This window comes from Eptatretus burgeri, chromosome 1, assembly GCF_056783735.1.
Source record: "Eptatretus burgeri isolate ZD-2024b chromosome 1, Ebu_testis_v1, whole genome shotgun sequence".
Lineage (NCBI taxonomy): Eukaryota > Metazoa > Chordata > Myxini > Myxiniformes > Myxinidae > Eptatretus > Eptatretus burgeri.
This window is the reverse complement of record NC_140961.1, coordinates 26,844,674-26,916,762: the sequence shown is the minus strand read 5'-3', so window position 1 is coordinate 26,916,762 and position 72,089 is coordinate 26,844,674. Positions and strand designations below refer to the sequence as shown.

The window sequence follows — 72,089 nt, the reverse complement described above, 5'->3', positions numbered from 1 at the left end:
TGGTCTGCCTGTTGATGTCTTCAGCCATTCTGTGATAGATAAACAAGGATAATGTCTAATCACTGAATCGAGGTTGTCAAACCTCAGGAACAATTTGGCATTTCTCTTTGTAGCATCAAAACCATTGACGATCCATGAACATTTTGACACGTCAAAAGTTTCTGCCAGGTTTCCTCGAACCTCAGCACTCACCATCATCTTCGGAGTGAGTGGAGTGGAGTGGAGTCGAATAAGGAGCTGTGGGTGCTGAGGAGTTCTCCTCACGTCTGGTTACTGGTGATGAATAACGACAAAACAGAAAGTGCAACTTTTAAACAATATTGGTTGTGATTGCGTTTTTAAACTCGAGTATGATGTTTTATCATGAACATCAACATAAATGTGATTGAAAATATGATTGTTGCTCAGAAATATTTGTGAAAGACATTGATATGAAAATTATTTGTAGCTTTGTCTCATTCCTGTCCAAACGAGCCCGTGCATCCTCGTAAATCTACTGCAACACCTGCATTTTAATCTCCATCACATGCTTGTTTTCCAGCTGCAAACGGCATGCAGTTCCCCTCTAATTATAAAAAAATATATTGAATTAAACCTCAATGATGCACACATTAAACCTCAATCACACATGTTCCCAAATTAATTTATTCTCTACGACCACCTGGAGACTGTTTACCTCATTTTCCAGATAGTTCACATGAGATAAAGAGGAATTTGGCTGTAAAAGAGAATGAAGGAAGTTGGAAACAAAAGAAGTTGAGGCAGTGATCAAAACTGGACCAATTATACGCATTAAGTCCTTGTAAAATGGATATAATATCGATCTTCGTTCATACGCCTCTCAATTTCTGAAATTGGTGTTTTTTTATCCTTGTATTAACACACTCTTATTTGATACGAGCAAATACCACGCGATGTTTCGCTGACAGTAATACTAAAGGGAGGAGGTAGAAAAAGAGGGGGGAAGTGGGAGAGAGGGGAGGGGGGGAGAGAGAGCGGGAAAAGTGCAGAGGTGGAGGGTAAAGGAAAGCGGAGGGAGGGGTGCAAGGAGGGGTGGGGAAAGGTAAGACAGTGTGAGGTGAAAGGAAGGGAAGGCAGACCTGCAAAGGAGCGTTGATTACCATTCATACTGTTGCATCAAAATGGTTCTGCATAGAATATCAGTGAAGATAGAAACAAAATATTGTCTGAAATCCATTTCCTGTGGGTCATACAAAAACACAATCTGGAGACAAACACCCGTCCAGACATAAATACCGCCTGGACACGTCCGGAGACAAACTCCCATACGGCCGTGAACACTACTCGGACACATCTGGAGACGAACACCGTCCACACACAACCACCATCTGGATATGTCCAGAGACAGAGACATAGTCAGCGAGAGAGGGGAAGGGAGAGTGAGAGATGAGATGTGGGAGAAGGGTCTTGCACTGTATTTGGAGGGGTGGAGCAAAGAAGTGAAAGAGAGATAGAGATAGATAGATATTGTGGTGGGGGAGATAGCAGAGAGAATAATGTTACTGTCCGGTGTGTCGGCCGCGAGCCGACCGCTTTGACGGAGCCGCAAGTCGAGTCGGCCCAACCGATCGCCCGGAATATAGATCGCCGCCCGGATAAGTTCGAGTCGACGGGTCCTTGCACAAGAACCGAAATACGCCAATGGGCAGACGACGTGGGGTAGGGTCGATTGCCAATCTTCAATTTACCTATATACCCACGTGATCCAACTACCAGGTTATTCCACCCTCAACGGAACTCGTACGGAACAAGCCGCTGAGGCGAGCCTGTCCCGTGCGCGATTCCAAGCGGCTTAATCGCCGAGAACCGTCGGTCCAAATGTCCCCCTTTTACGGCAAACCAACGACTTTCAAACTACCAACACACGAAATGCTCAGTCAATGAAAGAATCGACGTGACGAGCTGAAAACATTTAACAATTGGGGTATTTATTGATAACTAGTGCATGCCCGTAGGTGCGTGCCCGTAGGTGCAAACAAAACAAAAAACTTTCAAACCGCATGCCAGAAACAACCACACAAGCCGTTCCTTCGCTCTCACGTGCCCGTACGTGCGTGGCCGTACATGCAAAAAAAAAAACTTTCAAACCACGTGCCAGAAACAACAACCACACAGGCCGTTCCTTCGCTCTCGTAAACGACGACTGGATTGGGGCATTGTGTTTATAAATGCACATAAGAAATCGAGAAATTATTAGAATACAGTAAGTCATCACTATCCGGAAGTAGTGCGTGCCCATATAGAATGTTCACATGCAATCCACAAATTATCGCTTGCATTGAAGTAACAACTGCTGTGATATTTACACACACAGAGTTACTTAAAATGCAAATTGAAATCAAGTTTACCTCCCTGTCTTTGCTAGCCATGACATTCGCTGCCATTGACCATTGCCACTCCTACCCCACGGTGAGGCGACAGGGTAGGATTTGTAGGAGACCTGAAAGTACAGTGTCATTAGGTATTCCATGTTCAAATTGTTTTAGTTTTAAAATAGTTTAAAAAAATAGTTTGCAAAGCATACCACCAAAATGAGATTTATTTCGTTGGGAAGCATGTTGAGGAGAGCTGAATTTCTTAACATTTCCAAAGGCCAAACCGTTTTGACACTTGGAAACAAAAAAAAGTTGTGCACTTTTTTGATCAATTATTTTTGGAACAATTTTTCTTCAATAAATAATAATAAAAATTGTCTACATGTACACACCTTTATCTCGTTAGCACCTCTTCATAAACAACATTGCTGAGGAAACGGAACTTCTTTGTTTCCTCGTCCAGGGCAAGAATGCCGAGGCTGCTGGATCTGCCAACGTTTTGATAAATTATTTTCGGAGCAATTTTTCTTCAATAAATAAATAATAATAAAAATTGTCTACATGTACACACCTTTATCTAGTTAGCACCTCTTCATAAACAACATTGCTGAGGAAACGGCCCTTCTTCTTTGTTTCCTCGTCCAGGGCAAGAATGCGGAGGCTACTGGATCTGCCAACGTTTTGATAAAAAAATTTTCAGAACAATTTTTCTTCAATAAATAAATAATAATTAAAACTGTCTACATGTACACACCTTTATGTCGTTAGCACCTCTTCATAAACAACATTTCTGAGGAAACGGTGCTTCTTTGTTTCCTCGTCCAGGGCAAGAATGCGGAGGCTGCTGGATCTGCCAACCCCACTGGCCGCCACGTAGAACTGACCATGGCTGAAGAAGTCTCTTGTGCAGAAGACCCCAACACGGTGTAGCGACTGCCCTTGGGATTTATTCACAGTCATGGCAAAGCATGGTTGTACTGGAAATTGCCGATGCCGCAGAGTGAACGGGAAGATGTTGTCAGATGGACTCAAGGTTATGCGTGGAATGAGCAATGTGCGTCCAGAATTGACACCCATCACAGATTTTGCAACCAACAGATTTGGAAGGATCTGATGGATGATGTACCTTGAGCCATTGCAGTGCCCGCTCTGCTGGTCGAAGTTTCGTAGCAGCATGATCACCATACCCACCTTGAGAGTGATCCGATGAGGAGGCATACCAGATGGACAGAGGGTGTTCAGGAACTCAGGCGGATACAAATGATCACCCTCAGATTCTGCTGTATTGATGCTACAGCAAACATGTTCCTCTCCTGGAAATATGGTTGTCATGTAGTCATTTACCTGATCGACTTCGGAATTGGTCGGACATAGTATAACACGCTCGCATAGCCACTTGGGGTTTGTATTGTTGTTGTGCAAGTCCTCGTACACCCAAGTGACAATATCCTGAAGTTTTTCACCTGGAAGAATGAGCGGTTCCCTGAGCTCAATAGCAAATTCACCCTCTTCTGGATTGACAGGAATCTTCCCTTCACCCAGATCCAGCAGGAATTTTGCAAAATCAGATTCGTCCTGTTGTTCTCCAGCACCCTGCATGATCCTCATGTTTACTGTGAGACGAAGTATCTGCACTTTTCTCCACAGGTATGAGCTCTTGAAACACCTTCCAAGTATGTCAATACGGCTACCGTGTGGCACAACGGTAAGGATCTGCCTCCAGTCACCACTGAAAACCATTGTGATGTCGCCAAATTGTTCCTCTGAGCCCCAAAGCCACTGGAATGTTCGATCTGCTGCCTCCAATGCACGACAATCCATCATTGAAACCTCATCCACCACCATTATATTCGTCATTCGTATGAGTGCTGCAGTGGTGTCATTTTCACTGATGTTGCAAGTGGACTCATCAGTGAGAATGAATGGACACTTGGTCCTACTATGGAAGGTGACCCCTTTAGGCAACAGAGTAGCTGCAATACCACTTGCAGCAGTCGCAAGAGCCACTTTGCCCTTTGCTCGCACTTTGTTGAGCATATGAGACAATGTGAATGTTTTCCCAGTCCCACCACTTGCATCAACTGCGATCATCCAGCCATGTCCGTGTTCCACACTCGTCATCACTTTATCGACAATAACGTGCTGCTCGTCATTAAGAAGGCACTCTGTTTGAGCGATGTGAGCCTCAAGTTCTCCTATATTGTGCCCTGTTTCGTGCTCGATGACACGAGGAATGCGAGATTGGATATGAACTGGTTCAGGCTCAGGAAGGCCAAAGCTCTTTCTGAGCGAAAAGCCGTGCCTCTCAATTTTGTCCCTCAGCTCCAGTAGCACTTCCCTCACAATGCGTTCATTTGGCTCATTCACACCTGTCCTCATGCACGCATGAGGTCCTCGCACAGCGCATACTTGTGCCTTTCCCAGAACTGCAGGTGGTTGCCTCTGAGGACGAATATGAGCATGTTGGCAAATACTTCGCGGACTGCAGGGCCAAATGCAATATTTGCAGCCTCTTCCATAACAGAATCCACCTCCTGGTCATTGTCAACGATGCCATATGCAATGCAGGCTGCCAGATAGGTCTCTGACCCTACCACCAACACGACGGAGATCCTGAAAGCATGTTGGGCCAGGCACGCGGTACAGTAGGATGCGTAGATAGTACAACTCGGCATTATGTGAGTTGATGGAAATAATGGGGAGCCGCCCAACCGTATCAGCCTTACGGTTATCCTGGAAACTCAGCCTTCTCTTCCGCAATTGAAACCTTTTCCTAAAGTAGGTGAAGTGTTGGAACACATCTGGATATAGGACATGACGCATGTGAGGATGGAGATTCATGGCTTCGAAAAAGGCGGTGAGCGTTGTTGCAGGGGGTCCTGACTCCACCACGTTCTGTACGGCACCTTCGTCATTGAACGTGATCACCTGCTCATCCTGTAGATGGAGTGCCAGCATCTCAATTGGTGGGTACTTGCTTTGAATGGGGAAATCGTATATGCGCCAGTATCCCTCAGATGCGGTGATGTAACGCCCTAGTTCGTATCGTGTCACTTCATCATGTCGTAATGCCTCTCGCATCCTCTCATGTGGCTCTAGTCTGACCAGGCACTGGTCCGGGCCCTTTTCAAGGTATTTGTACAGGTACTTCACACTGGTGACAGCACATACGATCTCAAGGTTGATGTGAGCATCGTACCTGAGGACAATATATGGATTGTAAGGCACAACCCATGCATTGTTACCCAATACGTTAGCACCGCCTCGTATTGTCTTCATGATGGGATCACCAGGTGCTGCTTCTGCCCGTCTTCTGTACAGGGGATAGGAGTCATCAGAGAAGCTTGTCGTTTCTCGTAGAGCTTTGGGATAGTCCTTTGTGCACTTCCGGTCTGCCATGCAAGGACTCGAGATGTTCCATTCCCCACATGGGCCGTGAATCATGTGTGATGTCACGATACGGTGTAGTTCTGGATTTGTGCGTTTGTCAGGAATCTCAGCAGAGACCACGCGATCGACATCTGCTGGTGTTCTGGGCTTGTCGCGAGGTACCATGGTCAGGAGCATGTGTATATGGGGAAGGTGACGCTTTTGCGTTTCCTTCACCATCACATAAGCGTCCACATGCCCCAAGATGTCATTCTTGAGGAGGTCTGCTTTGAGTGCTTCCACCTTCATATGAAACACCCGGGCGATGATATCAGGTCTTTCATTGGCTGACTGACCCTCAAAAAGTGATTGTTTAATTTCTGGCCACTTTGGCTTGCAGGTGAATGTTAGGAAAAAGTCAGGTTTTCCCTTGACTCGGACCAAAGCCATTGCATCCTGAAACTCTTTGGCATACCAACGCGGTGACCCATAAATTGACAGCGGCAGAATGGTGAGGTGTCCAGGTAGCACCTCAGCATCACTGTTTAACGCATCAACGATGATCTTATACTTTTCTGCCTTAATTGACTTCTGGTTGCAGCGAATCCAATTGAGACGATGCGACTAAATTTTTGCCATCATGTCGCATACGTACTGCTGTGTCAACTTTCCACCACGAAGTAGTATATTGAAGTGATGAATTGGATCACGTACTTGGAGATGGAAGCGGTAGAAAGATGTTGGCGTTATCCCTGCTAACTCAGTGTGGTACCCCTGGGAGCCGCAGGGTAGCAGAAGTATGTATGATAGAGGGTCATACGCTGGATGCATGGCATCTATTGTCTGTAAACCTCCTCCTCTGAGGTGAACACCGACTGCCAGCCTTCCAAACTGCTCTGTTGTCATTGCCCCTGGAGCAATGACAGCCACATCGCTGTCTGGTGAGGGAAGGTTGACGGTACCATGATGAAGGTCTCGGCGCCGCGTGCGACCTGTTAACACAATTTTCAGTTCATTGGCACTATCATTATGAACCACAAACTCAATGGCTGATTTGAATTGCTGGACGTATGGGTTGCACTCATGAATGGCCTGTTGTGCTCTTAGCAAAAAATGCTCATTCAGGCTACTGTTCGAGGTGTGGGCACAACGAAACTCCAGCTCATGGGCTGGATCGTGAAAGTAGATCTGAGCAAAGCGTGGGATACAACCCAGATCGGCAAGAGGAGCACCAATGTAATGGTAAACCTTACCTTGTATGCACACTCCAGGATTGAAGCCAGGCATACCTATCTCTCGGACACCGATACTTGCCATTGCCAGCGCGTTGTTATACTGTTTCGCGCGCTTCACAAAGTCCTGGTTAAGGAAAAGGTTTTTAATAGCATCTGGAGGTTGTGATGGAATTGAACCGGGTTTTGGATTCGTAGGATCATGCTTAAGGTCGACCTTGCCGTGGTTGCAGCAAAATCCTCTTCTCTCCTCGGTCCACACAAAAGCATCACAATGTGAGCATTTAGTGCATTGAAATAATGAGGTCCTGCTCAACGCGTGCCTGTACTAAACATGAAGTTGCTCTCGGAAGAAATCTGTATCATCGTATCGAGCAAGGTTGCGATTCTCACGGTGAGCCTGCTCTAGTCTCGCACGGTGTACGTCCTGATGGCGCAGGGCATCCCTTACTTGCCGGTCTTCTCGCTGGTGAGGGATTTCTTCTGCACGACGCCTTGCCTCGCGTTCAGTGTTGTCTGCCAAGCGAGCAGTTCGTTCTTCATCTGTTTCAGCTGCACGACGCCTTGCCTCGCGTTCAGTGTTGTCTGCCAAGCGAGCAGTTCATTCTTCATCCGTTTCTTCTGCACGACGCCTTGCCTCGCGTTCAGTGTTGTCTGCCAAGCGAGCAGTTTGTTCTTCATCCGTTTGAGCTGCACGACGCCTTGTCATGCGCGTTGCGTTGCGTGTCAAGCGAGCAGCTCGTGCTTCGTCAGATTCCATTGCGCGTGCACGACGCGCAGCTTCGTTCCTTCGCTGTCGTAAACGACGATTGGATTGGGGCATTGTGTTTAATAAAATCGAGAAGGTACAGAAATCGAGAAAGAAAGAATACAGTTAGTCGATAAATCAAGAAAAAGAAATCGAGAAAGAATACAGTAATCGTCACTGACTGGATTGGGGTTTTGGGTTTAAGAAAATCGAGAAAGAAATCGAGAAAGTACAGAAATCGAGAAAGAATACAGTAATCGTCACTATCCGGAAGTGAAGTCCTCACTGTCCTGAAGTTCGCATATGGCAGTTACGATTATTCGCAATTTATTCTTAATGGCCAATTATTCAATTAGCGCCAACGTATTTTGTCTTTTCCCAATGTCATCGCAAGGAAAAATACAAAGAGAAGAGGAAAGAGGAGAAAAAAAACGTGCAAAAAATAATTTACTTCCTGCTTCGGAGCAGACCAGCACTCTGATGTTCCCCAAATTTATGCACCATCTAATATGAAAACGATCATAACTTGGGGCATTGTGTTTATTATTACCTATAAATGCGCAAAACTAATCGAGAAATTATTAGAATACACAAAAAAAAAAACGTGCAAAAAAATAATTTACTGCCTGGTTCGGAGTATACCAGCACTCTGATCTTACCGAAATTTATACACCGTCTAATATGAAAACGATCATAACTTGGGGCATTGTGTTTATCTATAAATGCGCATAAGAAATCGAGAAATTATTAGAATACACGAAGTCATCACTATCCGGAAGTCCGTACGTTGTAACCCGTAATGGCGAACGCGGCTGTGCTTCCCTTCCCCATCGGCCATGCCCACGCAACAGCGTGTCTTACCATTGGTTTGGTAAATAAATGGCCATAACTTGGGAAGCACTTGTCCGATTAATATTAAACCTTGAAAAGGCACATCCTCAGGTCCCCAGCAATATACCTGGCAAGTTTCAATTAGATCAGACCAGAGGTTGTCGAGAAACAGCGGTCACACACACACACACACACACACACACACACACACACACACACACACACACACACACACACACACACACACACACACACACACACACACACACACACACACACACACACACACACACACACACACACACACACACGCACACACATTGCTGGAAATATATATATATGCACACATATGACAAACACTTGTTTGATACGAGTTTTTTTTTGTTTGTTTGTTTATCCTTGTGCTGACACTCTTGTTTGGAAGGAGTGTTTTTATCTTGTTTAATGGAAGTGAAACTCATACCTGAAAAGGAAGCTTTTGCAATGCTCCATCATGTTCCAGCTCAGCCCTCAGTTCTAAAGAGATAAAGGATTTACAAGACAAGTTGATCATGAAACTTTCTGTGACATAAATCAAAGAAATAAAACAAATAATTCTCAAAACAAATTACTTTTTCGTGCAAACTTTCGCCATCTTTCCATTGAGGACTTCAGTTAATCGAGTTCCTCTTGGAGTTTCTCATTTTGTAAAATGCATTCGTCCTACAGGAGGTCAACACATGACAAATTTAACATGATTCAAGTGGAAACAAAAGGTGCAGAGATCAAGGTCAAGCCTGTATTTCTGAGCCATGGGCAGCTTTGGGTCAATGAGTTGTGCATTCTCTTCAAACTGATACAGCGGAGCTTTTGTCACGTCTGGTTACTTGTGTTGAATAACTACACATTGCCAGTTTACACGATACTACACAACGTAAAACGGACATCTCCATCTTCCGCAGCTCATCTCCATTTATGAGGAACAAAATTCAATTCCTCCACCTCCACACTCCTCCAACCAGGACATTTGAACAATGCCTCAAGGAAGAGTTGCTTTCCCTTTCCAGTTTCAAACAGCTTTTACATGATGGCCCCTCCTCAGAAACTTTTCCTTGATTTGGGAGCATCTGCGTAAGAGCGTTCAGCACAGAGGAACCTGCAATGTACAAACAGGGTTAATCAAAGATCCTCAAAATCATCGAATAACAATTCAAGATGGAACCACTGCAAGTGCGCCATCAATAAGTTAGTAATTTCAATATCAATCTCTGGAACCAATGTTTGATTTCCCAGACGGTGTTTTTATAAAGCTCAAAACAAATGGTTTACTTTGTCAGAAATCAAGCCTCTGCCGGGACTGGCAGGATGGGTGAGAAGTACATACACTCACCTCTTCGACATGTAGCCTGGGTTTGAATCTTGACCCATTTAAAATAGTCATCTTGGTGTATCGCAGGCAGGGTGAGGCTTCAATGTGTTTCCTTCCTCAGATGGATGTTAAACTGGGTTTCCTGTCTGCTAACATTGGTTTGTGGATGTTAAAGAGCCCACGACATCCTTTGTGAAGTTTTGACCGATACTCTGAACAACTTATTAATTTCCCTTCTGACAATCGCAGGGAAGGCAAAGGCAACCAACCTGGTGTCATCCTTTTTGTGGAGCTTCATCGACATTGAACCTACCTTCAAACAGAGCAGCACAGACAGGAAGTTCTCATGGTGCCCGAGTCGATGTCGAATGATGGGACAGGTGATGGTTTTGAGTCCAGTCAGCCCTTCCATATCAACCGTTTTGCAAACCGCTTGACAATCCACATGAGACTTTCCCAAAATTGTAATAAAAAAAAGTATGAAAAATCAAATTTTGTTTAACACTCACTTTTTTCCTGTTCTATTTTGATCCCGAGATTTTATTCCACCAAAAATTTTCATAATGAAAGGTTTTTTTTCCGATGGATGTAGATTTCAGCTTTTTCCATAAAGATATAAAAGTGAAGCTTGTTCTCACTTATGACAGTCTAATGAGTCATGTTCTTTCAAACCTGGTTTAAAAATCAAAATCAAATCAAAATATTTTATTCAGAAAATAATACATTACAAGTTTGGAGACGGCGATGGTTCACGAGCAATGTACACAGTTGGCCTTTTTTTATTTTTTGACCTTCGAGGAGACGCCACGGGCAAACTGGCGGGAATCGGGAATAACGTAAATGATGAAAGTTGTAGTACTCAAAGAGCACTACTTGCATACCAACTTTCATTCGAAACAGTTGAAAACCTTCGGAGCTCGATGCCCAATTTATTGATTTTTCTTGACATTTTCTAACTTCGTGACCTTGTGACCTTGACCTTGGGACGAAAATGAAAAATCGAGCTCCGTGGGGCTATGCAGGTGCCATTTGGGCTAAACAACTACCGAAACCCCTACCAGATTCGACAAACCCCCTCGGAGAAGATGTAACTTGAAATCGGCTATCCCCTAAAAACATGTTTTTTGGGCGTGGCTCCGCTCATAATGGGCGCAGCATGCCCATTCTCCGGAAAACACAACTAGATCATGATATAAACCTCCTACCCAAATTTTATCAGGATCGGATCAAAACCCACGGAGCTATGCTCGGGACAGACAGACAGACTGGCCCAAAATTGTAATAAAAAAAAGTATGAAAAATCAAAACACACACCCATAACCAATATAGTGGTCACTTACTAACACGTGAACCAACAATATAAACGATCAGGCCACCAGTAAAAATCAAACAATTTAACTAACTGGTGGCTGTAAATCGTAAAGAAATTATCATTCCAAATTATATAGAATATATTTCCAAATAATACAACAAAATTGGTAGCAAAGAAAAAAGTTGTTTACATCATTTTATGCTTGCATTAAATTGGTAAAGGCTGTTTACCATAGACAGTAAATGTAAATTTTTAATGTAAATGTATTGACTATTTAGCACAAAAACTATGTAGGTTACACATTTCCTAAATATTCTTTGCCAGGACAGACTTTGTCACATCAATTGGATGAGCTGTTCTCTTCTTTTTGATAACTTGAAGGACATCCTGCCTCTGATCCTCTTTTCTGGATGATCCAATGTAGTCCTGGATCATTTTAATGTATCTCTCTGCTCCATTTCATTGACCACGTGCATATTTTTGACCTTCTCAACAAACTCCTGGTAAGATTTTGCAGCCACCATCTCAGATCCTACATCAAAGGTCTCACCACCACCCTGCCTCCAAAACTTTAGGTCTTCTTTCGGAAACCCAAGTTTCATGAAAAGAAGGTAGGACTGTTCATCAACTAGATCTTTGAGGTCAGTCTCTTTGTGCAAGATGGCACTGTCAGGAAGCTCAGGCTTTGTTTTGTAGAATTCTTCCTGACTTGGCACCTCAAGGTCGAGCATTACAGACAAAAACTCCAATCGCTCATGAGGTGTGGCATCTGTATCTGCCAGAGACAGACCAACCAGCTGACTATTCAGGTCGTAGCTGTGTCGTCTTGTGCTTTTGTGAAGTTCACCAGCCAGTTTTTTTTTTACCCCTCAGCCCGAATTGGGCTGAAAAAGGGGTATTGTCATCATAGGCGTTGTCCAGGCGTCCGTCCGTCTGTCAACTTATGGTTTCCGTCAATTTCGAGGAGAACGCCTTGTCCGATTAAATCCATTTTTGCAGGGTATGTTGGGGTTGAGCATAGGAAGGTTCCTTTTTAAAATGGGCGCGCTGCGATTTTCAATGTGGCCTCCATGGCAGCCATCTTGAAATTGGTTTCCGTCGATTTTGAGGAGAACACCTTGTCCGATTAAATCCATTTTTGCACGGTGTGTTGGGGTTGAGTCGGGGAAGGTTCCTTTCGAAAATGGGCGCGCTGCGATTTTCAATGTGGCCTCCATGGCAGCCATCTTGAAATTGGTTTCCGTCGATTTTGAGGAGAACGCCTTGTCCGATTAAATCCATTTTTGCAGTGTGTGTTGTGGTTGAGTAGAGGAAGGTTCCTTTCGAAAATGGGCGTGCTGCGATTTTCAATGTGGCCTCCATGGCAGCCATCTTGAAATTAGTTTTCGTCGATTTCGAGGAGAACGCCTTGTCCGATTAAATCCCTTTTTGCAGGGTTTGTTGGGATTGAGTAGAGGAAGGTTCCTTTCGAAAATGGGCGTGCTGCGATTTTCAATATGGCCACCATCTTGAAATTGGTTTGCGTCAAGGGGTTGAGGGGTTACGCCTGCTCTGCGGTGCTATTTTTGTATTCTGGAATCTCAGCAAAGTGCATCGACAACTTCAGGGCTTCCAAATCACAACCAGGAGCTTTTGCTGCCACAGTGCTTTGAAGGAACATCTGAGCATGAAAGCAAGCAATGTAGGTACAGGCAATTTTCAGCTGCCTTCTTTTCTCCTCTGTGACAAGAGACTGCATCTTATCATGGTTGCTGATGATGTTTTGTGTCATAAATGACCAAAAAGTAGTTACAGGCAGCCAGGAACTTGCTTCATGGTGTGCACCAGGTTGTCTGAAGGGAAAGTTTTCTGTCTCCTCTCCAAGAAAGAAAGCTACAAGCTTAGTCAGGTATCTGTAGCCTCCCCTGTCAAAACACTTTTGCTGTCTTAGCTCTCTTGCAGAACTGCAGACTTTCATGAGCTTTTTTTTCTCAATAAATGAGCCAGGGCAAACACCAGGGGAAGTCTTCCAGCCTACTTTGACACCATCATTGATGTCTCTTTCAAGTATTGGCCAGTTGTTAGCTCGCCTGTTCTAAGAACAGAGAGCTATAGCGATACCCCCAGCATGAGCGTCAGCGTCAGCGTGAGCGTGAGTGTGAAAATGTTAAAGTTTTTGGTGCAAGTTATTTTTTCCTTTCTAATGTTTTTATCTACCACACTATTTTTTATACGCCCGATATATATATATATATATATATATATATATATATATATATATATATATATATATATATATATATATATATATATGTATATATATATATATGTATGTATATATATATATATATATATATGTATGTATATATATATATATGTATATATATATATATATATATATATATATATATATATATATATACATACATGTATTATGTGTCGTCCGTCCGTCCGTCTGTCTGTCTCTGTCTGTCTGTCTGTCTGTCCGTCCGTTTCTGTCCGCACTCTAACTCCCAAAGTTTTAAACTTTCACGTTTCATATTTGCTACATAGGTACAGACAGTGGAGACAGTGTGTTGCGACATACATTCGTCATCTAAAGTGGTTGCAATGGCAACCAGGATGCTGTTTACCATCCGTTCCTGTCCGCACTCTAACTCCCAAAGTTTTCAACTTTCACGTTTTATATCTGGTATATAGGTACAGACTGTGGAGACGGTATGTTGCGACATATGTTAGTCATCTAAAGTGGTTGCCATGGCAACCAGGATGCTGTTTTCCATGTAGTAGCACAATTCTGTGCTACTAAGGTTCGGAAGAAGGTTCCGAACAAGGAAACTTCTTGTTCGGGCATATATTGTGCTCACTTGCTCTCTTTTTACAGATTACAATATACAAATACATATATTGCTTTAAAATTATTTGGATCAGACTTCGTTGCAATACTTTATAAAAATATTAATTATGAGACGAGTCTTTTAAAAACGATAAATGTATAAACAGGCGAGCATTGGGTGGCTTTGACACCAACTCTCTGGTTTTTTAATAGCTTGTACTCATCTCGCCTTGGGCCCTTAGTTCTCCCCAACAAATCCACAAGAATGTGTGACAGATGAATCTCCCAGATGTGATGACAACAGTATAGTTGCAGCAAAGGTGTATCCATTATTTCTGACAAGTCTATGCATGCTCCTTTGTACCTTCCTGAATTGCTTGCAGTGGTGTCAGCACACAAACCAATTATTTGATCTGTAATTCTCTGGCCACACAGAACTTCCCAGATAGCCTCAGCTTGAATCTTACCACCAGAGCTTTCAATTTCAAATATTCCCAGCAGGATGTCAAGTTTTGGTGCATCAGGACTGGAAACTGAAAGAGCAAGCCTTTCATGGATGACATTGATATAGAGATCTGCTTCAACCTGTTCACACTTTTTGGTTTCAAAGTGTAAACACCAGATTAAGATGAGCCATCCTGTCTTTCTCTTCATCTCTGATTTGTTGAGCTTCAACTTGTACAAGCTGGTTTCTATCCCTGTGTACTTTGCTTTTAGATGTGGTAATTTGGTTGATGTCAACTCCAGTAGCTCTGTAAAAGTCAGCCAACCACTGAGCATGCTCCCCTGAACCAGCACCAAATCTTGCTGCTGTTTCAACAGTTGCTGCAATGAGCTTATTTGGTGTCACCTCCAATACAAGATTATCATTACCCCCAATCCTTTTTGTCTCCTTTTTCTTCTTTTCTTCTTTCTCCTTATGTTTCTCTTTTAGTCCAGGCAAAATAAGGTTTGATCGGAAACAAATTGCAACAGAATTTTTTTGCACAATGCATTTCTATGAGGTCCCCACAACACCATACTAAAAGTCCTAATAAATCCCTGTTGCAGAAATAGGGTATTTTAACAATTTTCTTGGATGTATTTTGATACGCATCTCATTTGCATAAATCCAATATTTTGCCATATATTTACTCTCAGACAACAGGTTTGAGCGGTTTATATTTCTGGAATATTTCAGGGGATCAAAGGCTAAATTTGGGATAGTTTAATATCTTGATTGGATAGGTTTAAATAAAATGATGGATGAATTTAATAAAATCCAATAATATCACCAAATATCGATATTTTGTGATGAAATTTATGACAGTCACTTCTTTGGCTAGTGTTTCATTGCAGGCATATTAATACCCTACTGAAGATGCCCATCAAGGTCATTATTATAGTCATCAGTGAAATCTGGTAGCTGTGAGTTGGCACAACTTGTCCCACGGTATTCTCCACAAACAGCACTGCAATGCAGACTATACTTTCTGCATGTGCACCTCTTTGCATTTCAGTCTGTTTTACAGTTACAGCAGATGACATCCCTTAGTTTTGATGGGGCTGCAAGCTGGTCAGTTTGTATTGGCAAACATTGTCCATCCACCATGTGCCATCCCCACTCTTCCGGCTTCATATTGATGCTTCTTCCTTTCCATTCCATCAACTGATAATATACACGGAGGCTGTGATACTTTGCAGCTGCTGAGGTTGGGGGTAGAGTTTGAGGTTCTACATGAGATGTGCTCTTAGAAACCTTTTCACAAAATCACCTGTATCGTAAAGTGTCCAGTCCTTATTCTTTGACACCACCATATAATGACAAGTGCTTTTTCTCCTGCTGCAATAATGTCCTGTTTTGCCACGTGTCCTTCTTGGCTGAACACCTTAGCTTGCTGATGGAACAGGGCAACACTCTTGATCTTCCTTACTGCTAAACCCTTTCCCAATCCAAACAGGCGAGAAGTTGTATCACAGCCAAGGATTGCATGGATAAATAACACATGGTCACAAACATCAGGACCAATAAATTCCTTAGACTGCTTTATGCACCATATCCTGGTCTTTTTTGCTGATTCCCTGGGCTCGGGCCAGGAATAAGTCATGTGCATCCAGTTCAGCATGATGCAGTAGGAGGATGAGCAAGTCCGTGTCATCCCCTATCAGGACAGTGTCTTTGATGCTAGCAGATGCAACAGCTGTTTGGACAATGAGCACATCAGCATCATGCTTTGCATGATCTATATTACACTCAGCCCACTCTGGTTTGTCACTAAGATAAACAATAAATCACTGTTTGTCACATTTTTCAAGAATTCCTCCTTCTTGGACTGTATAGCCATTCCACCAGTGAAGTTTACTGTCATGCCTGAACAAGCCCCTGTCCTTATGTGCGTGGCATTTTTTGTTGTTGGACCGTCTTGGTATCCATCAAAGATAATGTCAGCAGCCCCATATTTATGTGTAACATAAGTGACATAAAGCTGACTGACACTCTCATATGTGGAACCTCTTGGTCATGGAAGACGATGAAGTAGTGCACCACCATTGAGAATATACTGCACATTTCCATTTGGTTCTCGTTGCTCCCCTTGCATGGTCTTCCAGAAAACATCGGCAAGGACAGCCGTATTGGCCTGCAAGGGAAGGAAGGAAGATTCATACAATGCTGGGGGGTAACTACACAGTTCATATTTGAAGAGTGACTGTAGATCTTCACAGTGCTCCCCAAGGTTACCAGTCTCTGGAAGATCAACTGTGGATCTACCTTCACAGATTCTCCTTTGATCTTGACAGTTGATCTTGAATTAAGTGTCACTGCTTGATCACATTTCCGGAAGGTGAACTCTTCTACAGATTTCCCAACCATGGATGCTGGAATCTTTTCTCCAACTGTTCTTGATCTTTCAACGTTGACTCCTTCCTGGGCTGTCATGCCATTTGCAATATTAAACAGGGACGGATCCCATGTGAATGGATCTCTCTCCCTGAGATAGCTGATAAGATCAAGGGTGTCATTGACACCTCTAGCTTGTCTAGCTTTTGACAGGTCTTTATGCTGGTCACTGGTTTGAAATGAGACGCCACTGAGCTTCTGCATGGCCTCGTTGATATTTGCACATGCTGGCATGGAAAGGACCCACACCAAATGCTGAGTTTCTGTCATTCCTTGCTCAATTGTGAGATCCGTGGATAGTCCTGCCCAGTACCTATCACTGCGCCTCACCAAATTTCTCTTTCTCAAATTGCTGATGGACATCTGGATGACTTTCTGGCAGATTAAGCATCATTTGCAGGTATACATATGCAGACTTTGCATATAGCGTGTGTTTTAGATGTATCCAATGAAATTTTTAAGTATTACAAATGCATCCTTGGATCCAAAGATCTCATTATAGACATTTAAAAATTTAGAATACATTAATATAATCACTAACATACATCATCTGAGAGCAAAGATTTGGCAAGATATTGATATTTGGCGGCCATATTGGATTTATGCAAATGAGATTTTGTTCCAGGGAAGTTTAAAAGCATGCTAAATGCATCCTTAGAACAAAATACCCATTCTAGAAGTTGAAATCACTCAAATATGTCATCTGTGAGCTAAGATATGGCACAATATTGATAATTGCCCTCCATATTTGATTTATGCAAATTAGACATTTCCGCAACAGGGATTTCTTAGGACTTTTAGTATGGTGTTCTGGGGACCTCATAGAAATGCATTGCGCTAAAAAAATTCTGTTGCCATTCGTTCCCGATCAAGTGAAAAAATGGGCAAGATTGCCTGGACTATTTCTCTTGTTTCTCTCTTTCTTCCTCGAAGTCAAAATATTCAGAATCTGAAGCTTCAGAATGTAGAGAGACTTCAGTTTCTGACAATGATTCATCAAGATTCCTACTTGGTACAGACTTTCCTTCTCTCTCTTTTTGTTCTTGCTCTTTTTGTTTTCTGTTCTTTTGCTCCTCATACCTGGCGAACACCTTCTTCACCTTTTTGTCATACTCATGATCACTGTTGCCAATCTTTGGAACGTCTCCCCTGAGTGACATCTGCAAGAAAACTTTGTCTTCTTTTTTCTGGTCTGCTGTTCTGTTTTTGTCCAGCTTAATATAGTCTCAGATGGCAGGCTTGGACACATCAAAGGCCTTGTTGCAATCTCTGAGAAAAGTCTGGACAGTTTTCTCCCACAATTTTTCATTGTTCCACAACAGATTGCTGTTCTTTTGTAGTCAAATGTATTTCTTGATGAGATCCACAAAGCGTTTCCTAAAATTAATAATACATTTAATTAGACACTTACAAAATGTAAAGATAAAACATTAGCTTTTATAATAATTCAAATACAGGTCTCAAAATTTAAATAGCAAATAATAGTCTCTATAATTCATAAGCATGAATTACCTGATTCTTCTTTGATTTTGAAGAACCTCCTGAGGGAACCAACCCACTGTCATGTCAGAGTTGCACCAAAGCCTTCAGCATACAAGTTCTCCCAGTGCCATCTGATAGCTGACATGGGGTGTCACTGTTGTAGCAGACAATATGGAGAGGATGCTCTGATCTTGAGTTGTTCTGTGGGCAGCTGACTACTTCCTCATATGTTGCATTTTTTCTCTTGGCCTTCCTTCTGATCCAAACATAACACCGAATCACCCCTGTTTGAGTTGGCAAATGATTGGGAGAAAAGTGATGAAGAGGATATTCCAGTAACCACAGCTTTCTTCTGTCTGACCTCAATGTCCTACTTGGAGTGGTTGTAGTAGAACTGAGTATGCTAACTGTGCTTTCACTGCTCCGGTCTAGCCCGTCTTTTCTTTTTCTTTTAGGAACCACGATGGCTTACAAATTCTCTTTGTTATCGATCTGGAAATGAAACAATTGTTTAAGAACATTACTGTGATACATAATTAGTTGGATATATTGTCATATATGAGCTACATAAATATACCTTACACAATTGAATTAAACAAAATAATTGTACATTGCAATGTACATTGTAATATTACGAAAGCATTTATATATAATATAATCAATTGTTACAAATAGTTTATAAACAAATTTTTGACAGGTATTCATGATATTTATTCACAAAAGTCACAGAAGACAGTTTGTTTTTGAAATGTTTTTTTTTTTTTGAATGTCTTAAAATATCATTTGTCAATAATTGGAACTGAGAGTCGAGCAAAAATTTTTTTGACATTTTTGGGACTGTCTAATCCACATGGTAAATGGAGAGAGTGATTAAGGGAGGTGCTTTGGTGAGCGTGAAGCGAGCTGCTTGAGAAAGGAACACCTCCACCTGTTCGTAAAATTTGGATCTTCACCAAAATCTAATCAATTCATCCTTCTCACAAACACAACCTGACTCCCAAGTTTCGTCCGATTCCGTGCGCAACTTTTTCAGACATCCAGTTCACAGACAGACCAACCCAGACAGACAGAGAAACAGGAGCGAAAAACATAACCTCCATCCAAGTTCGGTGGTGTGTGTAATTATGACATTCACAGGAGTCGATCAACACTTCACCTCGACGAGGGTTCATCATCCACCCATGTTTTGCAGTTTTAGATACAGAACAAGTCCGCACCTTCTAGGTGGGTAGAGTTTGCACGTGACTTGCTGAAAAAAGTATGGTCTGTGTTTTGGAAGAAGACTACAAATGTTTGTGTGGTGTGAGCCTATAAGGTACTCGATGGTCTAAAGCAGTGGTTCCCAACCTTTTTTCTGTCATTTCCCCCTGCACCCAATTCAACCATCCAGATTTCCCCCTTCATGTGTTTGAGAGAAAGAACAGTTAAAACACACTGAGACTATTTACTAATTTATTTTTCAAATGCACTAACACAGCTAACATTAAATTGTATTGAATAAGAACACAGCATTTTAGTGTGACTTCTGGCATTGTTTGCCGTTCACGAGTCCTTCAATGTCTGGGGGAGTTATTGAGAGCGCACAGCGAAGATCCGCCTCCACCTCCAACTTGTTGCGTGCCTTTGTTTTGAGGTGTACCAGTGCCGAAAATCCTTTCTCACACAGGTAGGTGGAAGAAAACTGGACCAATATCCGCAGAGCATTGGTCGCAAGAAGCGGGTAAGTTCCTCGGACTTGGGTCCAAAACTCTTCCGGTTCCATATTCTGGAAGGCATCCTTCGCTGTAGAGTCGTTTTTCAAGTCCAGGAACTCTTCCTGCCACGCTTCTGGCACATCATCAACGTTCCTCTGAAATGGGTCTCTGATAAGCTTGTTCTCGTTGCTCTCGTTTGTGATCCCCGCGAAGTAATACTTGAATTCTTCCTCCGAGCCTTCGAGGTGTTGTTTGATATCCTCGGCTATTGGATCAGGCAGACCATCCTCCATATCCTCCACACATTCGTTCAGAGCGAGGAATGAGGAAAAACTTCCACTCCCCGCTCTTTTCTTCCACAGTTCCAGTTTAGCCACGAAAGCTCTGATCTTGTCCGACTGAAAAAGAATGTTGGTCCCTTTGCCCTGCAGTTTCCTGTTGAGCTCGTTCAATGCACTGAAAATATCGGACAAGTAGGACAGCCGCACACGGAAAAACTCACCCTTCAACGCCTCCAGAAGCACAACATTCTCTTGGGCCCGAAGGAAGGCTACCACCTCATCAAACAATTCCAGGACTCGCTGCAACATGTTTCCCTTTGAGAGCCACCTCACCTGAGTATGAAACAGCAACGATTCGTGGTCGGCTTCCATGCCTTCACAGAGCCGACGGAACAGCCGAGTGTTCAGAGCGGAACCCTTGATAAAGTTGACAACTTTGATGATAGTCTCGAGATGCTGCTTGAAGTTCTTGGGGAGAGTTCTCGAAGCAAGCGTCTCTTTGTGGATCAGACAGTGTGTCGATTCCACTGCCGGATTCTTTTGCTTGACGAGCGTGACGAACCCCGATCGAGAGCCGAGCATGGCTGGGGCACCATCCGTGCACACCCCAACCAGAGACTGCCAGCTGATGTTGCTGTCTTCGAAAAAGTCATTGATAAGGTCCATCACATCCTGAGCTTTGGTCGTGGTCTGGAGAGGTTTGCAGAAGAGGAATTCTTCTGCAATTCCTTTTTCGGTGGTATAACGAACAAAGACCAACAGCTGGGACAGATTCGCAACATCTGTCGATTCGTCGAGTTGAATCGAAAAAAACTGTGACCCTCGAACCTTCTGAACAACTTGGTTCTTGATGCTCTCAGCCATATCATTGATCCGTGACCGAATGGTGTTGTTTGAAAGGGAAATCTGGGTCATCTTGTTGTGGGCAGCCTCACCAAGGACCAACTTCACGCACTGCAGCATACAGGGCTTCACCAATGTTTCACCAATTGTGTGTGGTTTCTTCTCCCTCGCAATCTTGTACGAGACTTCGTATGACGCTTTCACAATAGCGTCCGTTTGCTGACGAAACGTTCCAGTTGAGTCCAGTCTCATCTTCTTCAGATAATTTTGTTTCAGCTTGAAGTATTCACGATCCTTGTTCTGTAGTTCGGGATGGCATCCTTGAAGGTGTTGCTTCATCTGGAATGGCTTCATGCTACCATTCCCCAAGGTCTTTGTGCAGATGACACATTGTGGCAGATGTTCCCCGTTATTCACAACGAACGTAAAACCGAAGTCTAGATATGCTTCTGAATATATCCGTTTTTCGACATGATCACTTGCGGACCTGAAAAGAACAAGAGAGATCATATTAAGACATGTAATAGAAAAGAACAAACTAAAAAAGAAGAAAGAAAATAAAACATAAGAATGAAAGCGGGTATAGTTCAGGAAACGGGTACTCCTGAGAAGAGAAGAACAGAAGGCTATTACTGGAAATTATTTTCTAATTATTTTCTGATAATTTCCAGAATTTTAATTCCAGACTAGAATTTCCCCCTGAAACACCCAAATTTCCCCCCTGGGGGAAATTTCCCCCCGGTTGGGAACCCATGCCCTATATGATAAACCTGAAGATTTTCACCACGTGGTTTAAAATACCCCCCCACATGATGAACCTGAAGATTTTCACCATGTGGTTTAAAATACCCCCTATATGATAAACCTGAAGATTTTCACCACGTGGTTTAAAATACCCCCACATGATGAACCTGAAGATTTTCACCACGTAGTTTAAAATACCCCTCCACATGATGAACCTGAAGATTTTCACCACGTGGTTTAAAATACCCCCGATATGATGTGGCCGAGAAATTACCGTGTGCCGTGAAGCCGGATTGTGGGAAATCCTTGCTGGGTTTGAATGTTTTTATCTGGGCATTCGAACACTTGCGGAGCTTGCAGGCTTGCAGGGTCCCCCGCTGACATTGAAATTCATAGCACAAGGAACCGAAAGGTGCCTGCCGATTCTTTGTTGGTGCATAAGCTAGTTGCTGCATTCGGTTGACGCTCACTGCACCGGGCCTTCAGGGTCCTTCGGTGTTGTTCGGTGCCGTAAACTTAGCGCCGTAAGATCTGGAATCTTAGAACATCTCTTGAGTTCCATAAGGATCAGAGACCCTTGGCTTGTGGGATCAAGGATCCGGAGAAGTGCAGGAGGACTTGAAGTCTCGTGGGTTAACATAAATTAAGTTTCAGGGTGTCTTCCATTTTTGCTGCTCGATGGATGTATGATTGCAACTTGAACTTTCAAGGCTCATTTTTGCTGTTTGACAAATGTATGGAATATTTGTAAAAGTCGATGAGTTGTGTGTTGAAGATTTTAAAGTATAATTGTTCATTGTGCCGAAAGCTGTTTTGCAGAAGAACAATGTGGGATGTTTAATGGTGATATCGGGTCAATGATCTAAATGTGTTGATGAAATAGTTTGTGTACAACGTTTCAGTATGTGGGGATACGTGTGTGCATCAGTCTGTGTGTGTCAGAAGTATATTGTGAACAAGAAAACTGCCAAGGAGGTAAATTGGAAAGTGTTAATGATGAAAGCATTAATCAAATGTCACTGAGAGCACTTCCACGACCAATTAAAGTGTGTGTGCGTGCGTGCGTGCGTGCGTGCGTGCGTGCGTGCGCGTGCGTTTCGACCTTGGTTGGTATTTGGGTGGAGAAAGGTTGTAAAATGTTTGCCCTCTGTGCGAGACTATTACAACATAAAACATCTTAAATGGAGAGGTAGTGTTAAAATGAAGCAGCAGTGAATTTCACCGGAGTAAAATATGACAGAGAAATTCAAGGCAGGCGGGTATGGCCTGCTGTGAAGTGAAGGGATTTGCCTTGCCTGGCTGTGTGTATTTTGCTTGAGGGAAAAAGGGTGGGCAGCTTTTGACCTGCTCGAGAGAAACTGATTGCAGACAAAACTGTCGATGTGAGAAACTAAATGAAATATCAATGTGGATAGGTGGGTCGTAGCGTCAAAAAAAGAAAGAAGAGGCTTCATATCCGAGGAAAAAGGGTTTGTGGGCTCGGATGTGCTGTGAAATGGCATGGCAGGGCTGTCAGCAAAGAATGTGGGGTCATCTGTGGAAATGAGTCAGAGTTGAGTCAGTTGTTGGATGTCGTTTTAAATTGCAGCTCCTAAAACTGCAGTGGATTTGTGGAATACTATTTTGGCAATTTTGTGAGTATTTAACAGTGTTATTTATATGTGCTTGTCGTTCAACGAAGTGGGTCTTCCTTGCATCTTTTCGGATGCTCGAGTTGCCCGATGACTCTATGATGGCCATTTTTGCTTCATTAGTAACATAATATTGACAGGTAGAGTTTCCTTAAATGTAATCCCTGTGATATACTAGGTCAGGAATCAAACTCAGGCGAGACAGCTTCGAAGCGAGTGTGCATTTGGTCAAGGGAGGGAGACGAATACACATACGATGTCAGCAAGATGAAGTAGATTTAACTATAAACTGTCATCCTGGTTTTTCGCAGGCAAGGTGATTCATCGGTGTGTGTGTGCCGTCCCTCGGATAGACGTCGAAGTGCGTGTGCCGTCTCCTGACATGGAGGCTTTGTGTCTGGGAGGAGCCGGGGGTCCATAAACTTTTGTTCCAATTTTGTTGCGGTGTTGTAAATCCTATGAAACTGATGTTAGGACACGGTGCAAGGTCCCTTGGAGTTTTGAGTGTAACAATGGCCGACCATTGGCAGAGCATCATGTTTCTTTATTTGCGACTGGTTCACCGGTGAACTTGCTGGGACGAGATTTATTATGTCGATTGGGATGTTCAGTAAGATGCACGCAGGGCGGCATATTCTTAAACATGCCTCAGGAGTCGAGTAAACAGGTATTGAGCTTGATACAATGCACCGAGGGACCTATAATGTATTGGTGGGGATTACACGATCCAGCTCCGTCATTTAAATTGAACAAGGAGTTTTGTGCACTAGCTGGCTGTGTGGAGGAAATAGCAGATTGGATTGGAAGGCATGGAATTGATGCATCCCAATGGAAGGAATCGTTGCATTGCACAGTACATTACGACAATACCGGAGAGAATGAATTTTTGAGAAACGTGCATCATCACAGTTCGGTGACCAGTTTGATGTGAAAATAAAATCTGTATGGTTGGGGACAGAGGGGCTGAGAGTCGAGGTATAATTATCTAACGAACAAAGTACGATGTGGAACCAGCCCCAAAATGTAACACTACATCTAACCTTGGTGGTGGCATCGGGCTACAGGGCAAAGGACAGAGGGCAAAATGATTACTGCATTAAGATCAAAGAGCCGACAATTGATTAGGAATTATTGTGGAATGTAGCTGTGGTGATTGGATGGGGACAGATTAATGTGGGAAGGTAACTCCAGTACTCCATCATTGATTTGAGTTCAGCGTTCTTCTCAATGCTAAATCAACCAGACTCACAGTTCCTGTTTGTGTTTACCTGTAAGAGACGGTGATATACTTGGACTGTGCTCCCGCAGGGTTACACAGAGAGCCCAACGCTGTTCTTCCAAGAAATAGAGGAAGATTTGAATGACATAAGATTCCCGGGAGATTCTGTGCTTGGACTGTGCATTGATGATTTGCTCGTTTGTTCCACAACAGAGGAAGCTCGTATGAACAGGACACACTTATGCTTATAACCGCATATTTTTTTTTTGTATACCTTGTGGAGGCCCGTATGAGAGCTAACACACAATGCACAGCAAGGGGGCATGAGACAAGAGGGGCAGGAGTGGGAGGGACAAAACAGTGGGGAACAGACACATTAGGAGATCTGTAGAAGGGAGAGGGATGGGACAGGGAACATGGGGAAGAGAAGATGGACATTACAGGGACGTTCAGGAAGGAAAGCAGGGGAATTGAAGGAAGTGGGCTTGGGTGGATTATCGGGGGTAGAAAAGATCGAGGATTTGGATGGGGGATGATAAGAGGTGGTGGTGAACAGCTGTTTTGAAAGCCCGGAGGGAAGAATGGGAAAGAATAGAGTGAGGAAGTTTATTCGAAAGGCGGGAAAAAAGAGGAATGAAAGAGTGAAGGTGAGCAGTGATTCGAGATTTTGGTCGTTTACCAGAAGGGGGTTGTTGGCGGACCTTGAGCGCCCTGTGGAAATGTGGTGGGGACAAATCGCAGAGAGAGCAGGGGGGCAAGGCTGGAGAGGAGACGGTAGAAGACAGAAAGACCACCGACCAACCTGCAGTGACTGAGTGAGAGGCCCAAAGACAGCTTCATTGTGGGAGATGCCGATGATCCTAAATGCCCTGGTTTCGACAGTGTGAAGCCAAGAAAGGTGGGAGGCAGGAGCACCAGCCCAGAGGGGAGAGCAGTACTCTATCAGGCTACGGACAAAAGCTTTGTAAGTGGTCAGGAGCTCAGGTGGGCCGAGGAAGGACTTTGCACGACGGAGGATTCCCAGTCGGCGACTGGCTTTGGAGGCGAGGTTGGAAATGTGACTTTCCCAGGAAAGGTCATGGCAGATAGTGAGACCGAGAAGCTTGAAAGAAAAGACTTCTTCCAGAGGATTGTTGAAAAAGTGGATGAGGGGGGTTTTCTAAACGGTCCTTTCGAAGAGACATAGTGAGTGTGAGATTTGTCTGGATTGAAAGACATGTTCCACGTGTTGGACCAGTTTGTGATTTTATCCAGATCTGCAGTGAGCGAAGAAGCTGCTGCTTGCTGGTCTGAGGGATGACAGATGGTACGGCAGAGGGTGGAGTCATCAGCAAAGAGATATAGAGGATTATCCAGAGTCGAAGAGATCATTGATGAAAACTAGAAAAAGAACAGGGCCCAGAACGCTACCTTGAGGAACTCCAGCCTTGACAGGAAGGGGGGATGAAACAACTCCATTTAGGGCCATACGTTGACTGCGACAGTAGAGGAAGTCTGCGAGCCATGAGTGGAGATGGCCTTGGACACCATGGGAAGAGAGTTTGGTGAGTAGGGCAGGGTGCCAGACTGTGTCAAAAGCACGTGATATATCCAGGGATATGGCTCTGATTTCTTGTCTGGCATTGAGGACCTCCATCCATTGAGGGGAGAGCAGAAGCAGCATATCCAGGGTAGAGTGACCTCGTCTGAAACCAAATTGATGATCGGAAATCAAGCCATTGGAGAAGAGGAAGGATTTCATGTCTGACATGCATTGGCACCAAAGGAACCCAAAGCGTCAAAAGACAAGCTGCAATTCTATCAAGAGACGGTCAAATATCTCGGGCACATTTTGGAGGGAAATACCTGCCGCTTGTTATCCGACAGAATAAAAGTGGGTCTTTTGTTCTGATACCTGCAGGAAATACCTGCCGCATGTCATCTGACAGAATAAAAGTGGGTCTTTTGTTCTGACAGAATACAAGCTGTTCTGGAGCTTCCAAAACAGACAACAAAAAAGGGTATGAGATCGTTTATTGGGATGACGGGATACTGTAGACAGTGTATAGTTGATTATGCTATCTTGACCAGACCATTGTTTGATATTGGTATACATAGCGCCCCAGAAATGGACAAATGAAGCAGACAAAGCCTTTGAGATGGTCAGTGACTTTATCATCCACACTGGGGTTGGGATTGCCATATTATCGTAAAACATTTTATCTTTATTCTCATGAGAAAGGCAGATTTGATCAAGCAGTGCTCACCCAACCAGATGGGGAAAATGCACACGATAGCGTATTACAGCACTAAATTGGATGCCGTGGCATTGGGGTTCCCTCCTTGTTTGCGGGCTGTGACATCCACCTCGTATGCGGTACAAAAAACTGAGGACATTGTGTTGGGTGCTCATTTGCTTTTGCGTGTCCTACACTGTGTTGGTTCTGTCCTTTTACAGGCCAAAACTCAACATTTGTCCACCTCGAGGGCAACAACTTATGACTTTGTTCTAATGGCTGTGATTCACACAGTTATCTGAAGGTGTGCCTTGCAAAATCACACGTCGTCGTTGCCAACACAGGACAAAGGGGAGCCGCATAACTGTGAGGAGGTGGTGATGCATATGCTCATGCCACAACCAGACTTAACAGATGTCGCTTTGGAAAACCTGGAAATGCTGCTCTATGTAGATGGGTCATCTTCGAGTGCAAATGATTGTTCCCTGCTCTCAGGATATGCTATCTGTACAGACTCAGAAGTGGTAGAGAGTGGAAAATTGCCAAAAGCATATTCCGCACAACTGATAGAACTCGTCGTGTTAATGCGGGCATGTAAATCAGCATCTAATGCCTAATCGATCTGTCACAATTTACACCAATTCAATGTATGCTTACGGCGTTGTTCATAACTTTAGAACACGATGGAAAGAATGAGGATACATGACGTCCGCAAATAATTTCAGACCGACTCGAAGCATTGCGTTTTTCCCTCCGCTATTGCAGTTATTAAATGTAAAGCACACATGAGGGGGAGCGATAGCATTGCTAAGGGAAATGCCATGGCAGATAACGCCGCAAAAATAGCTGCAAGATCACCAATCGCCGTGGTCACATCCCAGCTTGTAGCTAAGACTTTAGAGAATTCTCCATCTATTAACGACGTACAGGGTGCAGTGCAGTGGCCGAGTGCACTGCACCCTACACTTACAGGGTGCAGTGGACAAGTCTAAGAGACAATCTTGGCGTGATGCAGGATGTGAGATCGACAATGACTCGGGCTTTGGACAAAGAATAAGTGAGTGGTGGCACCAAAGGCAATGCTACCATGGATTGCTTGTTTGGTGCATGGGATTGGCCATAGGAGCAAGGGGGTGGTGGAATATCATTTGTGAAACCTGGTATGCTCCTGGATTCATGGTGGTAGCAGAACGATATTGTAAGATATGTTTGATTTGCCAAAAGCATAACTGAGGTGAAGGGCATCAGGCTGCCCAAAGAGCACATCCACCACCATCAGGGCCGCTTGCACACATTCAGATGGGTACAAACATGTATTTGTCATTGTCCCAATCTGCAGGAGTGGTAGAATGCCACAATGGAATTTTGAAGAACAAACTCACCAAAATTTGTGAACAGACCAATATTAAGTGGCCAGAGGCTATACCTTTGGCACTAATGGTGATGTGCTCAACACCATGTAGGAAAACAGGACTTTCACCCCATGAGATGGGACGAACATGTCCCCCGCACCTTTGAGCATAAAGGAAATGGACAGACACCAAATGCATGATACAATGCTTTCCTTTTGTGTTGCATTAACCAATACTATGAGTGTGTTTCATTCACAGGTAAAGGAGGCATTGCCAGAAGCAGCAGCTGAGGACTGTCACGACTTTAGTCCAGGAGATAACGTGCTCATTAAAGTACACAAGGAATCATCTGTTCAGAAGGAAGAACACGTTACAACCAAAGTGAATTGGGCTGTACCAAATTCTGTTGACCACTCGTACTGCTGTAAAATGCGAATGGAGACCAACATGGATCCATCATTCTTCACACTGCAAATGAGCTCATGTAAGAGGGGGGCCCCGAGAAGGACACCATGTAGTGGGGTCTTTCTCTGGTGTGTTCCCACGCAGTGAATGATCGCGCTGTACCCGGCAGTGGCGGGAAGGGCAGGGTGCATTTGACCTTGAATGCTCACCGCTTCCCTTACATTGTGAAAATATGTGAAAAAGATGCGAGTGGGTCCTCGTAGAGGATTTAACAGTATTATTTAAAGATGCTTGCACTCTAACTAAAGTAGATCTTCCATGCATCTATTTGGATACTCAAGTTTCCCAATGATCCTGCGATCGTCATATTTTTTTTCTTCATTGGTGACATAATATTGAGAGGTAAAGTTTCCCAAGTACCGGCCAGAAACGAGCACGCTTCATTGTTTGGTCGGACGGGCAAGTCCCTAAACCCTGCCCAATGTTTTAATCCTTTTTTGTGATTTAAAATGTGATGTGTAGAGGCGGGTGTGCATTAAAAGTGTGCATCAGCATGTATGAGGATCCATTTCACATCCATTCTTTTTATTGTCCACGTGATATCTGGAAATTTTCCATCCACTGGTAATATAGGGGTTTCAGAGCTATCCCATAATGCCATGCGCGCTGCCTTGTTGGTTGTATTCACTTCCCTGGCAACGATAGCATCAGTTCTTGTGCAATCTAGCACGGTTATCTCGTTAGTCTCACTGACTGCGATGGAGGGTTTCACTAATACTTTGGCCTTGTTAGGTGTTGTTTACCTTTTCTCGCTTGATTAGTTTGCCAAACAATATGGTGTCTGAGCACTGCATCATGGGTGCTGAAACCCTCTATTTCATTCAAAAAGTGATGAATCCAGATGCAGATTTAGGAGTGGGGAGTAATGCCCCCATTTTCCTTCACTAGTTTGCCCTCCAAGGAGTTCCACAAACACGAGGCTTCATTCTGTAACCGAGCGCCGTCATCATGGCGATGGCCCGTGACAAATTGTGTGTGTGTGTGTGTGTGTGTGTGTGTGTGTGTGTGTGTGTGTGTGTGTGTGTGTGTGTGTGTGTGTGTGTGTGTTTTCAACCCAGCTTTTAACTTAGCAGGAAGGGCGATTCATGAATGTGTGCATCATCCCTCTGATGGACGTTAAACTAGGCGTGCTGTCTTCCGACATTAGTTGATGGATGTTAAATTGAAATTCCTGCCCAAACTACTGCTGGGAAGGCAATGGCAAACCACCCAGAAAAACCCTTGATCAGGAAGCTGAGTCGGTAGCACAGGCACTCAATAACAAACATGGGCTTTATTGACTCAAGCAGAGGAGTATACTTTGCAGGCAAAATTCCTTGCATATAATGCATAAAATAATAACGAACTCAAATGAGAATTATGGAATTGCTGCAAGATTGGCATGAATTAATAACTACGAGACATAACCAGGGCAAATACCTCTTATAATGATTGATGTGTGAAGCAAGTACATCAAGTGGTGAAGAAAAATTTGGGTTAAAATATTGATTTATGAATATCATTGGATAAATATGCAAATAAACTTTAGCCAAGCTTTTGCCATGTGGACGTTTCCTTCGTGAGGAGGAGGCGAGTTATCGCGGGCACAGTGTGGAAATTAATTACACGTAGGCTCTGCGAAGTGTTTGTGTTGGAATTGTGAGGTGTTTGACTCTTAGCTGGGCAAGCGATTAGTTGTGCAATGTGATTTTAAAAAGAAATGGATGATAATGCCTTTCGTGCGAGAGTGCAATGCGGACCGGTGATCCCTTCTGTCTGCTGTTTAAGTGTGACTACATATCATGTTCGATGCTTGAAATATATTTTAGACTCAGAACCCCCCCCCCCCCCAAAAAAAAACAGTTTCTGCACTCGGACATGTTGTGGGGTGGGGAATAAGATGGATTTATTTTTAAATATACAAAAAAATCGCATTGGGATCTGTGGAATAATAATTCGGGGATTTTCCGCATCCACATTCACATTCGAATGGCTGCTTTAATTTGAGTTACATGTGTTTATGTCGTGCATCTTCATGCATGTGGAGGAGCCACAGGTTGTTAGTCAATTTGATTGATCTTGGAAACACCATACAGTCTTGGATTGTGAAATGGAAATGCTGATTAAATTGTGAAATTAAAATTGTGACTGCAAAATATATTTCAGATGGGGTCAAGTTGGAAAGGCTGGCATTAGTTTGTGAACCTTAAAGATTCCACGATATCCTTTGCTTGGGGTGGGTGAGCGAAAACTAAGCTAGTTATGAGAAGAAAAAATTAAAGAGCGCTTTGTTCAGGACTTAAGAGCTGTAAATGACTGAGTGCATGCTTGCGTGTCCTTCTGATGTTCGGGTGATTGGCGTTTGTTGGCCTCGCGGGTTGCTGTATGGGAACTTGTTTTTAACAACCATGCCGAGTGTTACAATTCAGCTGTGCTCATCATCGAGTCCTGCCTCTCTCCTTCCCACTGTGGATGGTCATGTTGGAGCGTGTGTTTGCCACGCTCGGTGACGAGACACCCGTTACCAAATTTTACGTTGACGGACCATTGTTCTCTGTAAATGTGATTTCTAAAGTAGGAAATTGCTCAGCCCAGCAAGCTGAGATGTTTTGCTTTAATTATTGCGTGTTGCTTAGCAAAAGGCCAAATTGTGTTGATTTACACTGATTCGCACCGTGCGTATGGCATTGTGGATGATTTTGGTGCCTTGAGGTGTGAACGAGGGTTTATAACATCCACCGGCACTCCGGTAAAGAATGGTCAGTTTATTGCTAACTTGTTATTGGCAATCCTTTTGCCCTTCCCAATTGCAGTTATCAAGTGTGATGACCCCACAGATGGGTTCAATGATGATTCTTGGGTAAATGCTCAAACAGACAAGTTTAAAGTCACAACCATTTTCCAAAACTCCCTATTGGTGTCTCAATATGTTTTAACACCAATCTCCTTGCAACATATGTTTTAAAAAAATTGGTCCTTCTCTTGATGATGTTCCTGCTTTGCAAGCAGCTGTTAATACCGCGGGAAGAGATTTATGGGCAATATCCAGTTGCAAATTTGATTGATGGTTCCAAAATAATAAAATGAACTGGGAAACTTCTATGAAATATAAAATGAATAGATGATACAATTTAATGTTTTGTATTGCCTTAAACTGTGCTGTCAGGAGTTTCTCTGTGCAGGTGAAGGAAGCATTGCCAGAAGCCAGCCACCGCTGACTGCTAAGGCTTCAAACCTGGTGACTTTGTCTAAAAAGACTCATTAGAAAGAGCTCTGCAGCAAAAATGATCTGGGGGCACTGTCAAGTTTTGCAGCTCGACAACTCGCACTGCTGTAAAAAGTCAAGGCCAAGCCGCATGGAGTCACTCCTCTCACTGCAAAGGAAGTCACAGACTGGGAATCCTGGGGAAAAAAAGAAAGAAACGAAAAAAAGAGACACAAAAAAAAAGACTCCTTTATGATGTCTTTCTTGTTTTCTGTTTTATTATTTCTGTTTAATTAATATATCAATATGCAACTCAGCTTTGAATTATTTACATCCAACAGCACACTAGTATATTTTGATCTGTATGGTAGAGATTGGGGGTACTCCCATGGTCGACAAGTGATACTCATGATAATGTTTGCTTATATATTAATCAGAAAAGTGATTTCCACACACCTACCGGGTTGGTCACACATAAACATGGGGGAGAGTTGGCAACTCGTGGGGGGATGTGTATGGTAACTGAGTTGATTACTTTTGGATTTGGCTCATTAAAAATGGGCCTTACTAGAATTCAAGTAATGGTCGTTCAAATAACAGTAAAAAAAAATCAACTTGACCTGGTGGAATTTAGCTTTCTAAGGATCCATTTCAGTAAAGTTTAAAAAAGAAAAAGATTTTTCAATGTTGATTGTTTCTTTTCTTCATTACAATTCATTATGGCATTCAAATCTTCATGCTTCTTTTGGTTAATTAATGGGTTAATTATAGACCAGGTTCCTTTGGTATTTGAGTTTTACTGGGAGGGCTTCTTTTTGTGGTGATTTTGTTTTGCTTGTCTTGTCAACAGATTGTTTGTTTTCAAAATTGTTTTAATTTGAATTCGTTATCAGTTGAAAGTACATGAAGGAATTTTTGTACAACCTCATCTTGTGCTTGATCGATTTTTGGCAGCACGTCAATCATCCGAGCTTTAGTTTAACAGTTTTGTTTTGGAATTGCAGGTTGGGAAACATTTATGATATGTCTTGTAATCTTAATTTAAATGTATTATCAGCTACATTAGGGTCTTCAAGTGACAGAGTATTCTCTCAATTTGTTTTATTTAACACCTTAAATAGATCAGAATTTGTGGAGTTTATGAGTCAAAATGAAGTGAAAATATTAGAGTCTGCACCTTTAAAACAGCCAGTATAATTTAAACCAGTAATTTAGAACACTGGTCATCCAGAAGGTAAATGATTGGTTATATTGCATCAAGGCACACCGCTGGTTAATGGTAACTCATTTTGATTGGTTAATATATTATCAATCACTGTAGCTCTGGATCTCATGATACGAGTTGCTCTTTTAATTAAGGGCCGGCAAAAGTTACTATGGATTGAATTGATAAAGTATTAAGTTGAGTTATTTATTGTTAAGTTGAGTTATTATATTGAAGGAGGGTCTATGTTACAAAATTAATCATCAAATTGGTCAATGTTATAAAATTGGGAATCACAAGCTAACTGTAAAGGAATGATGAATGTGCCGAGATCAGCATGGAAATATAGCAAACTTAATTTTAAAAATACACGAAGAAAGTGTGAAATATCATGACTACTTGGAGTTTTGGTGGGGCATAGTCTCATCGTTAAAACATATCCTTGGAGGATGGGGAGTCCATATCCTCCATTACTTGTTGAAAGGGTTGCTAACTGTACTTGCAATAGTTTTGGTTGTAGCTTGTTTGAAAGCTTTGATATCAATTTGCTTATTTGAATTGACCGGTTTTGCAGTGGTACTTAGAAATGAACCACATGAAGATTTTCTGTGCAGGATCACTATGATTAAGTAAGGTCACTGTAATCAAGGGATGTTCATGGGCAATGGCCCCCACTCACTTCTTTCCACTCACTCTGAGGATGTACTTCCTTTGTACATCAGCTGCATATTGTAACGATAACATCCACACAAGTAAAAGTACATATGAATATGTTTTTTAAACACAAGAAAAGGAATGTTATATGTGCAATTGGTATTTCTTCAGATTGTGACATGTCATCGAAGTTTAAATTGATACATCATGTAACAAAGAACAAATGTTTCTATAAACTGACCTTTGTCAGTTTTATTGATTAATTAATGCCCATGTAGGCTTTATTGATTAATTTAATTCATCGGTGTTTAACCTTGATTTTGTTTGTTCCGGAGTATTGAGAGCAGTTGAACTATGCAGTATACAATTTTGTCTTAACGAAGCTTTAGAAGAACTTCCACCGAAAGATTGGACGATGGGAAGAACCCAGATTTGGGCAATTGGGCAATCACGTGATCATGGCATGACCCCCTTCCTGGAGGAGATAAGATGAGCATGTTAAAATAAAAATAAAAAACCCTGCTGAAGATAAGATTAGATAAGTCAAACTCTGGCAAGGCAAAGACTTAACGTCTCCGTTGCATGGCACCAGCCCGTCAGAGCAACCCCAACCATACTCGCAAACCCTTGCTCTGCAGGTGCATTGTGAACTTGCCATGAAAGCAAAATGCACAATGAAGGTCCATACGGAGATGCATGTGCAGCGTGTGCCCAAAGGTGTGGGGGTGGGGGGGGGGGGGTTCGGGCCTTCACGACTGCCTCCGCCGTGCATAGCTCGCTTTCGCGGAACGAAGTTCATTGAACGAACTGCTGCTTCAGGGCTCCAAATTCTGCTGTGGCTGGATCTCTGGGTCACATCTCGAGTCCTTTTTGTCTCCTTCAAAGTCATCTGCAACCCAGTGTCGGGCCCAAGCTCATACCAGCCGGGGCCTCCCTCCTCTGCGGCTGAAGGAGCGCCTAAACTGCTTCCCGTTGGGTGCTGCTCGATCTACACCCTTGACCCACTTGTCTTTCAGCCTCGGGTGGCACGCCTTTACAACATGTGACAGCTACTGATGAACAGGCTGTGGACGAGGTGGAAATGCCCATTAACCCGACTGGGGCTCTATCGAGATGGCTGTCATCCAGCATTCTTCTCCTATGAGCGCTCGCTACCATTATTGTGGATGAACTTATGCAAGGGATCTCTTTTTCTCCTTTTGAAACGGGGTATGGTGATCACGTGTAACAGAATTATTCAAATTTGTCCTAATAGGACAAAAGGGAGGAATGTGGAAGTAAAAAAATAATTATGTTCATTTATTTTTAATCATATTCACTTGTTGCTGGGACTGTTTAATTGAACACAGTATAAAATGAGGTCTTACTTTTGTACTGGAGTCAAATGACTGTCAGTAAATCCTCCCCCCTCCCTGACAGTCTTTTAACCTCCATAGTGATGTTGATGAATAGGCAAGTAAAGTAGAATTGTATCTTATTCAATTTGATGTGCTTTTATCTCACTGTAATACATATAACCAATACTAGTATCTCCAATGTTTAAATGGAACTGCCAAGCTGCTGAAGAGAAGAATGTCTTGCTGCCACCACCCCATTGTCTAGTGGAAATTAAATAACTCCTGGAAGGCTACTGCAACAGACGCCTTGTTGTCTGAGGAAAATGAAATAACTCGATATTGGCTTTTGATCGAAAAGGCCTTGCTCGCTGAATGAAAACAGGCGAGGTGTTTTGAGAATGCATGTTCAAAGTATTGAGCTCACGCTTCCTTCCATCCACTCTCTGCCTTTCCTCCCAAACTTATCATCATTTTTTCAAGGCTGACCTAGCACTGAATCTGCAAACTGTCCTGAGTGTGTCTATTTTCCCCTCCCACCCAAAGTGGTCATGTGTTGCAGTTATTCGTTATTTTTCCTTGTGCCTGTCAGCCCTTCCCGTAGTTGAATCTTGCCAGATTTCTTACCCTTCCCTATTTTTCCTGTCAAAATAGTATAAAGAGCATTGTTGTGTGCATTTTGGGCAGAAAGAGGGTCGTGTTTGATCTTGCTTGTCTTGTTTTTCCTTCTTTCTCCATGCGCATGTTTGTTGTTTAATAAATGGTCTCAGACTCCGACAGAATATCTGAATTCTTCCACACTGCCCCTCTTGTCTCCTGCTCCCCTTGTTATACGTTCTGTGTTAGCTCTCACACGTGCCTCGACAGTGGAAAAAAAAAACACTTTTGCACTGGATTTTTATGGGACTGATATTACTTGTGGTATTGATAATATTTTTCAAGTGCACCACAAGGGCATTGCCTTCGCTGATTGGCTATTGTTTAAAAAGAAACACCACCACCACTGATGTTTATTCAAACAGAAATCCCTCATGAGGATCCAGATCCAAATAAGGAATTTATTGACCTGTGTAACATTGAGATTTGAAAATCCATGGGCAACTGGAATGAGTATGTCTGTAACTATGGACAAATGTTGATGGTCTCCGGTTCTGGGTTTGCAGCAACAGCAGGTTCTCTCAGGGGTCTCTGCCGACTTTCTCAGTTATTTTTCCAGTCGATTTTTGTCCCGTTCAACTTTATTTTCTCACCTACATGTTACGGTGTGTTCCTAGTTCGGTTTTGTTTCAAAAATCGTGCTATTTTGCGAGTTCTCGTCGACCTTGTCTTACTGGGTTCCTTGAGGCCTACCATCCTTCTCCTCTTGGTGTACAATCATTTTTATTTGTATTCTCTCCCTATTACCTTCAATTCCTATTTTCTCCAGCTCTCCCAACTAAACACTCTGTTTCTTGTCTTAAATTTAAAGGAAAAAAAACTACCTTCCTCCCTGCATACCCATGAGTTCCGATCCTGCTTCTTCTTCTTCCTCCTGCTGGCACGTCATCTTTCTTCTACTTGAGCTGACCCACTCTCACCATGACCTTCACTATTTCTTCCTTCAACCTCCCATTCCAGACTTACCTAATCAAAAATCCATCAGAAACTAATAATTTTCCTTGTATCCTTTTGATCTATACACCTCCTGAAACCACGTGTCTCTCTCTACCCTCTTCCTGATACTTTTCATCGACCCAGCAGCTTCACTCTGCGTTTACCGTTCCAAATACACCATACACATCCACGATTTTACTTCAACCTTCCCTTTTCTAAATGTTAAGCAATCCTTATTTAAAATAAATTAATTCACTTTTGACTACACACCTCCCGTAACCACGCGATCTGTTTCCACCCTCTGCGTTTACCAGTCCAAATTCACCATTCACCTCACCATTTTTTCTGCAACCTTTCCATTACCTAATCTGATGAAAACTCTCAAAAAATAATAGTAATGAAAACAATCTCTAATAATACTTCATTTTACTATTTCACACGTGTGGTTCTCATTACCGTATTATAATTCACTACTCGTCCATTTCAACAGACTGCTTTCAATTCGACCTTTCCTTCATACCTTGCCTGAAAAATCCAACTGTTACAGCGTTTCATCTCTCCATTCTCTTAATTCGCCTTTATTGCATCCATCCAGAAAGGTCTTTAATCACATTTTTGACCTAAGAATTAAAGAACCCCAGTTTGCTTTGAATGTTCGCTTTCCATCAACCATTCTTTTTTTCCCAACTTCAGAGCCAACTCAACCTCCCTCTCTCCCTCCAGCAACCATCACACTCTTCTCCCTCCAAGTTTCCTTCTCACCTTTCTCAAAAAGTCCCCCCTCACCTTTCTCCCTCAACTCTCTCCATTCACCCTTCTCCCAACATTCACCCCCCTCACTCACCCTTCTCAAAGTTGCCTCCCCTCACATCCACAAATCTGCCTCCTTCCCCTGCAATATCACGACCATCTCATCACTCCACCTCCTCATATCCTCAACTGCCTTCTGCCCCCTCTCTTGCCCCCTCTCCCTGAGCACCACAGAGTCTTCTCCTCTCCTCGCTATTCTGCAATCCCCCACACTCTTTCAACAACCCTCCTTACTTGTGCTATGTTGTTTTATGTGCAACATGTGCTATGTTGGGTTTGCGCCAAACATAACGTTTTTCATTTAGGCCAAAAATTTGCATCTTACATTTGTCAGCCCACACGCCTTTTTGCCACGTGGCTTCAGAATCTCCAGTGTGTATTTTTTGCATACCTCAAATGGGACTCAATGTGGGCTTTTTTGAGTAATGGCTTCCTTCTTGCCACCCTACGGTATAAGCTAGACTTGTGGAGTGCTTGGGATATTGACACATGCACACAGTGACCAGTCTTTGCCAAAAAGGCCTGTAGCTCTTTTAAAGTTCCCATTGGCCTCTTGGTGGCCTCTCTGATCAGTCTCCTCCTTGCTTGGACGGCCTGATCTAGGCAGGGTCTTGGTGGAACCATACACCTTCCACTTATTGATGATTGTCTTGACTGTGCTCCAAGGGACATTCTAGGCCTTTGAAATATTTTTATACCCATCCCCCTGATCTGTGCCTTTCCACAACTTTATCCTGAAGGTCTTTTGAAAGCTCCTTGATGTTCGTGGTTGAGTCTTTGCTGTGAAATACACCACCCAGCAGAGGAAACATTTTGCAACAGCTGATTTTATTCGGAAATAATCAGAATCCTTTATATAATTCCCAAACCGGTGTATGTGTGTTTGTTTATTTTTCATGCAACTACTCCTGCAGTTCTGGGCCAATTACATCCAGACTTGTTACAGAAGATCAGCATGACCATATCTAATGTAGAGGGGGGCTTTATCTTTTCCGGTGGTCGTGAGGGGAGGATGCAAATTCTCTTTGTAAATGTGTCGTAGCGCCGCCTCTAGGTGGGGGAGGGTATTACAAGCGACCCCATTTCCGGTATGTCTATTTACAGTATACCTGACCCACGTTTTCCAATGCAGTGAGGTGTTTTGAATGATCAGGAGGTATGATTTTGCTTCATGCACATAACCCATGTTTTTTTTTTGTATTTAAACAGAGCTGTCAGTCGTGTATACACCGCCCAAAGAAAGGTATGTGTCAGAAAAACATGTTGCATACTTGGAACTAGATCACCCATTGGGTGGGTACTCCACCAGTCACGACAATTTAACACAGGTGGAGGCCAATTAACATGGTATGTAATTTTGAAGGTGATTGTTACACCTGAGCGAATTACCCTCGCCGAAGGAGAGGGTATTACATTTGGGTCGGTTTGTTTGTTTATTTGCCTGCATAGAACTTTAGTGGGTTTCTTTTCTGTGCAACCGCTTGTCGGATTGCGATGACATTTTCACCACAGGTGAGACTACTGTTAGTAGGGAGGCGAAGTGAAAAAAGAGGCCTGGATAACATTTTAAAATCATTTTATATTAGAAGCTGGCATCCACCATGGATAGTTAGGCCATGGGGTGGTGCTTTGGACCCTGGTGGATGCCACCCCAGATTTTTCTGAAAAGGGTCTTAAATTAACTCTTTTCCCAAAAAACACAATTTGGAAAATTGTCCAAAATGTGGGGTGTGGGTTTACATTATTGCTCATGACTAATTAGCCAATAATCACAAATCATCAAATGACTACCTATCTTGTAGCTACAAACATTAGCTAAAAGTTGATAGTAAAAACATTTCAATGGGGTGATTATTAAGGGTTCCAGGGTCCAAAACGTCATGTGACCCTTAAAACCCCTAAATTTAGGCTACTGCTTAGTTTAAACCCCAGAATAAATATTAATATTCAATATAGATCTTTAAAACAAATATTCTTTTAAAGTAGACATATGGGCAGTTTTCTGAAAAAAACTCCCATTACTCAGTCTTAAAAGGGGTATGAATTAAAGAGGGTCAATGTTGGGCCCTTTTTCCCGAAAAATCGGAATTTTGGGTTTGTCAACTTTATTTTCAGCAGTGATCACATGGATACCACAGTTAATATAGTTTGCATATTTGGGCCCTATGAGATGAAGATGTAAGTGGATACAAGGACGGGGGGGAAAGGGAGGAATTTGGACCCCTTGAATCCTAAATTACTTAATTTTAGTCATATGCCTTGATAGGATCTGACAAGTACCTACATGTATTGTGAAATTAGTGCATTATGTCAATGCGGACTAATTAACTATGATTCAAATGATTGGATAGTAGAACTAAAGGGTCCAGCAGCACACTACATGTACAGTACCTGTGGTAAAATGTTAGGCATTTGTAGGTAGGCGTACTGGCCGACATGAATGTGTAAGAAGTACTACTACATGAATAACCACGGAGGTATACCTCCATGGAATAACTAGCTGCTGTCCTCATCCACATGGTTGTTTGAGTTGTGACACACTCCACCACAGAAACAGCTTGCAATACAAGGCATAGCATGAGCAGCACATCCACATCGACCTGTGCAACCACCTCGGCATTGACATGTAACGAGTTGCAGACATTTCTCTGGTACAGAATCCAGTGTCGTTAGGATTGGCTTTAATGTGTTCCCTTCCTTTTTCCAGCCTATAGTTATTGTATCGGGGAGCACTTGTTTGGGTTCAAGTGCTTGCCTCGAGACACAGCTTTGATAATTTGCTCTTTCAACATGATGTTTAAGGGCATCATTAGTAGGAAGGAGGGATTCAAGTGACTTTCTTCCCTTGACGAATAAGTGGTGTCTCACTTTATTGATATGTTCCATGTTGTCATTCCCTGTATACAAAATGCACACGAACTTTTCAATTTCACCAAATGTCATTTCAGAAAGTTCGTGCTCTCTCAAGCCACTAAGCAAAGATGGGTGTTGCAGGAAGACCTTCCAGGCACTCTTTTTACCTCTCCCTGAGAACTGGCTCGTGGAATCGCACCCTGTGAGGGCATGGGATGGAATCAGGTTCTGCTTCACTTCTGATGGAATAGCTATCAAGTGAACTGGAATGTTTTTTAGTGTTCCTGCTCTCATTCAAATTTCTGAAGTGGATCCTGGCAACAATTCTGTGGCCATCACCAAAACGTCTGTGTCCTTGCAGTTTATAATTTTTTCAAATCCTTGTTCTAAAGCATCTTTCGCATGGAGCGGAAGACGAGTGTCCGCTTCTTCATGGTTTGCACGTAAATGGGATATGTCCCTCTCGCTAGTGGTGAATGTCTTGGCTGTGCCTGAATGGGTTGGAGGGAAGAGGGGTCGCAGCTGAAATGCTAATCCTATCCAGGTTCCTCCTGATTACTCCAATGCAGGGCTGGTGGTGGTCGTATGGCAGCTCAGCTGCTGGGGTAGCTATCATTTCTTGAAGCGCCTCTGTGTCGCTGATGCAGTGCCCCTCTACCAGTTACCAGTACACACACTGGAACTGGCACTCATTTCGCCGACCTCGGAAGGATGACAGGCTGAGTCAACCCCCTGGTGTATTAATTCAGCAGCCAACGGGGCTTGAACTCAGGACCCTAGGACCCCAAGCAACCACCCTAACCACTGAGCCAACACCAGGCTAATGCAGAGCTGTACCTATTTGGTCTTCCATTTTATTATCCCGCCCCCCGGAGGGAGGGAACGGGATATTGTAATTGTCCGGTTTGTTTGTCTGTCTGTTAGCAACTTTACGGCAAAACAGCTTTAGCAAACACTATCAAACTTAATCCACAGGTGGGCAATGAACCTTGGACGACCCCATTAACTTTTGGGTGCAATTGGATCAAAGGTCAAGGTCACGAAAAGATCAAAATCGTTTTTCGCTCATAACTTCATAAAAAATGATCTGATTTACTTCAAACTAAGCTTATAGTGAACCTTATTATATTTGTCACTTATAATCCTACCCATTCCAATAATGAAAAATGCATATTTGTGAAGATCGGTAGGGTCCGAAGTTTTGGGGGACATGGTCATCGGTCAAAATTACAAATTTTCCATTAAAACTAAAACAGGTTACGAAAATACAACTTTACAGGAAAACGGCTGGCTCAAACACTGTCAAATTGTATCCACAGGTGGGTAATGAAACTCGGACGACCCCATTAACTTTTGGGTCAAATAAGGTCAGGTCACGAAAAGGTCAAAATCATTTTACGGTCATAATTTCGTCAAAAATTGTTTAATTGACTTCAAACTAAGACTAAAATATTCCTTATAATCAACATTCCGGTTAAGGATGTATCAAATTTAAATTTGATCCCCAAAATAACTTTATGCCTTAAATGGGCAGGATTTGTTGTGCCTGGCACCACTTGTTTGAATTGAATTCATTTTAATCCCATTATAAATTCAGTTTAATAATAACAAAAAATGTCATGGGTTCGGGTCAGGTGTCCAATCAAAGCGAGACGTCTTCGTACCCAGTCACCACTGCCAGCAGTTATAAAGTGGTAGTTCTAATAATGTCTCTCATTAATTAAATAACACACCAGCACACAAACACCACAGAAAACAAGTCCTGGTGAGGGTCTGCAATTGCCGATTGCTCTTTTTCTTCTTTACAATTGTTATAAGTGGACACTTATCCAAACAAGATCTTCTCGGTTTGTATTGTTATTTTAATTTTTTTTAATTTGTCGAATTTGTTTTTTACTTGGAAGTTGTGGGTTACGATGTGTAAATAAAGGTGAAAAAAGTCTGATTTAATGCTATTTAATTCCAGGCCATAAAGCAACAAAAGCTGTAAATCTTGAAAGGGGGTGGAGATTTTATTTTGGAACTGTAAATACATATTTTATAGAATTCCCCTGGGCAACACAGATATGACAAGTTCTATGAGATGAAGACTTTAAATTATGTTAATGGTCATTTAAATATGTTTATTTTCATTCAATATTCTTCAATTGAACAAACAAAGGAAATGCTTTCATTCCCATTATCGAATTCATTGTCATTTATAACTTCCCCTGGCAATGGATACGATTTATCAGAATCAAATTCCTAATGTTTTTCTGTCATTAAGTCATTTAAGTAACTCCAGAAAAAATACTGGAAAGGCACTTGGTGGAGCCCATACATCAGAATAGTTTATGTTTTGTGTCCCACTGAGATACCAGATGGGGATCTGGACCTTGAACGGGAGTCGGTGTATGAATTTAATCTTCTTGTAAAACCTCACTGGAGAGCCGTGTCTGGTTTCGGTTATTTCGTGATTTGTTACTGGCCGATGTCATTTGCCTTCAAGTCACAATTTCAAACCGATCTTCACCAAATGGTAGAGTGAGTCGTAAACAAGAAGCCCATTGTTTTTGCGATCTATAGGTCAACATGGACCAAATTTCAAAAATCCTCAATTCTCTTCTGCTTGTCTTGAAATTTGAAATCACAGAATTCAAGCACCAATGATTTGAGGTCAAAACTTTGGCTGTTATTTCTAAAAAGAGAGAGCGGGGAGGAAGGGCTGATAGAGGAGAGGGGTGAGAGACAGGAGGGGGGGGCAGGGAGGGATGTTAGAGAAGAGGGGTGAGAGACAGGAGGGAGTGAGGAGTGGGGGGAGGAGCTCGGAAGTTGGGGAAGTGCAACGCCTCACCAAACGGCACAACACACTCTGGGAGGGAGGTGGGAGCAAGGAGAATGCTTTGGGAGGAGGTAAGCATGAGGGGAGGGGTGGGGAAGGCAGCACGAGGGGAGGGGAAGCGAAAGTCAATAAAACATGCACAAACAGCAACATTTTCTATTTAACCACCAGTTTCCATTTAAAACTCATGCCATCCACCTGACAAATTTTAAACTACACTGTCAGTCCTTAATGGAGAGGGAGGGTTTGGGGGAAGAGGGGTGGGAGCAAAACAGATGACAGAGGATGTACTCCAGCAGATATGACGTCCAGTTTAATGTCCATCTAAGAGTCGGCACACTGGCGTCAGGAAGGGCATCCAGCCGTAAAAAAAAAACATTGCCACAAGAAAGGGCACCATGATTGGAGCCTGCAAAAAGCTGACCCCTGCTCAGGGAAAAGGTTTTCAAATGGTGTGATGATGATGATGATGAGAGACGGCACACACATTGATGAATCACCCTGCCTGTGAAACACCGGGATAACAGATGGGTCGGGATTCAAACCCAGGCAAAACAACTTAGAGTTTGAGCGAGCCTGTGGACCTCTCGGCTATCCTACCGTGATGTGGCAATTTATTGCTTTGCTATTCTAACAACAAAACATTTTTAACTCGTTGTAATCGTCAAATTTATTTTGCCTTCTGAACTCCGGAGATGTTACGAGCACTCCACTCAAGCAAGCATTCCAACAAAATGGTTGAAGAAACTTTTAAAAACAAAACATTTTAATTTTCTACATGTTTCAATCGATGCCGAAATGACTTGTCGTGGAATGAAAGAAGATCGTACAAAAAGGGGAATCGTGATGTAAAATAAAATTGCACATTTTCAGCGAGTGAACCACCGCACGATCAAATGCAGGCGAGTGGGCCCTGAACTTTGTTCAAGTCGATCGATATATTCAGTGACAGTGCGAGTATTGCAGAGTGCTCGCCACATGGTTTAAGCACTCAAGCAAGCATTCCAACGAAACGGTTAAGGAATGGCTGGCTTGGCAAGCCATTGCCGATTGGTTATATAAACACCATGCACACATTGACGCCCGGAATGTCAAGCGATGTACAAATTGGACATGTGAACACTTGTTAGCAGTCGGAACTCCTGCTGAAGTCAATAAAGAAGTTTAAATTTTGAAATTCGGCGAAGATTTTGACATTCTCGAGGTTATGGAATGTGCGGAAATTAAATAAAGCCACGGAGGTATGAGAATTAACTCAGCATTCTATGACAGAAGTGAGGAAAGTGGGTGAGGAACTTTATCATTAAGAAACCGTTGTGGCCTGTTTCAAGTCAAGGAATTGTTGAGGACAAAAGTAAATGATGCCTTCAGACTCTGGAGGGCTGAACAAGATGGCATGCCACCATCTTGGGAAGGCTCATTTTGTTTTTTTGTGATCAGAACGCCCTAAATTATCTTCAAAAGGGGTGTTTGAATTAACTCCAACCCCCAGATTTCATTCATGCACCACCTTGGAGTGCCTTGAATATGCATACAAAGTTTGTGGCTGCCATGTTTCATGGTTTTGGAGTTATGGAGGAGACGGACGATCGGACACACAGACATTGATCATTACAGATTTTATTTTAGTTTGTTCACAGGGATTGGCCCAACACAAGCTTAATCACTGTTGTCTGGGACATTCACAAATGCATCAAAGCAGTTTTATTGAAAACAAATGCCGAATATTGAAAGTCCATCAACCAAGGAGAAAGGAAATTATTGTAATGAGCTTTCAGGGGAAAGTAAAAATGAACAAAAGATTTTTCTTCATTCATCACGTTTGGTGGAAAGATGAATGCTGGAGAATCTCCTGAACAAGTTTTTCTTCCATTTTGTCTCTTGAGAGGGAATGAGAAAAATCTCTCTCAGAAGACAGTTTCCTGCAGGATTCACAATGTCAAATGAGTACAAGTCTATTACTGTTTCAATCAAAGAATGGAAATTAGTGATTATTTTTTGATACATTTTCATTTCATACCATAACCTTTCAAATTTAGTTTTACAAAACTTTACAATCAATACACTTTCCCAGTTGATCCATTTGGCATTAATCAATGATGATGGAAATGGGTTCATGCTAACTCACTTTTCTACTTTGATACCAAGAGGGCGTTTGAACCACAATGATACTTGGACCCGATGTTGGCCTTTCAGTCAGTGAAGGATATCAGGAGCAGGTTACTGCAATTAAATGGACACATTTGCCACGTTTTCCTCCCTTTCCAACCATTTGATTTGCTGATAAAACATCATGAAGGCTTCCAAATATAATTGTTATCTCTGACAACAAAGGTTGGAGGAGGTTGTGTGTTCACCCCCATTTGTCTGTTTAGCTGTTTGTTTACCCATGAACAGGATATCTCAAAAGGTTGTGGATGGATTTGAATGAAGTGAATAGATTTTGGTGAAGATCTGGATCCGATAATTGTTGAATTTTAAAAGTGATTTTTCACCATTGACTGATAGATTTAAAACGATCCACAGCATATCATCTCAAAAAGTTGGGAACAGACTTGGACAAAATCTGGGAGAAGAGTTGGTTCAATGACAAGAACAAGACTTGGATTTTGGAGGTCCGGATCCAGATCCGTGATACAAAAATAGTGGGATAAGAAATGTAAACTATTTAGCCTGGTGGAGGAATGCACTCGACCGAGTTCCGTTCTATTTTTGAACACAAACAAAGTCCCCATATTTCAGCCCGAAGTCGATGTGATACAATATTGTTGTGTTGGTCACCGGCCTTGGTCCTGAACCGAAGTTCAACTCCCATTCTGGTCGACAGGGGTGAAGCCACACCACGGGTCCATTCATGACTGAGTCTCGTGGGCTTCCAAACAATGGACACGACTGCCAACCGAGTTTGATGTTCCAAGAAAGGGTCTCGGTCCAACGTACCGTGTTCCCTTTGCAATGGGAAACTGAAGCGGATCAGGAGTCATGCTTCACACCACACTCCAAATCTGATTGGTTTGTACTGAGCGAGATCTGGCGTGTGATACTTTACAATTTCAAAAGCATGACCCACTGATGCCGATTGTTCCTCTTATTGGCACACAACCACAAAGAACCACGCACACAAATAAAAGTGACCAGGTGAGTACATTTGTTTTGAAGTTGTGTGATTCAAAAGCACAAAAATCAAAAATAATCTCCTCTTACCCATGCACATCCCGAAACAGAACAAGCGAACACACGGAAAGTCTTCAAATATCTCACTTTGGGCCCTCAAACAATCAACAGTCATGGACATTTAGGGTGTTCTAAAAAGACCCGGACAACTTTGGTTGTTCACTGATTTCGAAGCACAAATTATATGACACCCTTTGGTTTATAGGAAACAGAAACCATCTTCAAAGGCTGTTGGATCCCCAGAAAGAACAGTGGATGGATTTGTTGAAAAGAACATTAACCGAAGATCACACCAGAACAGTGGGAGGAGAAATGACGTGGGTTGGGAGACACATCCATCGATTACCGACATAACGCATATCTATCCCAACACAGTACGTGATTCTGATGCTCACATGTACAAGATAAAACCAGGAGTTATGGTAAGGAATTAACATACATTTCATCATGAAACTTTCCATGAGAGAAATCAAACAAATAAAATTAATAATTCTGAAAACAAATGACTGTACCTTCTCATGCAGTCTCTCACTATTCCTTCATTGAGGACTTGAGAAAATAGCCTTCACCTTGGAGTTTTGCATTTTCAGAAATGCATTCATTCTGTGGGAGGTGAACACAATTGGAATATAAACAAAAGCTGCAGAGATCCACGGTCTCGCCTGCATTGCTGAGCCATATGCAACTTTGAGCCAATGTGTGCTCAGGTGGTGGTCAAGGAAAGTTAATATCGGTCAAATTATCACTCAACAGGAGGTCGAGTCCTCAGATCCATTGCCTCACTTTTGTCCCAGTTCGTGCCCTCTCATTTGTCCATCCTCCCCCACCTGACCAGGTAGCACACATTCCAATATAATCCCATATCTAATTACCATCCCCAATTCTAAGTTCTTCATTCCTTTCCACCTCTATTCTCTCGTATTGGTTCTCATACCCCTCCCTCCAGCCCTTAAAAATTGCTCCCTATCGATTCCTCATGCTTTCTTCCAAACCAGGTATGTTCTCCAGTCTTGCAGGTTCATGTAAGATGTCTTGGTCTCCCTGTTGATGTCCTCAGCCATTCTGTGAAAAACCACGATAACGTTGAATCGCTGAATCAAGGTTTAATAACTTTATAAACAATTTGACATTATTCTTTGCAGCATTAAAACCATCGACTCTCCATGAACATTTTTGGCATGACAAAAGTTTCTGCCAGGTTTCCTCGAACCTCAGCACTCACAATCATCTTCTGAGTGAGTGGAGTCGAGTAAAGAGTTGTGGGTGTGGAGTTCTCCTCATGTTTGGTTATTAGGAATGAATAACTTCACATTCCCAGTTATTCGACACAAATGCAAAATGGACATCTCCATTTTCCACAGCTCATCTCCAACAATAAACAACAGGATTAAAAAAAAAGAAGTGAACAACCAGACAAGACAGACAATTAACTTCTTCCACCTCTCCCCTCTTACCACCTTCACAAACCAATAACTCCTCGAGGAAGAGTTGTTTTCCCTCATCAGTTCGGAGCAAGTGTCACATGATGGCTTTTCATCAGAAACGTTTCTTGTGTTTTCTCCAATGAGTATCGAAATCAAAGGCTGCTCCACACAGGAACCGACAACATATCAACAGGGTTAATCAAACACCCTTAATGTCACTGAATAATTATAATTCAAGATGTAACCACTGCAGGTGCACCATTGATAAGTTTGTTATTTGAACTAGCAGAGTACCTGCCCTACAGGTGATCTTGTGCCAAGCAAGCAGCACGATCTTCAGACACACACCTTTATTTTGGCATAAAAAAACAACAACCAGGTTTCGTGCATGAAGTATAAACATAACTACGACTTGTAATTCAAGACCTCTCACTTCCCTGGAAAATGTGGGGACGGGAATACTGTACTGTTAATGGTGGAGACTTGTAATTCCCTCCTCCACCGGGAGTCAGCGTGACATGATACACATTCATATCGAGAATATGATTCCTCTCTCCCTCCCCACTCCCCCCAGACCACCCGCAAATATAAAAACACCCCGATGCATAAATTGTGGTCATGCTGATCATATGTCGCAAGTCTGAATGTAATCATCTCAGGACTATAGAAGGAGTAGTGCGACAAACAAACACTGGTCCATGAAGTCCAGTAAGGATGTCAATTTCACCAGGTGGTTTCTGATGATAAATCCTCTCCTGGGAGTGATGTGAAAACACATCGCTGGAATAATCTCCTCTGCCTGTGTGCTCCTTTCTGAACGTAGACCCATCTGAATAACAAGCGATTCTAACTTGTTGATAGTCAATATTCACTCCTACCTTGTTCTATTTTCCAAATGTAGCTCTTTGAATGATTTTTCATTTGTTTGTCTGTCCGCTCACCCACAGCCCGAACTACTCAGACAATTGTTCCGACACTTTTGGAGGTTACAGCCACCGTCCCTGTGATGGCTCATGACAAAGTTTTGTGTGTGTGTGTGTGTGTGTGTGTGTGTGTGTGTGTGTGTGTGTGTGTGTGTGTGTGTGTGTGTGTGTGTGTGTGTGTGTGTGTGTATCACCTCCAGAACTCCAAAAGCATGAAGCCTGAAGCTTTGCATCCATTCAAAGGGAACCCAAACTGAGTACATGAAGGAAAATTGGGTGTTTGGATTAATTTAAACTCCCTTTTTGTGGATAATCGATCAGCTTGCTGTCGCTTGCCAATCCAGCCGTACCTTTTCCACCATTTTGTTGGAGTGCTTGCTTGCGTGCTTGAGCCACTTGGAGAACGCTGTGCAAGCTTCGTTCTCTCCAAACTTCCACAGCGATACCGTGGCTCGGTTCTCCGTGGGAACATCCCCAGAGGTCGGAAGGGAAAATAAATCAAAGGATTAGAATGAATGAATAATGGGACAAGTGAACTGCGAGTTTTTGAGGGAGGAGAGAACTCTCTCTCTCTCTTCGCTGTCTCACCTGGGTTCAAATTCCAACTCGGTGACAAACTGTCATCCCGGTGTTTCACAGGCAGAGTGATTCATCAATGTGTGTGCCGTCTCCGGATTGACATGAAACTGGTTGTTACATTTGCAGGAATTTCACCCCCTGCACTTCCACTCCTCCTCATCCCACCCCCCCTCCATTTAACTCTCCCCCACACCTCTCCATCTCTCACACCCCTCTTAATAAACTCGTCGGTAAAGTGACGGGTTGTATTTGCAGGTCTTCCAATGAAATGTTAATTTGTTTCACAACATCATGTCTGTATTTCCATTTGCATGTTCCTATCGAAAGGTGATGGGAGATAAGGGGTGCTTTAAGGAGATTGGGAAAAGTGAACAAAGTTATCCAAAGAGACAAGATTAATTTTGAAAACGGAGGATGAAGGGCACAGGTATCATTTGGAGTGACTCAGAGTCAATCTCCCCCCCCCCCCCCTGCTCCCCCCCCACCCCCACCACTGCACTTCAATGTGGAGCAGGGAGATGATAACTTAAGTCTGATTCCAGGTGTGATATATAAAAAAATAATGAACACTTACACTGATGAATGGTGAGTTGTCCTGCGATGGTGATCAGCCTTGGAACAGGTGCATGACTTGTGCATGCCCTCATCCTCCTTCAAGTACTTTTTAGAATTGCTGCAAACAAGAAAAAACAAACAACCAATAAACAATCATCCTGAGGTTTTGCACCAACGAGTGTGTCATCCTTTGGAGGGACATTAAGCAGGGCGTCCCATTTGCTTGCAGTTGTTGGTCGAAGTGAGAGATTCCCGTTTCTCTTTTTCAAAGAGTCGTCCATTGTGTACCAGTTCCATGGCAAAAGAAAACCTTCATGATATTGTTGCGGTTCTCGGAACCGCACGCATCCAACATAAAGTGGTCCCAAGACAGTTATTCCATTACTATGTCGATAGTCCCTTCCCTTTTGTCTAGCGGGAGAACAGCGGCTTGCATTGCGAGGATCTCATAGCTCGGTTTGCTTACACCATTCCTTCTTCATTCCTACTCTTCTTTTCTGATTATTCCTGAGGGAAATCTGAGCCACGTACACCCTTCGCTGTGAGATGGGTCCTCAGCAAAGGCCAAGCAGGCATTACGCTGGACACCCCTCCATAGAAAGCACACTCAACACGACGCCCGCGCTGCACGGAACACGTACCGAGGAGACGGAAGAAACAGCACCTGAGAAAGGGCGCTCAAACACCACAGAGCTCCCGTCCTCAAGCGATCCCTCAGTCGAGGCCGACAATATTAAAATGACAACCACGCCACATTTGGCGGGATGCGAGTGTGCAAGGCGCAAGTGGCGCGTTCCTTTCAACCCATTTCTGGACTAATTATATCGATCGGGTTTCATCCCACGCACACGGTCGCAAAATCGGGCAAACACAAGCGCTGGCCACGTGTGTAATGGCGGATCTATGCGCACTGTACAGAATTTGCTCGAAGGCAGACCCGTGCACCGCCCGCGACTTTATCGTACAGAGCAGGGCACAAATGGACACATCTTACTGTCTGTGCATGGGTTCGCCATAACATCGTACCTTTGGTCCTCGCTGGCGGCCGCGGATGGCGCGCATCTTCTCGCCTCTGCGGCGAGCGGGGCTGTGATCGGGCGGAAGCATATTGTGCAGCTCGGGCCACGTGGCGCACACGGAGCGAGCGCGTTGGCCAGCGCTGGTCGGTGGCGCCTGGGCGGCGTCAGGGCATGGCCTGGGGGTTCTTGCAGGGCGATTCATGGCGCGGAGTTCGGTGTGGGCGATTCGTATCATGTCGTGAGGTCAGAGCAAGACATTTTTATGGCGTGGGGTTATCTTGCCGGAAATGGAATGTTGCTGTTTCCGGCCATCGCGGCCGGGCCGTGCAGGGGGTCGGGGCCAGTCAGAGCGCCCAATTCAGGTGACGACGCAATACTTTGTGGGGGCCCCACGCCATGGGGCCTATGAAGGTCAGAGCCTCTCTCTCTCTCTCTCTCTCTCTCTCTCTCTCTCTCTCTCTCTCTCTCTCTCTCTCTCTCTCTCTCTCTCTCTCTCTCTCACTCTCACTCTCACTCTCACTCTCACTCTCACTCTCACTCTCACTCTCTCACTCTCTCACTCTCTCACTCTCTCACTCTCTCACTCTCTCACTCTCCTGCCTTGCCTCCCGCTGAAGCTGTTCTTCGACTCCGTACGTCATCACCTCGACGACTCCTTCTGTCGTCATCGCTGGACTCCTCCTCTTCTCCACACACATGACACTGACTCCACCCACCCACCCGGTTCCACCTACCACTCCGCACACTCGCTCTGAACTCCACCCTCCCAACTCAAGCCCCTTCTTCATGCCCACGGTCTCGACGCGAGCTGCCCGAAGCAAGAGGCGACGTGCCAGCTATCAGGGGGGTACCGTGTATCAATTATACAAAGGTACCGAGAGACCGAGCCTCAACTCCTCTCCTGTCTTGCTTCACTTCCCCTTCATCGGGTTTTCTGTTTCTATGTGTGTGTGCTTGTCCTGGCACCTGTCTATACAAGTAAGTCTGCACAAGATTGATATTATTCTTTTCGGGTTCGGTCTGCTCTGCGTCCACTTTCATAAGTTGCTTGTTATTGCCGCACCACACCTTTCTTCCCTGTCTCTGCACAACACACCCCAATAAAACTATTCCCTGAACCACATACTTTCACTCACCCCATTGAAAATAAATTATTATTATAAATGTTCTCTACTCGTTTTTGTCTTTTCCTTCATTGATCCAGCATGGTCTGAGTCCTAGATTAGCCGGGACTTTATTCCCCACAATCCGTTCCTTTCAGCCGGTACGTCCATGGCAGTGTCGCTCAGCTGCATCCGATCCGGTAAAGTGATCCGGTCCGGTGGAGTGACCGGTTCGGACAAAGTGTACTGAGGGCGTGTTGCCCGGTAATTAAATCACGTGGTTATTTTTAGGGAACCGGATTAACTAGACGCAGGACCCCAAGTCACGTGGTTGAGTTATTGGCGTCTATAGTCGGTTAAGCGACCCGCCGCGTCACGGAATTATCCGTGTGCGATGGCCTACAATTCCGGGGAGTTTGGTGGGAGCCGAGATAGTTTTCCCCCCAGTGGTCTTCTCACCTGACCCCCGGCCCACAACAATATGATATTTTCCCAGAAAAGTAATTTTAAATGCTACTTATGCTATATAAACATAAATATGTTTATATAAAATGCTACTTTTTAACAATATTGGTTGTGATAGTGTTCTTAAACGAAAGTATGTTGTTTTATCATGAACATAAATATCAATGTGATTGAAAATATGATTGTTGCTCAGAAATCTTAGTGAAAGACATTGAAATGAAAGTTCTTTGACCTTCGTCTCGCTCCTGTTCAAGCGAGCCCGTGCATTCTCGTAATTCTGCTGCAACACCTGCATTTTAATCTCCATCATATGTTTGTTTTCCAGCTGCAAACAACACACAGTTTATCACAAATTATATAAATATATTGAATTAAACCTCAATAAAACACACATTAACCCTCAATCACACATGCTTCCAAAATACATGATTCTCCTCCATAAAGGAACAAGGACAAATGTGTCCAAGAGCAGCGTCCTAAAGATTTTGTCGGCTAAAAAAAAAAAAAAATTACATTTTTAAAAAAATAAACAACAACAACAACAACTTCCGATATTTTGTCACGGGCCTTGATTAAGCCAATAGCGAAACGCGTCATAATGTCTTTACGTATTTACGATATATCGTGTATTTACAAAATAAAGAATGTATTTACGAAATTACAATACGATAAATGGAATAATCTTTAAATAGTAACGTGAACTTTTCGAAACTTTAAAGCAAATGTCCGAATATATTTAAAAGTTCATGATAGACGCTCTCAAAAGGCACCGTCTATGTGACGATGTGTACATGTGCTCAGTATTTAAGGAGATCCGGATCTCGTATATACAAGAGCCGAGTCCTCGAGATTAAGGTTTTGTCAGAAAAAGAAGAAGAAGAAGAAGAAGAAGAAGAAGAAGAAGAAGAAGAAGAAGAAGAAGAAGAAGAAGAAGAAGAAGAAGAAGAAGAAGAAGAAGAAGAAGAAGAAGAAGAAGAAGAAGAAGAAGAAGAAGAAGAAGAAGAAGAAGAAGAAGAAGAAGAAGAAGAAGAAGAAGAAGAAGAAGAAGAAGAAGAAGAAGAAGAAGAAGAAGAAGAACAACAAGAAGAAGAAGAAGAAGAACGCCGAGCTCTCTATGAGCAGCGTTCGCTACGCGAGATGCTGCTAAAAAGGATGATCATCACATCATTTACCTCTTTCTGCAGGTTCTGCACCATCGTCTCAGCATCGTGCAGTTGCTTGGTTCGCATCTCGACGACCACTTGGAGACTGTTTACCTCATTTTCCAGAAAGTTCACACGAGATGAAGGGGAATTTGTCTGTAAAAGAGGATGAACTAGGCTGGAAACAAAACAAGTTGAGGCAGTGATCAAGACTGGACCAATTATACACATTACATCCTCGTTAAATGGGGATCATACCGACCTTCGCTCATACACCTCTCAATTCCTCAAATTGGTGTATTTTTACAGCGCGTGCGCTGTATACAATTGCACCGAGTTTGAAATGTCCCCGCCGGCGTCTACCACGTCTCCCACGTCTCCGGTGTCCCCCCCCCACGTGCCTCAAGACAGCCAATGACGGCCGTCCGGTAGATGGCAGTGCGTAACCTAGACGGAAATACCCGAGTATCTCAATGGAAATTTGTGAAACCAATGTGTTATATATGTGAAAAACATTTAATTTATTGCTTGACGGAAAAACAACGAAGAAACGCGCCCCTCATGTACGAACGAACGAAAGATGTCATTTCCGCCCACCATCACATTTCGCGCCGAAAGACGTCATTTCCGCCCACCATCGCATTTCACGCCGATCGCCGAATGCTGAAAGCTAAGTTCTTCTTCTGCGGCCCCCTGCCACGCTGTATCGAACGATTTCATTCCTTCTCTTATATATAAAGGTGCTTATCACAATAATCACAAGATTTTTACATTTCAAATATTAAGTACGCTTTTTAATTGTCTTTCAACTGAAAAAGCATAAATTGCATATTTTAACATTAGTGTACTCATTTGCTTCACCATACGCGCTGTATTGAAGGATTTCACTTGTTATCCTTGTATTAACACACTCTTATTTGCCATTAGTTTATTTAGCTCATCTACAACAGAGTGAAGATGAGTTGTTGAAGCAACAATGATGTCCTTCAGGCAGTCAGGTGAAGGCTCCAGAAACAATTTTTCATTACCCCCCACCCACGACGATTCCGAAGTGGCTCAACAGATCATTTTAAAACTCGGCATGATGGTTCGTGACACCGATACGGAAAAATTAACACAGCCCTGATTTTCCATCCAGGAGGAGAGATAATTAATTAACTTAAAATGTAATCTATGTTTGAATGTCCATCTCATGACTATCCCATGACCCAGATTCCTTCATCTCACGAGATTGTGAATTAATAATAGGACCAGAGGACCTGTTGCTGATCTGGGCCCTGGCCTGATGTTACCCAAACTTGGTAACATTCTGACTGGTGGGTCTGGAGAAGAAGATATTTAAACGAATTAATGCAATTTTCCAAAAAATTGACAAAGTCGGCTATTTTGACACACTTCTGGTCACGTGATGACTTTGCTAATTTAACATCCCGACCTTGACCTTATGTTGTCACCAAAATTAGGTGGCATTATGACTGGTGGGTCTGGAGAAGAAGATTTTTGAAGAAATTTACTAAGTCGGCCATTTTGACAGATTTATGTGACATACTTATGTCATGTGACCGGAACAAGCTTTGCAATTCCTGTTATCAGTCACGAGAGGAACATTGTTGGCAAATTTCAGCCGGATCGGACCAGCAGTTTGGCCGGAGAAGTGAAAAAGTAGAACTGATGGACGAACGGACGATGCGCAATTACAATACATTATGTGTTCTTTTTTCGGCTGCTCCCGTTAGGGGTCGCCACAGCGGATCATCCGTTATGATCCGCACACCGATTTGGCACAGGTTTTACGCCGGATGCCCTTCCTGACACAACCCTGGTCGCCTCTTACGACACAGGGATAAGGATTGGGTTTCGCCATGATTCCGGGCTGCCCTACACCCTCTCATAGCGCAGCCCAGTGCAGAGCTCCCGTCCTCAAGCAATCCTCCAACCCAAGCCTCCGAGTAGCCGGATTACAGGCGCACGCCACTACACCCGGTATGATTACAATACATTATCTGGAATATAAATTACAGATAATCTAAAAAATAGGGGTAATACCCCTGGGTGCTCACTCACCCCCTTCCTCCATGAACCCCCTCAGACCCCAATTTTTTTTGATGTCATGAACAAGCTTTAAACATCATGGGTGATGAAGGTTGTGGTCAAGTTTCATCAAAATTGTGTGTGTAGTTTCAGAGAAGACGCTAAAGTGTTTATGGACGGACGGACGACACGCCATCCCAAAATCTCCCTGGAGGTATGTTCCAGGTGAGATAATAAATAAACTAGAACGACACTCTTCGACCGTTATCCCTCCACTCACATTATGACATCATTATAATACTTGTACAAAGTTTGACTTTGATCCCTTCAGACGTTCTTAAGTTATTGGAGAAACAAAATCTTATCACTGACAGACGGACAACCCGGAAACATGTCGGACAACCCGGAAACATGTCGGGATAGATCCGAAACGACTTCGTCTGGTGGAGACGTAAAAATGATTTTTCATCATTCAATGTTCACCTCTTCATTAAATTTGATCTTCATCATAATATAATTTACCTGTTGAGTAAATTTTAACGTCAATGTCAGTAATACCGTCTTTCAGTAAAGAACATTAAATTAAGAGGGAGGGAGGACGGAACGTTAGGTTTGGAGTGGGGGGTGTGAGGACATTCTTTTTCATCCATTGTAGATCCTGGAGATCCTGCAGACCATAACCACGTAGTCGTAGTAGTAGTTATAATATTCAATGAAACAAACATTCAAAAGACAGAAATGGTTGTACAATAGTACATTGTAATATACTGTAATTAAATAACGTACTAATTAACATGCAGATAAAAGGGGCACGATAACAAGGACCAAACGGACTTGATCAGCGCAAGCCAAACAGGATAAACCATCTCCATTATACATGTAACACATGAACATGACAGAAGAATGTTCCTGAAACGACCTGTCACCTGGACATACCAAGAAAGGGACATGACAAGGAATGTAAACGATTTGCATTGCAAAGTAACGTGACCATAATGCAGGATTGACACTGAAGGAGAGTGAGGAGAGCAGAAAGCAAGAGAAGGAGGAGAGAAAAGGTGAATGAGCACATCACAAGGTGGAAAGAGAGATGAGGTAATCATGAGAAAAGGGGGAAACCAGGGTGAGTGGGATGAATGAAAGAAAGAAGGAAAACTCAGCAGGGGAGCCAGGCTCAAGAAGGTTCAAATAAGTGGAGAACTAAAAAGCATGAACTGTCTGAGATCAAAAGGCAGGTACAGGTGTTCTCATGTAAAATTAACATAAAAAGAGATCACCAGCTCCATTGTACATCAAATATAAATTGGAATCATAAATAAAATCAGCAGGATGTGAATAAAAAGATTAAATTTTTTGGGATACATTATTGAGGCTCATATGAGAGTTAAATTATACATACAGAGATATGACAGAAGTAAATTGACACCTTAAATTTCTTCATTTAATCTGTATCACGTAGTTTTACTCAGTGATTTTTACTCATATTCGAGGATTTCTTTGCAGAAACGAGTTCCTGGGTCTTGTAAGACAATTAACCATGCCTCGCAACCAGGAAGCACACAAACTTTCCGATTTTCAAAGAGGACGAATTGTTGGCCCATCGGAAGATGGAGTCAGCCGGCGTCAAATAGCTCAGAACCTTGGCATTCCGCTTTCTACGGTCAATCGGGTGATTATGCAATTCACCAGAGAAGGCAAGGGATCCACAGCTTCCTGTTCTCGTCGACCTGGGACTCAGAAAGGTGTCTTCGAGCCGTCAAGCGGTCCGTTGTGAAAACTCTCCATTGCAAAGCAGATGTTGCAGAGGAGGTCAGTTTAGCTCAAGAACTGCCGTGCGGTAACTTCATCACCTCGGCTACTATGGGAGACCAGCCAGGAGAAAACCTCTTCTTAGACCGGCCAACATTCAAAGGAGAATGAAGTGGGCTGACGAGATGGCCGGTCAGACCCGTGAGTTTTGGCAAACTGTAATTTTTTCAGGTGAGTCCCAATTTACTCAATTTTCTGACAGTGGACACGTGTTGGTCTGGAGACTTCCCAATCAAGTGTTTTCTTTGAACCGATTGCAGCCAACTGTCAAACATGGTGGTTTTTCAGTGATGGTGTGGGGAGCAATCTGGAGCACTGGTCGGTCAGAGCTTGTGTACTGTGTTGGCAAAACCAACTCTACGATGTACATTTCTATCCTTGAGGATGGACGTCTCCACTGGTCAGATGGTCAAAAACAATACTCTTCCATGAACAGACGGAGCTCCATGACACTCTGCAATAAAGACCAAAGAATGGCAGGACAGAAATGGGATCAAGCGACTTCCATGGCCAAGTCAGTCTACTGACATGATTCCCATTGAACACCTTTGGGCCAAATTGGATCGAGCGGAGTGGAGAAAGTCCAGGAAACAAACATCATGAGCAGAATGGCTGACCTGTTTGTGTGAAGCCTGGACAGAAATCCCCACAAGAGAAAATTTCAGAACTCGTTCGTTCTATGTCTGAAAAAGTAAAAGCGTTGAAATCTGCAAATGGCAAGTCTACAAAATACTAGTGAATGTATTAAAATGGATTAAATGATCAATAAATAAATTATTTTAAAATCATGGTGTCAATTTACTTCTGTCATGTCTCCGTATATAAAAAACACACACTCTTGTTTGATACGAGTGTTTTTATCCTTGTGTTAACACACTCTTGTTTGGAATGAGTGTTTTTATCCTTGTGTTAACACACCCTTGTTTAATACGAGTGTTTTTATCCTTGTGTTAACACACTCTTGTGTGGAAGGAGTGTTTTTATCCTTGTGTTAACACACTCTTGTTTAATATGAGTGTTTTTATCCTTGTGTTAACACACCCTTGTTTGGAATGAGTGTTTTTATCCTTGTGTTAACACACTCTTTTTTGGAATGAGTGTTTTTATCCTTGTTTTAACACACCCTTGTTTGATACGAGTGTTTTTATCATTGTGTTAACACACTCTTGTGTGGAAGGAGTGTTTTTATCCTTGTGTTAACACACTCTTGTTTAATATGAGTGTTTTTATCTTGTTTGATAGAAGTGAAACTCGTACCTGAAAAGGAAGCTTTTGCATCGCTCCATTGTATTCCAGCTCAGCCCTCAGTTCTAAAGAGATAAAGAATTTACAAGACAAGTTGATCATGAAACTTTCTGTGACAGAAATCAAAGAAATATAATCAATAATTCTCAAAACAAATTACCTTCTCGTGTCGACTTTCGCCATCTTTCCATCGAGGACTTCTGTAAATCGAGTTCCTCTCGGAGTTTCTTATTTTGTAAAATGCATTTGTCCTGCAGGAGGTTAACGCATCACAAATTTAACATGATTCAAATACAAACAAAGGGAGCAGAGATCAAGGTCAAGCCTGTATGTCTGAGCAATCGGCAGCTTTGGGTCAATATTGTTGCGGATTCGCGCCCGCCGGCGTGCTGACGGCCACGTAACTCGAATCGCGGCACGTCGCCCACCGGACGGACAATCCAGTCGTGACCCTCTCGGACTAACGCCGGGAACTAGTCACAGGTGGACCTTTCGGTCTCACCACGATCGTGCCAATCGGCCCCCGCGTGGGATATGGTTGCTCGCCAAATTCGACCTACCTAAGTACCCACACGGAGGGTAGACCGGGCGATCGCACCTCGCCGCAGGTCGACTTCGGACACGGGCCACTTTAAGCGACCCGTTCCGTACTATCGGGATAACCGAGCGGTGTTATTCGTCGGCCTCGACGGTTCGATTAATTATCGGGCGTTTCAGCCCACGACCAACCCTTTACGTGAAGCAAGATGGAGATTCAATAGAGGAAAAGACGAAGCGATGCGGGAAAACAGTTCAACATGAAGCACATTTATTTCGCGATGAACGGAAAGCACACATATACAATTCCACCAAAAGCACATGTAAAAGAAGAAGACAATGCAATATTACACAAAAAGCAAATGCAACAATGCAGATCTATCCGACTACCGAGCACACGGCAACACTTATACAATTTTACTTCACAGACGGCGCCGACAACACATGTACCCAAAACAAAAGAAAAAGAACCACCCTCAAGGATGAGGCGGGCCTGGGGCCGAGACCGGGTCGGGCCTACCCGTCTGATGATGAGACGCGAAGTGGCGGTGGTGCCTCAACTCCGCGGGCCTCGCGGACAGTGTCTGGTAGGGGGTGGGAAAGGGGCCCCCTTTGTCGCACTATCTCAGCGCGGGGGGAAACAGGAGGGGGTTGTTGATGCTCGGGGGATGGAGGATATCACCCTGTCTCGGGTCCCGCGACGAGCGTCTCCACCTCGACCTTGGTCGCGCCGTCGGCCTCCCGCCTCCGCAGCTCCCGACACCGACGCGAGCACCCCCTCGTCCGCCTTCGCCGCCGCCCCCTCTCCACAGCTCCGTCTGCTCGCCCTCTCAGTCTCCTCTCTTGGCTCGTCCCAACTCTTCACCCTTGACTTCTCCCCTCCGAACTCTGACTCTTCTTCCCAGCTCCGCCGACAACTCGTTCCAACGCACCACTCCCTTGAACTCCGCACAACTGCCTTTGACTGACGAACGCAGCCGTTTATATAAGCCCCGTGGCTTCGCTCTTTCACCCTTGACCCTCTGCCTCCGACCCTTCACCTCTCTAACCGGCTCCCCATTGGACCGAGGAAAAGTGGGCGTGAATGCTTTTTGATCCATGAATTTGCATATAGCGACCTCACTCCAACGCCTTGGAGGCGGGGCCAAATCGCCCACGCTCTCCGATAGGACGGAACAAAAGTGGGCGTGAGTCGTTTTTGATCCGGTTTTCTGCGGGAAGTCTGTGATGTTTTTGAACACGCTGCTCGGTGCGCGCCCTGCACGAGTCCAGTATCGGTGCCCACAAGTGGCGCAAGAATGGTGGTGATGCTGGTGTTGGCGAGTTGTGACGGTAAAGGTCGTGGCTGTTGTGGTGAAGCGGCGTTGTGGTTGGTGGTTGTTGTGTGATGACTGTTGAGACGTGGTGGGTGGTGCTAGTAATGGCGGCTGGTCCAAAATAAAGATAGGAAAAGAAAAACGGCTATCCTGAAGAGTCGCAGCCCGAGTGAATGACATGTATTCCCTCTAAACAACGGGTTTGGGCCTAACTACACATATACTTATGGAGATATCTCACCTAAGGTACCTGAATGGTGGTGTGCGAATTTCGTCAACCACAACAATATGTTCTCAGGAGGTCAAACAGAGCACACATGGTTCCCTTGAACCTCAGTGTTCAAGATCACCACGAGAGTAGTGGAGTCCAGTGGAGAGTTGTGTGTTCTCTTCAAACTGACAGCGGAGCTTTTGTCGCGTCTGGTTACTTGTGTTGAATAACTACACATTGCTAGTTTACACGATACTACACAACACAAAACGGACATCTCCATCTTCCACCTCTCACCTCCAATTATGAAGAACAAAATTGACAAAACAGACATAACATAAAATTAACTTCCTCCACCGCTACCCTCCTCCAACCACCACATATGAACAATGCTTCAAGGAAGAGTTGTTTTCCCTTACCAGTTTGGAACATCTTTTACATGTCGGCCCCTTCGTATAAACTTTTCCTTGATTTGGAAATGTCTGTGTGAGAGTCTTCGACAAAGAGGATCCTGCAATGTACAAACAGGGTTAATCAAAGATCCTTAAACTTTGTAAATCTCGACCAACAATAAACAATCATCTTGGTGTATCACAGGTAGGGCGAGGCCTCAATGTGTCTCGTCCCTCGGAGGGATGTTAATCTGGTTGTCCTGTTTGCCAACATTGGTTTGTGCATCCTAAAGAGCCCATAGCCTCCTTTGTAAAGTTTTCACTAACATCCTGAATAACATATTAATTTCTCTTCTGACAATTGTGGGGAAGGCAAAGTCAAACCACCTGTTGTCATCCTTTCTGTGGACCTTCTTCCACACTGAACCTACCTTCGAACAGAGCAGCACAGACAGGAGGTTCTCACGGCGCTCAAGTCGACGTCCAATGATGGGACAGGTGATGCTTTTGAGTCCAGTCATCCTTTCCCTATCAACTGTTTTGCAAACCGCTTGACAATCCGCATGGCAAATGGACAAAGTGATAAGGAGCGGCTTTGGTGAGCGTTAAGCAAGCCGCTTGTGAAAGGAACACCTACACCTGTTCATAAAATTCTGATCTTCACCAAGATGTAATCAATTCAACCTTCTCACACACTCAACGTGTCCACAAAGTTTGGTACAAATTTAAGATATCCAGCACACCAATAACTGAGACAGACAAACAAACAGGAGCGAAAAACATAACCTCCGTCCAACTGAGATGGTGGTGGTAATTAAGACACTAACAGGGGTCGATCAACACTTCACCTCAACGAAGGTTCATCATCCACATGTGTCCTTCAGTTTTACATACAGTCCAAGTGGGGTGGGGAGAGTTTGAACATGACGGTGTAAAAAGTACAGTCTGTGTTTTGTAAGAAGACTACAAATGTTTGAGTGGTGTGAGCCGAAAAGGTTCTAGATGGTCTAAACCAGCGTTTCTCAACCTTTGATGGCCCATGGCCCCCCTACCGAGTCGCTTAACATTCGTGGTCCCCTGCCCTTCAATAAAAGATGCAGATTTCGTTTTATGAAATTTATTTACTCAGTCTTAAAAGGTAAATCAAAGTAAACATTTTTCTAAGCAATACAATCAATGAGACACTTGCTGTTGGGCTTGTCTGACGAGGCCTCTTATGTCCGGCTCCGTCTTGGACACAGCAAGGCGAATATCGTTCCCAACGTCAAGACGGTTTCTGGACTTCGTTTTAATGGTCCCAAGGTCAGAAAATCCAGATTCGCAAAGATATGTTGTGGCGAATTGAATGAGCATTACGGATGCCTTCTTGCCGAGTAGTGGATACGCATCCTGAACAGACAACCAGAAGGTGGAGAGGTCTTCTTTGTTACTGAAGACCAGCTTCATTGCTTTTGAAACCTTCAACTCTGCTAGCTCCTCTGCTTCATCTTCAGTAGGTTCAATTTTGGCGTTAAACGGGTCTTTGTGCCACGGAACATCCAACGGTGCATCGTCCAAATACGATTTGAACTCAGCGGAGAGATTGTCGAGATGTCTAGTGATGCAATCTTTGATGCCGACGGGAAGCTCAATCCTCTGCGTCTGCAGGTGCTCATCCAAGAAAGGAAACGAGGCAGTGGACCCGGCCTTGATTCGTGCCTGCCAGACTTCCATTGTAGCAGACAGTCCGGCAAGCTTGTCTTGAACGTCACTGACTGTCACATCACGGCCTTGCAAGGACTGGTTCATTTCGTTGAGTCGGCCGAATATATCGGCCAGGTAGGCGAGCATCATGACGAACTCTTCATTGTCGAAGTGGACATGGAGGTTGTTTTCCTTGTCTCGCAGGAAGATTTCCACCTCAACCCGGAGTTCATACAGCCGAGAGAGGCATTTCCCCCTCGATAGCCAAAGGACTTTGGTGTGGAACAGAAGTCCAACATGTTCCGCTCTCATTTCGTTGGCCAGGAGTTGGAAGAGCCGATGATTTTTGGCCTTCGCACGAATGAAGTTGATCACTTTGACCGTGACGTCCATGACTTCCAGCAAACGAGGCGGAAGAGTCTTTGACGCAAGAGCGTATCGGTGTCGCGAACAGTGGGAGGACATCACATGGGGCCATTCGTTCTTCAGAAGCATGACGAACCCTCCTATGACGCCGACCATCGCTGGGACACCATCAGTACAAATGTGCTTGAAATTCTGCCAACCGAGTCCATTAGCTTCAAAAAGAGTCCACAATAGCTTTGATATCTGCCGCTGTCGTTGTGGTTGGTAGGGTATTGCAGAAGAAGAACTCTTCCTTCATCTTTCCCTTTCTCTCGTAGCGAGCGAAGACGATCAACTGGCTCTCCAGGGCGGTGTCGGTAGACTCGTCTAATTGAAGGCGAGCCTGGAGCGTGCTTTGTTGGATTTCGGAGCAAACTTGACGCACACATCAGCGGCCATGTCGTCAATCCGTCGTCGGATCGTGTCATTAGAGAGCGAAACTTGCTGGATCTTCTCTTTCGCCTCTGGTTCGATCATCAATTCCACCATTTTCTCTGTACATGGCTTGATAAGGTCCTCAGCAATAGTGTGCGGCTTCTTGCACTTCGCAATTCGGTATGCCACTTCGTAGCTGGATTGAAGAGTAGGTTTTTCTTCTGGCCGGAATCCAAATTTGGGAAGTGTCTCTTCACGGTCATATCGTGATCGTTTCGCAGACAGGGCATCGATATTATCTTCCTTCCTTCCGGGATGCATCTTGTCGCGATGGTTTGAAAGTTTGGAAGGACGTAGTGACGCATTTGACATCACGACCGAGCAGTGCAGACATTGCGCGCAGTCCACGCCATCTCGACTGACATTCGTGAATCCAAACTTGACATCGCTGTCATTCCATTTTCGAACCTTCGACATCTGAGAAAAAAATTGAAAAAAACAAAATTCTAATGTTTTTGTAAACATTGGTTTACGATGAATGCTCTGTGGGCTCCGCCTTCTCTTTTAAAATCGTGGTTAAACTCATCTACCCTTTTTACTTTGACACTATGACCGGAGACTCGTCGCCTTAATTGTACATTACAAGCTTCTGCATTCTGAATCGCAGTTTTTCGGCGTCCGCTCATGGCCCCCCGGTCGAAGGCCGATGGCCCCCTTGGGGGGCCACGGGCCCCCGGTTGAGAAACGCTGGTCTAAACTAAAGGGTCACAACTTCACGATCCAATCGTACTGAGGGTCCAAATGGTCAAAAGGGTCTCATCTCTGAAGCATATAAATGTCGAAACAGATCTAAAGTGTTTAAAGCTCCAACGTTTCGAACATATCTGAAGGGTGTAATTGGTCTAAATGGTGTTCAGGTCGAAAGGGCCAAAAGGGATTTCAGGGATGTAAAGGTCCAAGAGTCTTTGGGGTCTAAAGGCAGCTTCAGGGTGAAGGGATTCTGAAAGGTTCTATTGGGTCTGGATGGATGTAAAGGTATAAAAGGAGTATAAGGGGTCCAAAGGATGTAAATATCTAACGGCATCTAAAAGAGTCATAAATGGTGTTCAAAGGTCTAAAAGGTACATTCCATGAACACGGATTTATTAGACATGGCGAGGGTGTAACTTGTGTTCAAACAGGACTGGACGTAATTAAAACACAGATACCGAGGCTTCACGGATAGCTTTGTTTGTGTATACAGTACATGGACATACAGTACATGGATATACAGGACATGGATACACGGTACATGGATACAGTACATGGATATACAGGACATGGATACACAGTACATGGATATACAGGACATGGATATACAGTACATGGATATACAGGACATGGATACACGGTACATGGATATACAGGACATGGATAAACGGTACATGGATATACAGGACATGGATACACGGTACATGGATATACAGGACATGGATATACGGTACATGGACACACGGTACATGGATATACAGGACATGGATACACGGTACATGGATATACAGGACATGGATACACGGTACATGGATATACAGGACATGGATACACGGTACATGGATATACAGGACATGGATACACGGTACATGGATATACAGGACATGGATACACGGTACATGGACACACGGTACATGGATATACAGGACATGGATACACGGTACATGGATATACAGGACATGGATATACGGTACATGGATACACGGTACATGGATATACAGGACATGGATACACGGTACATGGATATACAGGACATGGATACAGTACATGGATATACAGTACATATACAGTGCATAGATATACAGTACATGGATATACAGGACATGGATACAGTACATGGATATACAGTACATATACAGTGCATAGATATACAGTACATGGATATACAGGACATGAATATACAGTACATGGATACACAGAACATGGATATACAGTACATGGATACAGTACATGGATATACAGGACATGGATATACAGGACATGGATACAGTACATGGACATACAGGACATGGACACACGGTACATGGATATACAGGACATGGATACAGTACATGGATATACAGTACATATACAGTGCATAGATATACAGTACATGGATATACAGGACATGAATATACAGTACATGGATACACAGAACATGGATATACAGTACATGGATACAGTACATGGATATACAGTACATGGATACACAGTACATGGACACACAGTACATGGACATACAGTACATGGACATACAGTACATGGACACAGTACATGGATACACAGCACATGGATACACAGCACATGGATACACAGCACATGGATACACAGTACATGGATACACAGTACATGGATATACAGGACATGGATACACAGTACATGGATACACAGTACATGGACATACAGTACATGGACACACAGTACATGGACACACAGTACATGGATACACAGTACATGGATACACAATACATGGATAAACAAACAAACAGAACTAGAACGACACTCGGTGGAACACACACCTCCACCTGGTTGAACAGTTTACCTTTGTATCCACTGACAGGGTGGATCTGGATCCCAACCGAAACCTAAACCCAATCAATCCTTCCTCCTCACAAACACAAACGAACCACCAAGTTTCGCCATAACTCGTCCACAACGTTTTGAGATATTGTTCTCACAGACAAACAGGGATGAAAACATCAGCTCAGATGTTCGGAGGTAATAACAGGTGTACGGAGGTAGTAACAGGTGTACGGAGGTAATAACAGGTGTATGGAGGTAATAACAGGTGCACGGAGGTAATAACAGATGTTCGGAGGTAATAACAGGTGTACGGAGGTAGTAACAGGTGTACGGAGGTAATAACAGGTGTATGGAGGTAATAACAGGTGCACGGAGGTAATAACAGGTGTACGGAGGTAGTAACAGGTGTACGGAGGTAGTAACAAGTGTACGGAGGTAGTAACAGGTGTACGGAGGTCGTAACAGGTGTACGGAGCAGTAACAGGTGTACGGAGGAAGTAACAGGTGTACGGAGGTAGTAACAGGTGTACGGAGGTAGTAACAGGTGTACGGAGGTAGTAATAGGTGTACGGAGGTAGTAATAGGTGTACGGAGGCAGTAACAGGTGTACGGAGGCAGTAACAGGTGTACGGAGGCAGTAACAGGTGTACGGAGGCAGTAACAGGTGTACGGAGGCAGTAACAGGTGTACGGAGGTAGTAACAGGTGTACGGAGCAGTAACAGGTGTACGGAGGTAGTAACAGGTGTACGGAGGTAGTAACAGGTGTACGGAGGTAGTAACAGGTGTACGGAGGTAATAACAGGTGTACGGAGGTAGTAACAGGTGTACGGAGGTAGTAACAGGTGTACGGAGGTAGTAACAGGTGAACAGGAGGTCGTAACAGGTGTACGGAGGTAGTAACAGGTGAACAGGAGGTCGTAACAGGTGTACGGAGGTAGTAACAGGTGTACGGAGGTAATAACAGGTGTACGGAGGTAATAACAGGTGTACGGAGGTAATCACAGGTGTACGGAGGTAGTAACAGGTGAACAGGAGGTCGTAACAGGTGTACGGAGGTAGTAACAGGTGTACGGAGGTAATAACAGGTGTACGGAGGTAATAACAGGTGTACGAAGGTAATCACAGGTGTACGGAGGTACTAACAGGTGTACAAGTTTGAGGTGTAAACTTACCTTCACCGGGGAACCTTACATTCCACGGAACACCTTCAGTGTCCTTTCCACCACCACAGACCTTCGGGCTTCGTGTCTCGTCCTCCACCTGAACGTGAGGGGTCGATTCGACCTCACAGGAACCATTTTCCTCAAACCCAGAGGACGATGTACAACAAATCGACCTGAAAAACCCTCCAATTCGGGACATCACGGTCTCCTTGTTGCTGCGGCTCTTCATCTTCTCCTTCCGATCGCGTTTCGAGCGAAACGAAGACATTTTGAATATTTTTCCCGTCTGGGACACATGGAGCCCCCACAGTGCGAGTGGTCGGGTCCGGCGCTCAGGAAAAATGGGGTTTACGGCTTTCAAACTTATGACGTCACAAATAACTCCGTGGAAACAGTGCAACAACAAATAACGTTTCATTTGAATTTCGACCAATCAGAGGCCGTGATTCGCTGCACGTCATTCGACACGCCAGGATGGCCACGCCCACACAGTGAAGAAAGTAAAACTCGGTGTATTTTCCACGTTTTTAATTATCTGAGGAATATGATAACCTTTAATAAAAATCCGTTGGCCGGGTTTGTGAATTTTATTTACATATAAACGGGAACACTTGTTTCAGTAATCTCAGTGTTTATTACTTTCCGTGTCTCACAGACCAAACCAATGGTCCTCCTGGTGCATTTGTAACATCCGTTTTCCACACAATCAGAGATGAAGGTTTAAGTTTTGTCCGAAAATATCTCAACTTTACGAATCGTTAAAGATGACGTTCCATCTTCAGATCGGAAACAGTAACTGAAACACTGAAATAAATTCCTCTTCAGAATACTTACAATAACATCACCATACACCGCCCCAAGTACCGCACTGAAACCGTGCTTCGTTCGGAGGTCACGTGTCATCCCGATGTGGAGGGGGGGACGGAACCGAGCAGGACGTGTACATGAGGGTGCAACCCCAATCCCACTGGACCAGTCAGAGATAGTGAATCTGTTGAAGGTTCAGATTGAAAAAGGTGGAAATCCCTGTGGGACTCCAACATGAAGGGGGAAGGTTTCGTTACAACTTTCAGGGTGAACCCGGTGGTGGTTCCCCCAGTTGGGCTCTCCTGGTTTCTCCGCAGAGACCAGGTCGCTCTCTTCAGGTTTAAACCGGCACTGTCATCACAAGTCTTATCTCCACAGAATCGGGCTCCACCCGTCCGGGATCTGGAAATGTGTGGGAAACCTGAAGATTTTCACCACGTGGTTTAAAATACCCCCACATGACAAACCTGAATATTTTCACCACGTGGTTTAAAATATCCCGACATGATAAACCTGAAGATTTTCACCACGTGGTTTAAAATACCCCCCAATATGATAAACCTGAAGATTTTCACCACGTGGTTTAAAATACCCCCCAATATGATAAACCTGAAGATTTTCACCATGTGGTTTAAAATACCCCGACATGATAAACCTGAAGATTTTCACCATGTGGTTTAAAATATCCCCCAATATGATAAACCTGATGATTTTCACCACGTGGTTTAAAATACCCCCCAATATGATAAACCTGAAGATTTTCACCATGTGGTTTAAAATATCCCCTATATGATAAACCTGAAGATTTTCACCATGTGGTTTAAAATATCCCCTATATGATAAACCTGAAGATTTTCACCACGTGGTTTAAAATACTCTCAACATGATAAACCAGAAGATTTTCACCACGTGGTTTAAAATACCCTCAACATGATAAACCTGAAGATTTTCACCACGTGGTTTAAAATACCCCCCAATATGATAAACCTGAAGATTTTAACCACGTGGTTTAAAATACCCTCACATGATAAACCTGAAGATTTTCACCATGTGGTTTAAAATACCCCCACATGATACCTAACGATTTTCACCACGTGGTTTAAAATACCCCCACATGATAAACCTGTAGATTTTAACCACGTGGTTTAAAATACCCCCATATATGATAAACCTGATGATTTTCACCACGTGGTTTAAAATACCCCCACATGATAAACCTGTAGATTTTAACCACGTGGTTTAAAATACCCCCATATATGATAAACCTGATGATTTTCACCACGTGGTTTAAAATACCCCCACATGATAAACCTGAAGATTTTCACCACGTGGTTTAAAATACCCCCCAATATGATAAACCTGAAGATTTTAACCACGTGGTTTAAAATACCCTCACATGATAAACCTGAAGATTTTCACCATGTGGTTTAAAATACCCCCACATGATACCTGACGATTTTCACCACGTGGTTTAAAATACCCCCACATGATAAACCTGTAGATTTTAACCACGTGGTTTAAAATACCCCCATATATGATAAACCTGATGATTTTCACCACCTGGTTTAAAATACCCCCACATGATAAACCTGAAGATTTTCTCCACGTGGTTTAAAATACCAGTTTATGACTATCAGAAGAATACAAACACAAGTGGTGGTGCAGCAAAGGACGTGTTTGTGGTTCAACAACACACCGAATTATTTAATTAAGGACCGTCTGCATCGTTTTCTGCAAATGTGAAGGAAATCTTAACGCCCCGCCCCCTTTGAATGCCCCGCCGCCTTTGAATGCCCCGCCCACTATCTTGTGACGCTCTCACTCACATCTCTCATCCCAAATTCATTTCCCTTTACCCTCCACTGCTCATTTTTATTTTTTGAATAAGGCTCACTTGGCTGCGCCTGGATGAGTTTGAGGGTTGAGGAGCAGCAGCTGAAATGCTATTCCTATCCAGGTTCCTCCTGATTACTTCATCTTTGCTTTTTGCTTGTTCAGGTTCCTTCTGGTTCCTCCAATGGAGGGCTGTACCTATTTGGTCTTCCATTTAATTTGAATTGAATTCATTTTAATCCCATTATAAATTCAGTTCAATAATAACAAGTGAAATCCTTCAATACAGTGCATGTGGTGAAGCAAATGAGTACAATAATGTTAAAAATATGCAATTTATGCTTTTTCAGTTGAAAAACAATTAAAAAGCGTACTTAATATTTGAAATGTAAAAATGTTGTTATTATTGTGATAAGCACCTTTATATATAACAGAAGGAATGAAATCGTTCGATACAGCATGGCAGGGGGCTGCAAAAGAATGATGTAAAATAAGAAGAACTTAGCTTTCAGCGTTCGGAGTGAAATGCCATGGTGGGCGGAAATGACGTCTTTTGGCGCAAAATGTGATGGTGCGCGGAAATGACATCTTTCGGCGCGAAATGTGATGGTGGGCGGAAATGACGTCCTTCGGCGCGAAATCCGATGGTGGGCGGAAATGACGTCTTTCGGTCGTTCGTACATGAGAGGGGCGCGTTTCTTGGTTTTTCCCGTCAAGCAATAAATTAAATGGTTTTCACATATATAACACATTAGTTTCACAAATTTCCATTGAAATACTCGGGTATTTCCGTCAATTCTTGCTATTTCCATCTCGGTTACGCACTGCCATCTTCCGGACGGCCATCATTGGCTGTCTTGAGGCACGTGGGGGGGGACAGGGGACACCGGAGACATGGTAGACACCGGGGACATTTCAAACTTGGTGCAATTGTATACAGCGCACGTGCTGTAACAATAAAAAATGTCATGGGTTTGGGTGAGGTGTCCAATCAAAGCGAGACGTATTCGTACCCAGTCACCACTGCCAGCAGATATAAAGTGGTAGTTCTAATAATGTCTCTTATTAATTAAATAACACACCAGCACACAAACACCACAGAAAACAAGTCCTGGTGAGGGTCTGCAATCGCCTATTGCTCTTTTCTTCTTTACAATTGTTATAATTGGACACTTATCCAAACAAGATATTCTCGCTTTGTATTTTTATTTTTATTTTTTTTTTAATTTGTAGAATTTGTTTTTCACGTGGAAGTTGTGGGTTACGATGTGTAAATAAAGGTGGAAAAGTCTGATTTAATGCTGTTTAATTCCAGGCCATAAAGCAACAAAAGGTGTAAATTTTGAAAGGGGGTGGAGATTTTATTTTGGAACTGTAAATACATATTTTATAGAATTCCCCTGGGCAACACAGATACTACAACTCGTACGAGATGAAGATTCTAAATTATGTTAATGGTCATTTAAATGTTTATTTTCATTCAATATTCTTCAATTGAACAAACAAAGGAAATGTTTTCATTTCCATTTTCTCCTTCATTCCGTCATTCATAACTTCCCCTGGCAATGGATACCGTTTATCAGAATCAAATTCCTTATGTTTTTTCTGTCATAAAGTCATGTAAGTAACTCCAGATAAAATACTGGAGAGGCACTCGGTGGAACCCATACATCACCAGGCTGAATAGTTCATGTTTTGTGTCCCACTGAGATACCACATGGGGATCTGGACCTTGAACGGAGTCGGTGTATTCATTACATCTTCTTATGAAGCCTCACTGGAGAGCTGTGTCGGTTTCGGTTATTTTGTGGTTTGTTACTGGCCGATGTCATTCGCCTATAAATTACAATTTTAAACCGATCTTCACCAAATGGTAGAGTGAGTCGTAAACAAGAAGCCCATTGTTTTTGCGATCTATAGGTCAACATGGACCAAAATTCAAAAATCCTCAATTATCTTCGACTTGTCTTGAAATTGGAAGAGGATTTGCAGATAAAGGTCACATAATTCAAGCACCAATGATTTGAGGTCAAAACTTCGGTGAAATTTCTAAAAAGACAGAGGGAGCGATGGGGGGATGATAGAAGAGAGGAGGGAGAGACACAGGAGGAGGGTG

General features: G+C 43.3%; 1 protein-coding gene and 1 long non-coding RNA gene across 2 annotated transcripts; both read right to left on the bottom strand.

Moving 5' to 3' along the window:
* Positions 1-45,198: 45,198 nt before the first annotated feature.
* LOC147034078 (uncharacterized) lies at positions 45,199-48,135 on the bottom strand. The gene is made up of 4 exons (XR_015056766.1): positions 47,878-48,135; positions 47,358-47,485; positions 46,936-47,026; positions 45,199-46,197 (listed from the first exon to the last, which is right to left on the bottom strand). It is a non-coding gene; the product is annotated as an uncharacterized LOC147034078 (long non-coding RNA).
* Positions 48,136-49,829: 1,694 nt separating this feature from the next.
* Positions 49,830-67,729, bottom strand: LOC147034077 (uncharacterized). Its single transcript, XM_085876104.1, has 7 exons — positions 67,343-67,729; positions 61,202-61,293; positions 58,879-58,969; positions 58,731-58,783; positions 53,664-53,789; positions 52,724-52,816; positions 49,830-50,022 (listed from the first exon to the last, which is right to left on the bottom strand). Exons 1-7 carry the CDS (start codon positions 67,599-67,601, stop codon positions 50,014-50,016), a joined length of 723 nt encoding a protein of 240 aa, XP_085732230.1. The 5' UTR covers positions 67,602-67,729; the 3' UTR covers positions 49,830-50,013.
* Between the last annotated feature and the right edge of the window lie 4,360 nt (positions 67,730-72,089).

What these genes read in the sequence shown, in the direction of transcription:
- LOC147034077 (XM_085876104.1), bottom strand. Translation starts at nt 67,601, where the DNA reads ATGTCTTCGTTTCGCTCGAAACGCGATCGGAAGGAGAAGATGAAGAGC. An exon ending in GTAAAAGATGTTCCAAACTG is followed by an intron (nt 58,970 to 61,201) that starts GTAAGGGAAAAC and finishes AACCTCCTGCAG; the next exon opens with GACAAATGCATTTTACAAAA. An exon ending in TGCAGAACCTGCAGAAAGAG is followed by an intron (nt 52,817 to 53,663) that starts GTAAATGATGTG and finishes TGTTGTTTGCAG; the next exon opens with CTGGAAAACAAACATATGAT.